Here is a 69,008-nt window from a genome sequence, read left to right as displayed (position 1 = left end):
CAGAAGTGGGCCCAAGATGCCAGCAGACCAATCAGAATCCTTCCCTGGGATTCCAAGGCAGCTGCTGGTTTGGGTGGTTGCTGGCTGTCCTTGGGACCTTAAGCTATAAGGATGCTCTGGGGTGGGCCACCAGGGCCTGTCTTCGTGCCTTGTGGTAGAAGCCTAAGAGAGAAAGGAAAGCGAAAGCCTAAGAGAATCAGAGTCGAGAGCCTGAAGGAGACAGAAGGAGTGGGAGGAGTCCTGGCAGCTCCCAGCTGCCCCCAAGGGAGCCCACCTGGAAGTGGGTCTCACCAACTCCTGGCGTGGCCCTGGAAGAAAATGCCATTGTCACCAACTCATTCTACAAACGAGGAAACTGACACGATGCAAAGTTCATCACTTGCTCAGAGTTCACATGGCACTGGGAGCTTTAAACTGACCAGTGCATTGACCCACTTCAGTGGATTCACTGGGTGGTCATGTGGGCAGGCAGGGTGTGGCTGGAGGAGGTGGTCACTGGGTGTGCCTTGGGGGTGTGTATTTTGTCCCTGGTGAGCAGAGCCCCTGTGCTTCCTGCTGCCATCCCTGTGTTGCTGTTTTCTTCCTGGACGTTCTGCCTCTCCTCTGGCCTGGAGCTATGGAGTCGGCCAGCTGTGGACTGAGACCTCTGAGACCACCAGCCCCAGATAAATGTTTCCTCCTCTGGGTTCTTCTTGTCAGGTCTTTTGGTCACAGCAGTGGAAAAGCTGCACCACACACGGCAAGGGGTGGCACGGCCCCACTCTGAAGCCTGGGTCTTGGTTCTCTGGGTGCTTCATATGGTCCACGTGCCAGGTGTGGGGGTCAGAAGTCACACTGCCCTGCCCTCGCCCCGAGCTGCGGGAGCAAGTGGGAAGCCTCTGAGGTCATGGCCCAACTCCAAGAGTGTTGCTGGGAGGGTGGCAGCCAGCAGGCTCCTCCAAGATGTGTGGATTGAGACGGAAGTGGGGACTGGAAAGAGGGGTGGGGCAGGGGATTCAGGAGAGCCCAGGCTGGGGGCTGGGGGGCTAATAGTAAATGAATAAACCAGATACAAAAGGACAAATATGCGGAGTGCAGTGGTCCACGTCTGTAATCCCAGTGGCTCGGGAGGCTGAGGCAGGAGGATTGCAAGTTCAAAGCCAGCCTCAGCAACAGCACAGCGCTAAGCAACTCAGTGAGACCTTGTCTCTAAATAAAGTACAAAATAGGGCTGGGGTGTGGCTCAATGGTTAACTGTCCCTGAGTTCAATCCTGTACCAAAAAAAAAAAAAATGGACAAATACTTTATGATTCCACTATGAAATATCTAGACTAGGCACATGCAGCATAGAGACAGAGTGGGTTAGCAGTGAACCGGGGCCAGGCATGTGGGAATGGGGAGTTATTGCTTAATTAGTAGAGTTTCCATTAAGGATGGTGAAATAGTTCTGTAAATAGACCGTGGCCACGTTTGCACAACACTGCAAATTTAATTAAAGCCACTGAATTAAATGGAAAATTTTATATTATGTATATTTTACCAAAGAACTTTTTTTCATGATCTCTCAGAGTCAAACTGAAGAGTCCAGTTCTAGCACAGGTTTAAAAACCCCAAGGAAGGTCCCAGAGGAAGGGGTCAGATTACATGCTTTCCCGGGATCTCTGGCGAGTGCCCTGTGACGTCCAACCCGTCCCATCCCTGGGTGAATTACAGAAGAAAATCCAAACTCCACACAGATGCAGCTTTTGCTTTACGAAACTCTCCGGGCAGTTCGAGCTGAAGTTGACCTAGAAGGAATGAAAAGGAAAAGATTTTTTGGCCAAATTCTGACGAGGGGATGACAATTGATCTCAGGAAAAACAAAACAAAAACCAAAACAAGACAAGCTGGTCCGGGGGCTCCGTCCTCCCGGAGAACCCAGGCCACCCCAGTCCCTCCGCACAGAGCTGCCCGGGCGCCACGGCCCATGCCCTTCATAAACCAAACAAAAGCTCCCAAACCTGATAACAAAAGGTTGAAGAAACAGATCTCAGCCCAGCCACGTGGCTAGATGCTGCGGCCACAGAACTGCTGCCCTCAGACGGCCCCGCAGGGAGGCCGCTCACCGCCACCCGCCCAGAGCCACACCGCAGGCTGCCCGAGTCCTCCAAGGGCACGTGGCTGGTCTGGAAGACCCCGGATACAAACTCTCCTGTCTGTCTGGTTACAGAGATGGCGCTCCTCATGCCTGCTTGGTGTCATGTAGGAAGGTGTCACTGAGAGGAGGATGCAATGTGGCAGGTGGGACAACACAGCCTCATGCATTCTGAGAAGCCTGGTGGTGGCCTGTGTCCCTCAAAGTCACATGCTGAGGGCTTGGCTGCCAGCCTGTGGGCCTCATCAAGGAAGGGGGTCCCTGGAGACATGTCCTGGCAGGTGTGTCTTGCTCCTGGCCTCTTCCTCCCTCTGCCTGCCCCTGCCCCTCTCTCTCTGCCATGAGGTAGGTAGCTCGACTCCACCAGACCCTCCTGGCCATGATGTTCTGTACCCTCCCCCGCACAGGCCCAGACTGAAAGCCCTGGAACTCTGAGCCAAAATAAACCTTTCCTCCTCTAAGCTGATTTTCTCAAGAATTTGTTCAGCAGCAGAAGGGTGGGTAATGTAACTTACGCATAGGATAAAACATAAGGATTTAAACCAAGAGTTTCACATTAATGATGTCTTCAGGGGGGACCCAGGAGGACTTATTTTCTCCTGTATGTTTATATATATATATATACACACACACACACACATAATTTTAAAAAAATTGTTTTGGTACGAGAGCGCTTAAGCACTGAGCCACATTCCCAGCCATTTTTATTTTTTTATTTAGAGACAAGGTCTTTCCAAGTTGCTCAGGGCCTTGCTAAGTTGCTGAGGCTGGCTTTGAACTTGCGATCCTCCTGCCTCAGCCTCCTGAGCTGCTGGGGTTACAGGTGTCTGGCGATATATATATATATAATTTAATTGTTCCAGGCCTGGGGCTGTAGCTCAGGGGTAGAGTGCCCAAGGCCCTGAGTTTCCCTAGCACTGTGGGGGGAAAAAATCTGATTTTTCTGTTTCTGTGCCGTCCAATACAGTAATGAGTATTCAGATGTGTTTATTGAATTCTAATTAACTGAAATTCAATGCAATGAAGAACTCAGCTCCTCGGCTACACTATATGCATTTCAAGTAGCTGTGTGAGGGGGCAGCTGAGGGTGTTGCAGGCAGAGGAGATAGGTGTAGCTAGAGAGCACTTCCATCATGGCACAGCGTCTGTTTAACAGCACCGATCATAACTTCTTAGGTAATTAAACATGTTTGTAAAAACAATTCAAGGCAGCAGAGGAGAAGAAAGCACTCTGCAGAGCCAGGTTTGCTCCTCGAAGGCCCAAACGCTGCTGCCTCTTCCCATGTGCAGGGTAGGAGTCAGTGGAGAAGCTATGGAACTGAGGGGCAGGTGTGAGGTCAGCCTCCCCAGGGCCACTGCGTGGTCCGCAATGGCTGCAGCGTTACCCATTTGCCTCTCACCCCGACTAGCTGGTGCATCCTGTGTGTCGGGGTAGGCAGCTGAAGTGAAAGGGCATTCTTAGCTGGGGAGCGGGGAGGGTGCTGATGCCCGCTGAGTTTACAGTTATGTCCGCTACTGACTGCAGGTGGCAGAAAACTCCATGGGTCTGACTCGGCTTGGAAAGGATAGCTCACCCACTGGCACCAGATGCCACTCAGACTTGAAGAGCGTCAGCGGGGTGAGAGTCTTGGTTTGCAGATGGCGGTGGAAGCCTCGAAGCTCATGTCCAACATACAGTGGAAGGGAGGGAGCTGCGGTCCTCAGCCGACACGTCGGTGTGCGTTGTTGACTTTAATTGGGTGCCTCAATCACGGGGGAGCTGATGGCTGGAGGCTTGAGGTACTCTCCTAAGAACGGGAAAGGGTGTCCCCGAGACACTGCACTTTATCTGGAAGCAGAGAGAAAGGATGGCGTCACGGAGTGGTGACTCCGAGATGGTAACCGGCGGCCAGGTCAGGGAAGGAAAGGCTGGGGTAGCCCGGTTCCCCTTGCTCAGAACACACTCCAGCCCTGGAGGTGGACAGATGGCACCAGAGACAGTGCAGAGGCTGAGGAGAGAAAACTCTGAGGACAGAGCTTCCAAATTCAACCCTGAGGTCACTGGAGCCAGGAGAGAGAGAACCCTCCTCAGGTCACCCTCTGTGAAAGGGCCCATTCCTAGGAGTGTTTGTCTAACCTTTCCTTTAACCAGGAAACCACAACGGGATTAGCCATCTTCTGCAAAGAAACTCTTCGGGTGATGTTGTCTGGGAACAAATTTGCATGGCACCCAACGCAAGCCGCACTGTTTTTTTACCTTAATGGATGATACCTCCAAAGGGCCCTCTACAAACTTCTGCACCAGCATCTATCCTGATGCCCAACTGCTGTTTCTCTGTGTTTATCAATTTTTCTCCATTCACCTCCACCTCAGATCCATCTGTTTGTCCATCCGTCCATCCATCCATCCAAATTTTCTGTGTTTTTACAGCATTTTTAAGGATTTTTGTCTGATTTGAGGATCACTGGGGGATAGTTGATTCTTCCCCTTGCTCAGCCTTACCCCTGAGCAGAGCCTGTTCTATAAAGAGCTGAAAGCCGACTACCCATCACCCACCCCGTAAGCCACTGCGCAGGGAGCAGGGGACGCAGATTGACAGGGGAGGGTCCTGATCAAGTGCCTGTGAGAGTGAGTGTCAATTTACAGCCTTGGAGGAGGCAAGGGGTGGAAGCCCACCCATGCCTGTCTCCTCAGAGACCTGCCGTGTGCATCCACAGAGAGGCTGAGCTCAGCTCCCCACCCTCCTGCTCAGTCCCTCAGCAGAACGGGGCCCCCCTCCCCCTCCCCCTCCCCCCAGCACCTTCAGTTTCCACTTGTCCTTTGAGCAGATTCCCGTGTTCCCTGTTTGGGTGAACAGACCTCAGGCTGGGTGCAAAGTTGGGTTGCTGCGCCCTCTCCCAGGATGTGGCTTGTGGTCTCTCTTGTGCAGGAGTCACCCCAGGGCTTCAGGACACCCCTCCGCAGGACAGGGCGATGCTGATCCGTAGGCAGCTGTGGCCAGCAGGCAGCAGGGCGAGGAGACAGCATCACAGGAGGGACGGCTGTGCCACGGCCTGCGGGCTGTGGCCCCGGGGAGCAGAGCAAGGGCAGGTTCAAGTTCATCTGGCAGAACTGAAACAAGACCAAGTGAGGAGCCAGACCAGCAGCCCTGGGCCACGGGGGGGCGGCGGGGGATTTTAGCCTATGTCCAAAGAGCAGTGGAGGGTTGTGAGGTTTTAAACAGGGAAGAACTTGATCAGTAGTTATTTAGCCAGCTTCCAATATCACAGAGAGAGGTTGTAACGTGAGAAATTAGAATCCACGCCAGATTGGCCGCCCTAGAGGGACAGGGAGAGTCCCCCCACAGAGCCCTCATTCTGGCACCGCCTTGCTTAGGGCCCACAGACTCGTTCCCTCTGCCCGCCCACAAGTCAGGTCCAGGTTCCCGGCTCCTCAGTCCTCCAGAACTTCACTGCCGTATGGGTCCTGCAGCTGTGGGTGTCTTGACCAGTGGGGCCCAACTCTGCTGGAATGCGTAGCCCGTGGCCAGCTGGGCCTCCTCACCCAAAGATGCCTGGGAGGTCCCCACCCTTGTCCCCCAGGGTCCTCCACGGGCCTGTGGCCAGTGACCGGCTAATACAGAATACAAAGCTCCAGGCTCTTTGCCTGAGGCAGGTGACCTGTGGGTCAGGACACTCTTCAGTTCCCGTGGGCTTGGGCTACAGGTAGCCATGAACTAAAACCATGTTGCCCAGCCTCCTCCCCACCTTTGCGCAGACTCCCTCCTTCCCTGTGGGTGTCTCCCGGGAGACATCATGAGTCACTTGCATGAGATTCTGTCTGAGCCGCTGCTCCAGGGAACCTGACCGAGACAGGTAGACGCTGGCTTTATATTTGAGTGAGAAGAGTGATGTCTCCAAAGGGGTCCCCATCAAAGCCCGTTCCTGCTCAGCCCTGTTCCCCCTCTGCCTAGGAATAGTCCTTAGTTTGCTCAGGGCCTCCCCCTCAGGAGGGGAGCCCTAGCCCAAGCCCAGTGACTGACTCCCAGCCAACCACATAACCACATGCTCTGTTCCAGGCACAGCTGCTCTGGGTGACTCACCTGATTGTCTGCCTGGGGCTTCTGGGAAACTTCCCTGCTGGGAGCCAGGGCCTCTCTTCTTGCTCTGGAAGTCGGTGCATCTAGAGGGGGTTTGGAGCCACACCAGCGTGACCGGAAAGGAGCTGGTCTCAGGATAGCTCGAGCAGAACCCTGACAGGGGCTTCCATCCTTGGGACACTGCATGGCCCCCCTGTGAAGCCACCCTCCCCACTTAGTGGAAGAATCCTTCCTGCTGTTTAAGGATGGTGTTGCTGTTGGAGCAGGCAGAGGGTCCTAACCGATGGCAAACGCTGTCTCTTCTAGAAAGCATAATCTACAATTGTGGAAACTGCTGATTGTCTACCTTCAAAATCACTTCAGCTCCAGTCTCCGCTCCCTTCTCCTTTACATGGAGAAGCCAGAGACAAAAATCCAAAACGTATCTGTTTTCAGTTCCTGCTTTTCCTGTCGTCTAAGCTGTGTAGATCCCAGGCATGAACTTGTGTAAGGAGAGAAATGCAAATGGCAGACGCGACCCATCGGGGGCTTTCTCAGAGAGAGGATGTGGGGAACTCCCGTCAGAAGAGATGTCAGAGTGGGGCTGTGACTTGGGACAGGCCAGTGCCCGTGAGGGCACCGTAAGTCACCATGCTGTTTCTCCCATCCAAGGGCACTGCAGGGAAGGATCTGGAGACTTGGCAAATGGCCTATGGCAGAGGTCAGAGAGGCGTGGAGGACGGGCAGGCCAACCGTAGATGGGTCACGGTGGAGACAATCTGTGAGTGTCCTGGGGCCGCCACGGAAGAAACCGCTTGCTGAAGTGTCTTGAAGGACGGAAGCATGTTCTCTCACAGCTCCGGAAGGCGGAAGGCGAGATCCAGGAGCCCACACCGGGGCGGCGCTGTCTCCCAAGGCACCAGGGGAGGGCTGAGCCAGCTCCCCATCACCCTCTCCACGTCCACACCTGTTTGTGGAAGGCCACCAGGCACACTGGGCCCCGGGCCTCGCCTTGACCTCCTTGCTTCCGAATAACCCTGCTTCCCAGTAAGGTCACACTCAGAGAGACTGGGGGTGAGGTCTTCAACAGATGAACCTGGGCGCCCAGGACACGATTCCTCCCTTAGCAAGTGTCGAGGCCAAAGGGCTGCCCTCAGTGTGGGCCGACGGTGTTCTGCACACCTCCCGTTTATTCCTAGGACAGCCGTGTGAACTCAGGCTTGGGGAATAAGTTTTTAGGGCAATATAACTACCTAAGGGCAAGGAAAATTCATACCTCCCCACTCCATGCTGTTAGAGGGAGACGCTCCCAGGCCCACCCGCGGGCTGTGGTGATCACTGAGTAAATGGAATTTGTGGTGCCCTCTACGCCTGGTCCACAGTAAGTGTTCACTAACCACAAACAGAGATGTCGCTGAGCAAGGGGCAAATCTGGGGAAGCCAAAGCAAGGCTGTGGCCGGGTGGGAGCCCAGCAGCCCACAGACCTCTGGGGTCAGCTTGTGCCTGGGGTTTGGCCCCTGGTGGTGTCTTGACATTTAAAATCTGGAAGACGTCACCCAAGAATGTAAATTTTTGGCTTTGTCTGAAGGATCGCGGAGACCTGGCACGGTTCCCTGTGCTGGAGCGTGCGGGTCCTGCTGGGCCCTGACCTGAGCCAGGTTTGTGGCCCTCTTCCCCTGGCTCTTTGAAAATATTTGCAGCCTCTGGAGCCCCATCCCCCGCCCAGGACTCTGCCCCAGGATCCAGCACTGAGTTCAGAAGGGCCTCCCCGCCCATCCCCCACCCTGGTGGTCCCCACCATCCCCTCCCTCCCAGCAGGGGGACATCCCAGCCTCAGCCCCTGCTCCTGCAGCCCTCACCCCAGGTGGATCCCAGGCCCTGGGGGGCTCCTTGGGCAGGCTGCTCACCAAGGCTCCAAAATGGCTTGTTTTTCTGAGTCTTCCCAGGCTCCTCTGGGCTCTCGGTTTACATCTGCTTGATTTTATCTCATTGGGCAGCAAAATGTGCACAGGAATTTGGAGAATTGAGACCACATGTGCAATGAGAGAGCTGCGTGGAGGCTGAGCCTCTACGGAGACCCAGGAGACCCAGGAGCCCACTCCTCCTGGCCCAGCAGGGTGGGCGCTCACGGCTGGGAGCAGGAGCCCAGCCTCCAAGAGCCTCACACGTTCAGAGACGGTGCTGCAACCTTGGCACTTTGGAAAGGGAGAAATCAAGTCCTAGAGAGATGACAGGCTTATCATGTGTCACCAAAGTGGCCTAGGCAAGAGCCCGGCGTGACCTGATCCATTTCCAGTAGACCTCCTTACTGGGATCCGTGAGAGACTGAGGATTCTTTCAGGGCCATTTCTTTTAATCCATTTTTGCTTTGGGGTCAGAAAGACTCATTCCCCCCATTCTAGACATGAATCTCTTCACCTCTGATATGGGAGTAGCCATGATGCCCTTGAAAGGACGGGGTTGGCCACAGCACAGAAACCCCCAGGCCTGCTGGGCTGAGCGCTGGGACTCAGAGCAAAAGACCTGGCAAGAGCTGCCAGGATGCTCTCAGCAAATATTTACTGAGCATCTACTACATGCCAGGCACTGTCCAGGCCCTGCAGTCCTGTCCTGCTGGGCTGCAGTTGAGGGGCTTGGGTTGAGTGCCTAGGGGCAAAGGGGTAGAATCCCCGGGGGAAGCTGGGAGGCCTGATGGAAGGGGAGGTGGAGCAGAAAAAGTGAGAACCATTAGCTTCCACAGGCTAGTGATTCCCAGGCTCCTCAGCCCCGGGGACCTTTAGCAATGTCTGGAGACAGTTTGGCTTGTCAAAACCCAGGAGGCTCATCGCTAATGGTCTCTAGAGGGTAGAGGCCAAGAATGCTGTTACACATCCTCCAGGGCGCGGAGACCTCCACTACAGAGCCTGCCCGGGTCAGCAGTGTGGAGCAAAGAAGCCTGGACTGGGAAGGAGCAGGGGTGGAGGGAGGGGACAGTGGGAGAGGTGACCTTTGCCACAAGCCCAGGTGCCCCGTGCCGCTTCTCTCTGGGCTTGCCTGCTGCCTCGCCGGAAAATGCCCAGGTAGGCAGGAGGCCCAGCAATGAGGCCAGGGCCTTCCTGCCTCCCCTTGGTTGCAACAGGCAGCCTCTACTCCACGCAGGCGCATTGGGGTGACGGGAACAGATGCTACCCAACACTGTGAAGAGTCCCATTCGGGTCTTGCTTTGGGGGTTGAGGGGGCGATCGCTGTGGCTTCCTGAGAGGCCCCCTAATTGCTTGGTTTCCGTGAGAAGCTCTCTTGAGTGGAGTGTGTGCCTTCGCTAGGGGAAGGGGGAGGACGTCGCTAGGGGAAGGGGGAGGGCGTCGCTAGGGGAAGGGGGAGGGCGTCCTGAAAGCCTAGTCTGGATGGAGATTTTCTCATTAATTCCCAAACAGACATGAACCCGAGCAACCACTAGAAACCCAACCCAGCGTTCAGGAGACTCAGCAAGTGGGTCTCAGGAAAACAAAAATAAATGGGAAAACCCCAAACAGGAAGCAGACCTATTTAGCGGAGCGTTCTGGAAGATCTGATCTTGGCCTGGAACCAGACGCCGAAGCCCTAGGCCCTGCTGGCCGTTTCCTGAGGTCCCCACCCAGGCAGCCGCGTTCATTCCAGGGCCGGGGAGGACCGTGATGCACAGGGAAGCAGCCGCCCCCGCTCAGCGCACGTTCATCAGCCGCTCACAGACAGCTCCTGTCCCCTGCTGCTCCTTAGCTGCTGGTGGGTTCTGTGGGTCCCCAGCCGGACGGCGCCGTCTCCTGGCCCACAGACACTGACATCGCTCGCACACGTGGTTTCAAGGTGCCAAGCATGGGGTCAGCCCCGGGGGGGGGGCGTGTGCCCAGGGCCTGCGACGGTGCCCGTCCACCAGCAGTGCGGGTAGCCTGAGGAGAAGCCAAGAAGGAGCAGGGCCGCCGCCTGGGCCAGGCAGACTGGGGGCTGGGCTAACATCCCTGACCTCCCAGAGGGGGGTTGTTTCTGTGTCCCTCCCAACAGGTTCAAGGACACAGTAGTAGCCCAGGGAGAAGTACTGGGACTTCGGACCCCCGTGGCAGGGTTGGGTTTTCCTCGCGTGGACAGGCGAGGGTTTGGTTTAAGGAGAACCAAGTAGCAAACAGGCCCTTGGTCACAGGAGGGGCAGGGGCAGGTCGAGATGGCTCCCACCTCCCTGAGAACTCCTTGTCATCCCACAGAGGCCCATGTCAGAAAATGCCACCTCAGTGAAGAGAGCCAGTGGGGCACGGTGACAGAGGCAGAGAATACCTGGGCTCAAATCCCGGCTCGGCCACTTGGAGCTGTGCAACCCGCAGCAGGTTCCTCCACCTCCCTGTGTCCCCTGGGCCTCCCTCCAGGGCCCAGGCCTTGGTCCCCAGCGGCTCACCAGGTGCACCCACTGGGCGACCCAAGGCACCACCAGCCCAGCGTCATTGAACACCAAAGCCGGGTGCCCACCTCCAAAGCCATCCTGGTTCTCCCCGGGAGAGCACCTGGGACTGCGTGCTGGGAGAGGACCCTCATCCGCCCGCTAGGACAGCCAGGACCAGGGAGGGATCCCAGCAGGCCTCTGCCTCCCGCCCCTCTGCAGCCCCAGCACCGTCGGCTCAGCCTTCCCTTAGGAAGTGACCTTGGCTCCTGGCCTCCCGTGGCCAATTAGCTCCAGGCACAGGCTTCCCCTGAACTTCTCCAGCCACTGCCCAGGGGCCTCCTGGCCTGCTCTCTGTCCCCTCTCCGTCCCCTCCCACCTGAGGATCTTTCAAAATAAACATCAGAGGACTCAGCTCCCTTGTGCAGGACTCATCAGCCGGTGACAGTTCCTTTCAGGCTGAACACTGAACTGAACTTCAAGATCAAACCCCTGAAACCGGTCCTTGCCTTCCTCTCTAATCCACCCCGCGCATCCCTTCAGCCTCCTGGGAAACCACCGAGGTGCCCCGCCTGCGCCCCAGGCCTCCCTCCCAGCACGGCCAGGGCAGGCCGTCCCTCTGCCTACAGGCACCTCGCGTTCCTGACCACAGCTCAAGCTCCACTTCCTGCACGGGCCACACCCCCCTCACGCCAGGGCTGTATCCATATTGTCACTGGCACACGCAGTGGATCAGTATCAAGGGACCAAGGTGGGGCCTCTGTTCCCTCCTGATCAGCACAAGGCCAGGTGGGCACCAGCACCCAGAGAAAGAACCAACGAGTGAAGGATATGCTGAAACAAATGACCAGATGGAGAGAAGTCCTGGTCACTGTGTCTGGTGGCAGGAGAGCGGGCAGGAGCTGGCACGGGGAGCCTCCCAGCCTGGAGCGAAGCCCCAGCTCGGGATCAGCTGCAGCTCCAGTCACAGCCGGTGAGCTCTGCGGGCCTCGCTCCAGGCCCGCTCGGCTCCCAGCACGGTCGAGGACGGTGTCCCTTAAGTGTGTGCTTAAGGCTCCCTGCAGTCAGGACTCTGCCCCCCTCAGAACTTCACAGCCACAGTCTCGAGTCCCATGGAGGGGCAGGGGGCTACCTTCTGGGCAGCCCTCCACCGGACGAGGGAGACCCCGACAGCGGGACGCCCTGCAGCAGGCTCGTCAGGGCTGAGGCTGGGACGCTGTGGCGGGGGCCTTCCTGGGCTTCATGGGGTGCTCAGCAGCACCCCTGGTCTGTGCCTTCTAGATGCCAGAAGCACCCCTGTTCTTCATCGTGACAACCCAAAATGTCCCCAGACATCTCCAAATGTTCCTGCAAGACAAAACCATTCCTGCCTGGAAACCACCGCTCCGGAGGGTCACAGGCCCTGGTTGGTGTCCTCGTTCACTCATTCCTGAGATGCCACTGTGTGCCAGTCCTGAGGATGCCTCAGAGACCAGGACAGGCAGAGCATGCCCTCTGGGAGTCAGGAAAGAGTGTGTGAGGCAGAGAGCGCTGAGCTCTGAGGCTAGAGGCTTGGTGCCTGGTCCACGAGCAGGTGCCCCAGAGGTGCCCACTACTCTCCCCAGCACCTGGCACAGAGCAGGCGTCCAGTAAAAATGTGCTACATGAATGGTGGCCTGAAATAGCTCATCGTCAGCTGCCAAGGGTGGCTGCATGGGACAGGGTGGTCAGAAGTTCCCCTGGGGAGGTGGCCCCCAGCCCTGATTGAACATCGCGCTGGGGTGATGGTGAGTAGAGTGGGGGGAGGAGAGACCGGGCTCCAGGCTGCACACCGGCAGCAGGCGTTGGTTCCGGGGCTGGAGGGCGGGGCTCGTTCCTGGGGCCTACCTGCTATGCCTGTGCCCCTCGCTCACCTGCTAAGTGCCAACCGCCTGAAGTTTTCCGACACTCAAACCTTTTCCTGGAACCCACCAGCATCGAGGCAGCTCTGCTGGGCACCTCCACAGCCTCTGCCCTCCTAATTGACCCTGAGCACAGTCTGAGAATTTGTCTTAGGTTTCAGTGGATGGGGAGGTTGCTGGGGCCAGAGGATGGGAGGCCACAGCTATTTCTGTTACCATCAAATCTCCAGGCTCAGAACTGTGCCCAGCATGCTCGGGAGGGTGTAGTGGAGGGATGGGTGGGTGGACAGGTGGATAGATGGACAGATGGGCGATTGGATGGATGGATGGATGGACTGGAAAACACCACAGTAAAACCCAAGCTTCTCAGATCCAAGGAAGCCCAAGGAAGATGACCTGAGACATCGAAGAATTCCCTTGGTCTTCTGCACTTGAAGACCCGGGCCTCACACACCTACCTCTGCCCAAATCCCTGCCTCACCTTCCCCAGCAGATGCCAACAGCTGGGATAACTTTAAGGAAGTTGATGTCATCCTAACATCAGGGAAGGATTCAGGCAACAGCCTTATGGTTGCCATGGCAACTGAAGTGTCAGTGCTCTCTGTAGATTTCTGGGGTGTGTGTGTGTGTGTGTGTGTCCAAAAGTGGGGGAATAGCACTCAGACAAACACTGAGACATTGGATGGAATGTGAGTAAAGTCGACTGGATCTTGAAGGGTGTCAAGAGGGGGAACTTGAACTTGTTCACCAAATTCCAAAGTTCTAACCCTCAAGGGGCTGGTGTGAGCACAAATAAACATCCACCAAGCAGCAATCATACGCGCAACATTCGGAGGAGCTCAAATCCGTTGTGTGGCGAGGCAGCACAGGCGGCCGGGAGAGGCAGGCTCTGGACACAGGCGGATAGGATCTTGCATCCCTCACTCCCACTCTTATTATCAGTTTGGATTTGGGCAAAGATTCTCCAAAGCTCACTTTCCACATTTGAACCATGGAGAGAATGACGTATGGGGGACAAAGTGTTAGGCAGGAACAGCAGGTGCAAAGGCCCCGTGGGCAGTTAGGAAGAGTTCTCTAGTGAGTACGGGGGAGGAATGGGAGGTTGTCTGAGGGGCTGCAGGACTGGACAGCGCAGGGTCAGGTGGAACATGGTGGTGGAGGACGGTGGAGGCTTTGGTCGGCCTCCTAAGAGCTCAGTTCTCTGAATACGGACCTACGATTGGCATTACCAACCTCCTCTGGGAACTTGCAGAAATGCAAATTCTCATGCCCCAGCCCAGACCTACTGAATCCGGCACCCTAGGGTGGGGCCTGAGTCTTAGCAAGCCCTCTGGCACGTGGATTTGATGCCCAGACCGTGCAAACCATTGCTAAGAGCAACAAGAAATGGTTTAGGTGTTTTAAGCAAGACAGGAAGAGGATCAGCTTCATATTTGGAAAAGTCTGTTCTGTGAAGTGTTGTCAGGGTGTGTTACCTTCATTCAGAGAGTAAAAATAGCTTATAGACATGGTACAGGAGGTGCATTTAAATTTGAATGGCAGATACACAGCAAGCTCTCCTTGTACGTCTCCTAGTGCGTGTGGTATCTCATCTGGCACCCCCATCTAGCCAATGAGTTGGCATCTCTGCCCAGCCCAGTAAAGGCAGGACTGGTTGGCTACAGACTAGTCTCCTTGGAATCTTCTGGAACCTGGGCGTTGCCTTTGAGATGTGCCCACTGATATTCGGTGCACACCACCAGGGCAGGGTCTGGGCTTCAGCACAGTGACTCATGCTGTACCGATTAGTTTGAGAAAGAAAAGATAATAATAAAAACAGTGGTTTATGACCGGGCTGCACTGCAGAGCACTCCTGTGTTGCAACCTCTTTAGAGTTGGTGCTGGGCCAGCCCCGAGCTGGGAGGGGAGACTCCTTCCATCCCTCGCCCCTGGGCCCCTCTGGAGATGTGGACGCTGTCCTTGTTTACAGGGGGCTGGGGTGGCTTCCGGCTGCAAGGGGTCCTCACCCCAGGCAGTGGGACTGACAGTCCATTCCCCCAGGGAGGACTCCTTGGCCAAGCGTAATATGCCTCGGAGAGTAAAGCCCGTGTGTTCCCCGCAAAGGAAAGGCTGACCTCGGCTCTTCGTCCAGCCCGAGGCTCCACTCTGGCTTTCTGGGATTTCACAAAACATTTTCAAGAAGACGGATTTGCCTCTGAACGGTGATTCTACCACTTCCTGGTTGGGGGAGCTTGCACTGATTCCTTGATCCTTCCAGCCTCAGTTTCCCACTCTGTAAAATGGGGTAACATCACCACAGCCCCCCAACACAACACCCCCAGCCACGAGCCTCTCCAGAGTGGGAGCACATTGAGGGGCCCCAGTGGGGGCAGGCCTCGGTCGGCTGCCCCGACAGTGCCCCAGACGAAGGCCCAGACAAAGTCCTCGGGGCATGTGGTCCAGATGGAGAAGTCAGCTCTGGGAAAACAGGGCGGCTTCAAAGTGGCCACAGCTTGTTCCAGTTTCAGACAATAAGGGGAGGAGGCGAGAGGGGGTGTCTTCAGCGGGACTCAAAGCCTTAGTTCTGTGCTTTTGAAAATCTAAGTAGATGGATGAATATTTCCTTCTAGTTGGCATTTGGCTCTGAGTTTCAGCATCTCTCAGGAGCCCGGGATGATGAATGTGCCGAGGTCTCCTGAAGTCAGGGGGAGTGTGGTCACCACAGGAAGCTGAAGATGTCCCATGGCTTGGAGGTCACTCCCTTTCATGACACCAAATCCTGCCGGCGCTGACCCACATATCATGGACCATACATTCTAGTCTTTTCCCAGAACATAAAATGAACATTGCACGTGTCCCTTGCAAGAATAGGACACTCATGTTGGAAGTTATGGCAGTGAAAGAGAGGAAGGTGCACCCAGATCCCCGCCACTGAAAACGGTGCTCACTCTTAAAATAATATTTTTGCTCCTGACTATTATCTGAAGTTGAAGGTTAATAAAAAGTTGGAGAATTTGGAAAAACAAAGAAAATAAATCCCCCACCCAGAGACTCCACTGCTAACCTATGTTCCCGTTCTTTCACACACACACTCTACAAATTTGAGATCTAATTATATAAACTCCTTTCATTACCAATTTAGGATGCAGTTTTTAATCATCTAATTTTAAGCCCTGAGAATTTTCCCATGTCTTTCTGTTCTCTTGGAAAACAGCTCTTCTGTGGTTGCACAATAGCCCATTCTGTCCTGCGGTTTCGCCAGGATCTAACCATCCCCCACAGCTGGGCACCTAGGTTGTTTCCAGGCCCTCACCTTTGCAGACCACTCACTGGGGGGATTTGCCCACCCGTGGACACCGAATGGCAGATTTTCAGGACATCTAAGTCTTCGGGGAATGCAACTATTTTAAGGTTAAACTTAATTAAATGTGAATCTGCTAATTTTATGTTGAAGCTCTTAGACCACTTTAGAAGTCCAGGGTTGGAGGCGGGGAGGGTTAGGGTTAGATCTCCCTCTCTTAAACCTGATTATGTATTTATGGTTGGAAACGCAGAAATCTACCTGAGGAAAGCAGAAAGGATCACAGCTTTTTGAAATCTGTCCATCTCGCAGCTTCCGACACAAACTTGGGTGCAGCAAAACCCCGAGCCAGTGCCCAATGCAGGACACTCAGAGCTGCCCCCGAGATCTTCTGGGGAGTCAGACTGCATTCCCCAAAAGACACCGCCTGCTCATGCTGCGGTCTGCCTGGAGCCTCCTCGCAGGGCGCAGGGCCCTGAGCTCCACCTCTGCTGCCTGCCGCTGCAGCTGGGTCCCAACCCGGGAGCCCCTGGCAACTGTCCCAGGATGCAACCGCTTGCAACTTGGAATGGGTTGGATGGCTGATTTTTATCTCAAATGAATAACACCAGGTTTCCCGGGATGAAAGGGAGTCGTAGGCAGCCAACTGCGGAGCCTCACACACCGGTGTGGGCATGCCCCAGCGCGAGGTCCTCCTCCAGGTTCTCAGGACAGTCCTGTCCTCCTGCCTGAGACCCCGGCTCAGGGCTCTGGGCCTTTCTGAAGAATTTTTACACCAGGCACTTCCCAAGCACACCAGCACTTTCCTGACCGTTCCCTGGAAGGATTGTGTGGCCCCAGTCCTGCTGGGCCACACTGGGGGAGTCACAATCTCATCCTGTTATTGTTATCAGCAAGATAAAACCCAAAGGATTGTGGGATATATCTGACGCCGCATTTTTAAAGATTTGAATTAAAGCTTGTCACCTTAAAAAACAACAACAACAACAACAACAAAAAACCCTTGAGTTAGCCAGGCACAGTGGCATATGCTTGTAATTCCAGCAGCTCAGGAGGCTGAGGCAGGAGGATCTGAGTTCAAAGCCAGCCGCAGCAACTTAGCAAGCCTTAAGCAACTCAGTGAGACCCTGTCTCTACATAAAAAATAAAAAGGGCTGGGGATGTGGTTTAGCCCCCCCTGGGTTCAATCCCCAGGACAAAAAAATAAGGACAAGTTTCTGGCTTGTGTCGGAGTTTCTGTTTGACAGGACGCCACACAGCTCCCGAGCAGAGGGGTCTTCAAATTCTTCCTCATAGCTATTTCTAAGACAGTTTGAATAAATCTGGAGAAAAATTTTTCAAATAATTTAAAGAACAACATCCAAAACAGAGAGAAAGAACAAGTGACATCCTAGCTAAAGGATCCAAATGTTCTCTGAGAACTTACGTGTGACACTGCAGCTTCTTAGGACTCTGGGAAAAACCTAAGATGGAATCAGCCTTTCCCACACCATCTATTCCAGAATTGGGTCACAGCTCCTGTTTCCAGAACGTGCTGCCCTGTCAGGGTGTGTGTGGCCAGTGTGGTCAGCACTGAAAGGACTGGTTGGCGTCGGCAGGGACTCCAGGCCACTAGAGCTAGTCCCTGGCCCTCCGCCTGGCCAGCTGCCCCCAGGGCACCAGCACACCCCACTGAACCACAGGTCACTGCTGCTGGGTGCTGATGGGACACTGGGGTGGTGGGACGTCTCCTGGCTGGGTGATGGGCAGTAGCGTCTGTACTGGGCCGTGGGTGGCATTCACCCCGCCCAGGCTGGACCATTCCCTAAGGAACCCTAGAGGGGGCCGCAGAGGGAAAGGCCAGGAAGAGCCCAGGATGTGCTCAGGACCCACATCTGAGCACCTGTGGTCAAGGGTAGCTCACTGGGAGGGCTAGCACAGTGTTCTCAAAGCAGGGTCCCTGGACCACCAGCAGGAACTTGATGGGCTCCCCCCACCCAGCATCTTAACAAGGCTGCAGGTGACTCCCATGCTCAGGCTCAAGGGGCCATGGCTTGGACTCTGTCCTCCGTGCTGAGAATAGGTGGCTGGGCCAGGGGGGAGAGGGGTCACGGAGAGGCTAGAGGGGAGCCCCAGGTAAGGGGAGGTGGCCATGGATCAGAGCCCCTACCTGAGACCTCATCTTCTAACCCAGTCATTCTGCCACTGGGGAATCAGGCTAAAGAAAGGGGGTGGGGTGACCCCAGAGGGACCCACAGAGGGACCACAGTGTCGTGATCGGAGAGTGACCCGGAGCAGCATCCACCCAACCCTGGGGCCCAGGGAGGGGAGGGGGCCACACCACCCCGCAGGAGCTTGGGTGAGCACGACGGGCCTGGCCCAGGGAGAGGCCTCTGGCACCAGGCAGCACCTGAGCATTGCAGGGTGGACTGGCACCCTCACCCCCGGCACCCGGCCAACTGGGGAGGAGGCTGCGGTGAAGCCGGGCAGAGGCCTGAGTGGGAGGGCCGTGGCCAGATGTCTTTTCCGCTTTGTGGCTCATTCAAGGGGCCAGAGCCTTCAGGGCCCAGCAGCCCAGCCACCCTGCCCAGGAGGCATGGGAGGCAGAGGGGAGGCCACATCGGGGAGGCCACTCAGGGAGGCCATGTCAGGGAGGCCGGGCACACTGCCTGCATCTAGCTGGGGAGGGGCCAGAAGGGGCTCCGCACAGCCTGCTCCCTCTAGAGGCCTGGCCCTGGGGGTCTCTCCTCCCTCCTCTTCCCACCCACCACCAGCCCCTGCCCCTCCCTCTCCCAGCCCCAGTGGTGGAATCGGAGTCAGCAGTTTCGGGATGGGGCTCTCGCAGAGCAAGTGAGTACAGGGCTCGGGCTTGGCCGGCCTCCGAACGGGCGGGAGGTGTTTCCAATAAACTTCAGCGTTTTTAATGAGTCCTTTACGACTGCTAAATGATTAAGCCAAAGATTGACAAGAGTAACTGGTAGCCCCAGATCTTGGCAGCAAATAAGAGGAGCCGGGCCCCGCCCTGCCGTCCCCTCGGGCACCTGCGGAGCGCGGCAGCAGAGCCCAGGCCCAGGCGAGGGCTGCCTGGTGCGGCCGCCTGCGCAGTTTAATTAATAAACTAATAATCACCTGTGTGCTCTAGCGCCTGGGAGACCTGGCTCAGTTCTCCTGGGCTTCATGGACACTGAGGACAGCCTCTACCCCACAGGTACTGCAGGACACAGGGAGGCAGCGTGGGCTCACCTGCCAGGTTCCCACTGTCAGAGACAAAAATGCAGCCGCCCATGTCAACTTGAGCTTCAGAGCAGCAACAAATCACTTTTTTAAAGCATAAGTATGTCCCAGTATTGCGTGGGACACACCTACACCGAAACGTTCTTTGCTATTTTCCCGGACACCAAATTTAACTGCGTGACTGTTTTTCCTTGGTCGACTCTAATCCCTGTCTGAGGCCTATTTGAAAAATAATTTTGTCTGGGGAAAAATCCAAACCTCAGTCACTGTTTTCTCATCCAGATGAAGCGTTGGCAGGAGTGACGTGGAGCCTGGGGCCATCGGAGCCTGAGGCCATCCTGCCCCTTCCTTCACTGTGTGACCTGAGGCAAGTTTTTAACCCCTCTGAGCCTTGGTTTCTCCCTGTCTAAATGGGCCTGACCTGCCTCCTGGGGTTCTGGAAACATCAGGGTGCTTTGTGTGCACACGGTGCCTGGCACTGGGGAGGCCCGAGCACGCGCGGCTGGTGTGGCATGACTTCTTTGTGGAATCCACAGCCCAGTCCTCCTGTGGTCTCTGAGAGGGGCAGGACAGGGAACCTGTGCAGGAAGAAAGCTCAGCCCAAGGCCAAGGCCTGGACCCCCAAAGACCAGACCACTGACTTTCCAGGTCAGAGCGGGTGACCCAGTTTCTGGGTACAAGCCCCGCAGCTCCTCGAGCAGATGGCCAGCGCAGCGCAGGAGGACCTGGGTGAGCCGGCCGGACAGCGGCACCTTCCTGCATCTGGGAAGCAGTTAAGGCAATTCAGAGTGAGGTCCCCAAAGCCACTTGTGCTGCTGGGCACACGGCTACAGGAGATCAGACCAGGGAACAGGGCTCTGCGCTGAACTGTCTGAGGCACTCGACTTTCAAAGTCCCATAGCTCTGAGCCGAAGGCCAGGTTCAAGGCTGAACCAGAACTCTGCCCTCGGGAGCCGATGGTGTGGAAGGAGAGAGGCCACCAGGGGCACCTTCTCCCCTAGGACACTTGCACACATGTGCCACCTGATGCAATCTACAGGACAGCCCCGGAGGTCCTGGGTGCAGAGGACGAGACACAGGGGAAGGAAACCGCCCCAGGTGATGGGCATGAGGCAGGCTGAGGTGCAGCTGGACCTGAGGCACTGGGGGCATCAGGGCAAAACTGAGGTCTGATAGAAACAAGGTGTCCAGACCAAGCGCGGCCACTTCTCCCCGCCAGCACCCAAGGATCCATCTACAGAGAAGACGGAGCCAATCCATCCAATATGGTGGCCACAAGACACATGTGGCTGTTTAGATTTAGACCAGTAAAAACCAAATAAAATGTAAAATCCAGCTACTCACTCTCCACAGGCAGGAGCTCAACCACCTCAGGTGGCTCACGGCCACCACAGTGGACAGAGCAGGTCCAGAGGCTGTCCCCAGCTCACTGAAGTCCTGGTGTGCAGTGCTGGCAGAGGGACTGGGGGGACCTCAAGTCTGGATCCAACATTCCAGGAAAGATTCATCTAGAGTCCCCAGAGGAAAGGCCTGCTGGAGCCCGAGGACAAGACCTGAGATCAAAGGGGAAGAGTGGAGGGTCCCCCAGGAGGTTGGGCTCCAGGACCCAAAGCTTCCATTGAGAAAGTGACTTAAAGAAGGTGGGCCTTTGAAGGTGGGAGTTCATAACCCACTTGAATCAAAGTGTGGAATATGATATGTCAAGAAATTTGTAATGTTTTGAACAACCCACAATAAAAAATTAAAAAAAAATAAATAAATAAAGTCAAATCACACACACACACAAAAAAAAAGAAGGTGGGCCTGCCTGTTTCCTTCTCATCTGACCAATGTCCAGAGGAGAGCCAGCCAGGACGGGAGAGTGGCGCCTGGTCACTGGGAACCCACCCTCCTGCTCCTCTGCTTTTCACTCTGGGTGTGAGACTTGTAGCCTCAGGCCTTCTCATGGCTCAAGATAGCTGCTGAAGTGCCAGCCATCATGACTTAGCCTGGGAAGAAGAAAGGAGCAAAGGGATTTTTATTGATTGGGGGGAAAAAAAGGCCTCCTTCTCAGATGAGCCAACTTGTCCTTCAGAAGCCCACCAAGCAGCCCCGCACACTGACTTCCTTGTACATCGCATGGACCGTATTTACCTTCGGGGATTCTAGAATGAAGTCCATTACTGCTCAGAGTAAAACAGGGCTCTCTTGGGAGGGATGGAGGGAGGGAGGGAGGAGAGACCTGGGCTGGCACCTAGCAGTCTCAGTCCATGTGACACAAAGCATAGCTGCTTTGCCCCAGACTCAGAGGAGCCACATAGGAAACGCAGTCTGCCCACTGCGGGTGGAGGGCAGGGCTCTCCATCCCCAGTGCCCAGGGAGGCCAGGGGACAGTGGGGAGCCGATGTACCTACGGGCCTGGCTCCAGCCTTCCACCCTAGCAGTTGGCGAGGCCTCTGGGAGGTTTTCGTTTTGTTTAGAGAATCAAGCCACCCGTTGTAGAGTCTCAGGGCCCCATTTTGAATGAGGCGTTCACAGCTACTTTCTAAAACAGTTGGGGGGGGCAGTACCGTCTGCACGACTTGGCTGGGTGGGGCGGGTGGGGGGCTGATGGAGAATGGAAGCCCCATTGCCACCCCACAGAGTCACCTGGTGGAGCGCCTTCCACCTGGGAAGCGGGTGGCGGGGTGGGGACACACACACACTGAGCACAACCAGGCCCAGCGCGGCTGGCAGAGGCTGCGACCCTGCTGGCCGGCACAAGTGACAAGAGGGGGACCCTGGACTTCCACGGGCACCAGGAAGCCGGAGCCAAGTGGCACCAAAGGAGCCCTGGGCCTGCTCAGCCTTCCCAGCTGTTATAAGTGCGCTGTCTCCAGCCGCCAAGATGGTGCTGGTGGGGACACACCACATGGCCTGCGTGTGCCTCGGGGGAGCCCAGGGCCCAACGAGTCCCCTCCTGCTTTCCTGTGGCCTGTGTCCTTCCCAGCTCCTGCTGTAGTCCTTTGGGGATGAGCCAGTTTTCAAACCCAGGGTCCAAGATCCCGAGGCTGCAGTTACGTGTCCAGTGTCATCTGGGCTGACCTTGAAGACAAGTTCCCAGAGGGGCTTCTGGGCCTCACGCTGGCTCTATGGGGTTCCTGGCTGAGGCCACAATGTCAGGAGAGTGTCTTGGCTGCAAAGTGTCACCAGCTAAATGCCGGTCACAGGCGCTGCCCTGAGCACCATCAAGGATGAACGAACAGACCACTGTTTGGCTCCTGCTTTTGGCCACGGTCAGTCGGATAGCCCTGACTACAGAGGCTGTGTCACGAGCCTCCACGGAGGACCCCTCTCCACCAATGTCCACTTTCTGGGGAGCACATTCCAGCGGTCACTCAACCTTCTGATTGTGGCATGGACCCACCAAACCCCTAAGGAGGCTCCCCAGCCCCACCACGGTGGCCGGTCGTCCTGACTTGCCCACTGCAGAGGGATCCTGGGGTGTGAAGTTTTCCGTTTTCACCCAGGATGTGTTGGCCCCCAAGCTCTGTGGTCACTTTCCACGAGAGCCTTGTTTCCAGGGATGGAGCCAAGACCCCTCTAACCATCTGCACTAAAGTCTCCTGGGGAAGGGCTCACACCATCTCTCCTACAGGAGACCCCCGCGGCCAGGGCAGGGGCCTTGCTCCCAATGACTGGCAGCCCAGCTGGGCATCATGGGAGAATCTCACCTCAGAGGCTGAAAGGAGGGATCTTGGTTCAAGACCCAGAGAGGTAGGAGCAGCCACGTGGGCTGGCTTCCCCCTGGTTTCTGGCACGAGGTGAAAGGAAGCATACACAGGGTGGTCCCAAGTTTGTTTCAAAACAGAACAGATCTAGGTACAGGCCACCCAGGGCTCATGGGCACCGAGGAAGGACCAAGCTGATGGTGAGCCAGCCCCTGGCACCTGCGGCGGCCCCCTCCCACAGTCCTGGGTCACTTGAGGTTGTTCCATGTTGCAGGCCTGAAGCCTTCAAGGCTGTCAAACAAGACAAAAGTGTCTTAAAACGTGCCACGTGTCCTACTGAAGGCCCAAAGCCCCTGGCAGGAGCAGGACCAAGGGGCAAGCCAGGTGCCACCTGGCTTTGCTGCAGGGACTCGGAGATCTACAGGGCACAGGCATTCGAACCCGGGTCAGAAAAGGCCCTGGAGCATCCACAGCAGGATTTGAACCCAGGCCAAAGCCTGGGAGAGGGAATCAAGGGATGGACTTGACCTTCTCCGTCCACTCTCTTCTGTTTGGCTAACTGCCCCCCCACCAAAAAAAAATGTGTACTTCCGTTTTCTTTCTCTCTTGTTAAGTGACACAGGTGGAACTTCCAACTAGCACAGCAGGTGGGCCTCTTGGTGGAAACCCAACCTGTGAGCACCGGTTCACGGATCTGCGAAGACGGTAGGGTCTAATAGGCCACCTCTCAGCGCAAAATAGGACACCTTTTCCAGAGCAGCTCCTGGTGTAATTAATTAAGCCTGTAATTATAGACCAATCTTTAAAATGTAATGTGTAGTTAGTTTCCTGACAATATTCATTGCAAATCTGACTTCTGATGTGGGTTAAATTATATTGGAACCGATTTTTACTACTTGGAGAGTCAGGCTGAAGCAGGCTTCCTTGGCGATTGATGGACACGTATGTCACTTCCACGTTTATGATTAAGAGTGACAGTGTTCATGGAGCCAAGGCATCCGGGCTCTGCCGAGCCACCTTCTGGGGGCACTTAGTACTCACTGCTGGGGTGCTCCTCCTTCCTCCTGCAGGCAGGGCACCGAGGACCCCTGGAGGGAAGGGCTGGATCCTGCTCTGGGCTGAGTTCTATGTGACAGTCACAGTGTGGGGACGCTTGCTCTGTTCTGTGTTTCTCTGAGTTCCTCCGCCTTCCTTGAGCGGCCGTGTTGGAGGACAGGCATGTTCTGATTATGGCATTTTCAAAAGAATCTCTGGCTTTGAGTCGGAGCCCCTGAGCCTGACCAAAGGAGGGACTTTTTAAAAGGGAGCTTTGGTCTTGGCCTCTGGAAGCAAGCTCCAAGGCGCCCTCCAGGTCTGCCGCCCGTTTTGCCTGCTGGAGCCCTTTGCCCTCGGCTGTCCTGTCGGTTTGGGGTTCCCCTGGCTGTGGAGGTGCTGCTGGGACAGTCTCTTCAGGAGTGGAAAAGGGCAAAGGGCCTCAGGAGAGAGGTGGAGGGGTGTGGGGACTCTGGCTTTGCCCAGCTCTGCTGGTGGAGAGGAGGGACTCACTATGTCACAGCACCATGATCCAGAACAGAGAGGGTCCTCTTTCTAGCTCCGGGCGGGACTGCCATTCCCAAGTCACAGAGGATGGCTTAGAGCGCCTCTGGCCCCTCTGACACAACCTGCTCTGTGCAGAGGTCCTGGGGATCCTGGCTTTTGTCTTGAAAGCACGCGGCTTGGCGGGTCCCTGGCTGTGGTTCTGTCAAGGGGTGGCGCGGGAGAGCTCTCTCCACACCTGGAGAAGGAGTCCCTGCCTGCAAACACCTGCCAAAGGAGCGTCTAAGCCAGCCTTCCTGCCGACCGTTTCCTTATTTTGGGCTTTCACCCTGGAGACTGTCTCGTTAAGTGGCGGGTAATCTCTCGGGATTACTCATCCTGACCAGCGGGAGCAGCCGCTCCCGAATACCTTTTGAGTCATTCGGGTTTTCTATCACCTTGCATCAACTTTGAATTATCCTTTTTGTTGAAAAGCTTGTTATTAGGAAACACGTCCGCAAGCAGTCTGTGCATGCCACCCCACCTCACTGGGGAGACAGCCACGCGGGGCCTGCAGGAGGATCCCGGGAGCTCTGCTGCAAGGAGCAGCTGCAGCCCCACGCCCCTTGTCCCCAACACCTGGCTGCGAGGAGCCAGGGCCAGGTCTGCCCAAGACACAAGCGAGACAGGAGCAGGCGGAGGTCGGCGACGGCTCAAGCACCTGCCAACCATGTAGCACCGGCTGTCCCTCCTTGGCTGGCCCACGCCTGAGCATGACCTGTCTGTTCCATGAACACCCTCCTCTAAGGAAGAAGTGAAGACAGGTGCCCCGGGCAAGAAGAAGGGGACAGTACTCATTCCCTTCTCCCCACAAGAAAGACCCCCTTTCTCTGTGACCACCGCTGCTTGGCAGGATTCCCACCTGGAGTCAGGAGTGGGGTGTCTAAGAGCCCGAAGCCCAGGTGCCCTGTGCGGCTGCAGACTGAGGGGACCAGAGCTTCCCGGAGCAGGGCTGGGCTGAGATCCACGGTCGGGGCCTCGACCCAGGAAGGCCATGGAATCCCAAATGCAGAAAGGGACAGAGTGGCCCGAACAGGCCATGGAATTCTGGATCTTCCTGAGAATGAGACATCCCAGCAGCCAGGGAAGGAAGGCCAAGAGGGAGGAGCAGGCCCGTTCGGCATTCCTGTGGCCCCCTCTGCTGGCCACGAGGCTCTCTCCCACAAGGGGAGCGTGGAGGAACCGCCTCACCAGGCCTCTGAGCAGAGGTGCAGGAAACAGTTAGCGGGTGTCCAGCGCGCGGCCTAGTGGTGGTGTCCACCAGCACCTTCTGCCAAAAAGAGAAGATGTTTTCCCAGCAAAAGATGAAAGGCAGCAATTGTAGGGTAGATGAGATGGAGGGCCACCTAGCCGCAGGGAAGGCGGCTTTGCCCCTTGTTGTTTTTCTCCCTTTGCTTTACGCCCTGTTGTGCACGCTCTGCTGGGATTTGAGGGGGACAAAGTAGCACTGCAAGTATGCCCCACGGGGGAGCCCAGGACCCCCGCTCAGAAGGACCCTGCCCTTGGCTTACGACCTGCCGATTTCTGGACAAGGAAGGCTGCCTTCTCCTTTGCACCAGGCTCGTGGATGCCACAGCTGCTCCTGATTTTAATGGGCGACCCACTGGATCACAGTCGGGTCTCTCAGCTGGTCAATAAATGTGACAGGCACTGGGGCATGGCAGTGAGACGAACAGCAGCTGTGTCTGCCCTCGGGAAGCTTCCCTCGGAGCAGGCCCCCTGCCGGTATCTGCCAAAGGACGGTGGGCACTGACGGGAATGGACAAGATTCAGAGTGTGAGAGGGGTGTGTGTGCTTGGAGCACGGAAAGCGGGTAAAATGTGGCAGGTGTCAGGGGCGCAGAAGCCCAGGAAGGCTGCCCAGAGGGGGTGACAACGGAGCAGGGACAGAAAGGAGGAAGGAAGCCCTCACCTAAAGTGCAGAGCAAGCTGGGTGTGGTGGTGCATGCAGGTGATTCCAGCGACTCAGGAAGCCAAGGTGGGGGGAGGGTCACAGGTTCGAGGCCAGCCACAGCAAGACCCTGTGTTGAAGTAAAAACTAAGAAGGGCCGGGGTGCCGCTCGGTGGTGGAGCTTGTGCCTAGCATGTGCAAGGCCCTGGGTTCCTTGTCCAGCACTGCCACCGATTGATCAATTAATAAGAATGAAAAGAAATAGAGCGCAGGGGCAGGGGCTGGAGACGGGCAGTCTGAGGCCACGAGAGAAATCACTGCTCAGAGAAGAAGGGGTCACTGAGGCAGTTTCACCAGGAGGTTGCCAAGGTTGGTGGCCTCCTAGGATGACTGGGAAGGGCATGCAGAGGCCAGGAGACCGGGGACAGCACTGTGAGGCCTGTCCATCCAGCAGGGCACTACGTGGTCCCAGGTTCCTCAACCCGGCACCGCCGATATGAGGGCCAGGCTGCTGTCTGCATGCTGTTGGTCCCGGGCACTATAGGGTGGTCAGCAGCAGCCCTGGCCCCTACCACCACGTGCCAGCAGCACCCTTCCCAGTAGCACCCTTCCCAGTTGTCACAACCAAAAATCTCTGCAGACATTGTCGAATGTCCTCTGGGGCCCAGGTGGACACTGGTTGAACCCAGCTGGCTCAGGATGGGGGTGCAGGTGGGACACTGAATGGATTCAGTGTGTTCCCTCGCAGCAGGGCTGAGAGCACAGAAGCTGGTGGGTTGGACGGGAGAAGGGTTGAGGGGACAGTGACTCCCACCCCCAGTTTTCAGCTGACAGCGTGAGGAGCAGCTGAGACTAGGGGCGATGCCACTGTGGGAACAGAGCCTCACAAGGGCCCTGCTCCACCCGGTGGCCTGGCCTTCTTCCTGTAGACTTCCCAGGTGACCCAACCCTGAGAGACCCATCGGTCAGCTATTAGCACCACCCGAGAAAACAAGCGCACCCTTGAATTCAAACTCCAGCTAATGAGCAGGCAGTTTCAGTAAGTCTCAAGCATTGTGTGACATACTTAGCCATAAATTGTCATTTATCTGAATTCAAATTTAATTGGGCACTTACAACAGTTTTCTTTATTTACTTATTCTTGCTACATCTGCCGTCCTGTTACCTACTTAACTGCATTCGTCCCGGGTTTGTTCAGTTATCCATCCCCTGCCTCTGCCACCAACATCCCCAGACACTAGCGGCCAGTGTCTCCTCACTCGCTCGCTGTGGGCAGCCAGGGACCCTGGATCTCAAACCCAGGCTCCCAGGAAAGAGCAGCTGATTGGCTCAGGTGGGGCCTGGGGCTGTCGGTGGTCTGATTAGCTATAATGTGGGGACACAGATGTGGCTATCCTCTCCGGAAGCTGCCGGTGGCACAGAGTCTTTCTATGGAGGATGGAGAGGGAGGACTTCTTGCTATCTCTGGAATACCTGATGTGCAGAGTGTGTATCCAGGTTGCTGAAGGGGTACGTCGGGTTCCTATCACAGAGCCTACTGCATGGTCAGGACCCTAAAGAAGGTAGAAGTCTGTTTGTGGCAAACAATGAAGTCTTTCGATTAAGCCACAGAAGCACAACTCAATCTGACTTACGCAAAAATCATATTTATTGGTTGCAGAGGATGTCAGGTGCGGCTGGACACAGACTCTCTCACCCAGCTCAGTTCCCTCCCTCTGTACAGATAGACGCGCCTCCTGGAGGCTTCCCACCATGCCAGGACCGTGTGCCCCAGTTTCTCAGTCTCGCTGAGAGGAGCCCCTCTTCCCCATGCTCCTGCACAGTCCCGGGACAGGCACTCTGCAGCCCCGCTGGGGTTAAAGCCCTTTCCCTGACTTCAGAATGTCTGGTGTGCCTCAGCCACCTTGTGGATAAGGGGAGGGGACAGTGGCAGAACACAGTAACCAGAGAGGAGGTGACAAGCCAGGCTGCAGGCACACCCTGTGCCCACCACGTTGCACCTGCTGGAGGGAGGGAAGGAACTCTCCAAGTCGGAGGCCAGGCCAAAGCAGTCCCACCAAGATGGCCTCCCCTATGCTGGCCTTGTGTGGCTGAGGTCACAGATCAAGGACATCAGTCTAAGAAGAGTGCAGAAGAGGGCCCCAACCCGAATGCAGGGCACCATTTTGTTTATTGAAAAAGAAAAACGCGCGTCTCTTAGTCGATCCGCTGGGGGCTCGTGGGGGGTCGGGTTAGCGGGTTTATAAGCTCGGTTCGGGTTTGCTTGTGCTTGCTGCTCTCTGCCTCTGCAGGTTCCGGCAGCTGCATGGAGTAGTGGAAGGAAGAAAAGTCCTGCCTGTCTGCTCCACACCAAGGCCAGCCAGCCAGGGCAGCCCCAGCAGTGTGCTGCTGAGGGCAGAGGGGAGGGCAGGCACACCCAGGCAACTGGGGGCTCCCTCCACTCGCCATCCGGAGGGAGGAGGCCTGGATTTCAGTTTGCTGGTGGCAAGTGCACCTTCCGTGGCGGACTCCCCAGGCTGCACGTCCGCGTCAGGAGTGACATCATGGCTGCAAACCACACTGGCAGAGACTCCTGGAGGCCTGCTGGGGTCCCGGGGGCCCTGTCACGGAGCCAACCTCTTTGTTTCCTGTTTATGATTGTTCTGATTAAGGATGGGCCAAACTGATTGGGATAAATCACAACCAGACCTCCTTGGCCAGTGGCTCCGGCTCCCTTGATTATAATTGTGTCATTAGCAGGAAGGCAGCGTTGATAGGGACGACAGGAGGGCACCGGGCTTGGGATCTGGCCAGCACCCAAAGAGAGGCAGAGGTGAATTCAACTCCAGGATCCAACGCATCCTGACTGAGGCCCAAACCTGGACAAGTGGATTCACTTCTCGGAGCCTCGGTCTCCCTGCCAGGGAGATGGACCTGGGAGGTGCGAAAGTTGGGGTTCTCAAGAGAAACCCAACCAAGAGAGCAGGCATAGCCTGAGGGACTGGCTCTCTCTGTCAGGGAAGCTGAGAAGTCCTGCATCTGTGACCTGCAAGCTGGTGGCCCAGGAAAGCCCCTGGTGTCCCTCTGATCCAAGACCAAGGGCCAAGAACCAGGGAGCCAGTGGTGTGAGGGCCAGAGAAGGTGGCAGAGGTGCCCAGCTGCAGCAGGCAGGAGGACAGGGCCAGCCTGTCCTTTCTCTGTGTTAGTTCTGATCTCCCTCAGGGACTGGGTGACATCCACTGATTCTTGGGACAGCCATCTGCTCCGCGTCCACAGATCCAAATGCTGGGCTTCTCAGAACCGCCCTCACATACCCACCATGGTAAGTTTTCGTGTGGCCACCCGTGGCCAGTCAAGTGCGCCGTAAAAGTCCCTTGACAGCCCGGAGCCTGGCTCTGCCGTGGAGGTGAGGTGAGGGGGTGGGGAGCGGCAGATTAATTCAAATTAAAAAACCAAAAAGTTAAGAACAAAAGTCCTAAAGACCCAGAACCCTCCCTCTCCCCTCCCCCACCACTCTTACACCTGCCCAGCCAGGGGACACCTGTGTGACCTGATGGTCCCAGAGCAGGACAGGAGCTGGCTGGTGTCCTGGCGGTGGCCTGTGTGCCATCACGGCTGGACCATGCTGGAGGCCCCTCTTCCTGCGCGCCTGGCCCCTGGCCTGCTCCGGCCGGCCCCGCTGGCCTCTGCTCTGAGCACCACAGACCCTGCAGATTCAGCCTCCTCCTCCCTGAGCTGCCCACCATCCCCTGGCCTCCCTGCATGATGGGCTGTTCCCAGGGCAGCCACTGACCCCCATCCAAGGCCTCAAACCAGGGTCAGGAGATAGTGAGTCTGGGCCGGGTCAGGGCCCCCGCAGGCTGGCTGTGCCCCCCCACATGCAGCCAGTTCAGAGGCTCGGCCAGTTTTGTTTAGTCTTTCCCCACAGAGAAGCCAGACATTCTGCAAGCCCTGGAGCCAGCCCTGGGGGACTGGAGCATAAGGTCTCCAAACAGCCCCCAGCTTCCCCTCTGCAGCCAAGTCTGAGTTTTCCTCCCATCCAGTGTGGAGAAGCATGACCTTGGCCTGACCTCTGAGGGTCCTTCTCCACCCCAGGAATGTGGTGGCTTCTCTACTTTGAAGAGCTGCCCATCTGTCCCAGGAGCTTGCTCAGCTGCCATCGCATTCAGCCAAGACACACGGGGTCTGGTGGCCCAGGGGAGCGCTTCAGTGCTGGAGAGGCAGGGACCCGGAGATGGGCTTGGGAGGGCTGAGGACCATCTCTGAGCGCCCAAGTCACAGTAGGTGCCCCAGGAGCTTGGTTCATTCATAAACCATGTGCCTGCCAGGCTCTGGGGGACAGAAGTGGCCAGCATGCTGGGGCCCCTGGCGGGGGCTGGTGTGCTCCCAAGGCAGGGTCCTGTGGTAGAGCAGGAGTTGGTGGCAAAGGCAGAGGACAGCTGTGGCTATTAAGACAGTGCGTGATGACCAATAAGCTCAAACACGAAGGGAAGGGGATGGGGACGTTCGCACAGCTCAGAGAGTGAGAGGGAACGCCCCCGTCCAGCCCCCCTCCTCAGGGTCCCCCTTACAGGGCTCCTTTGACTCTCACTGCTGCCTGGTGGGCTGCTATTTCTCAGCTGCCCTGAGCTGGGGCAGCTCCTGCCCTCTGGCTCCCCATAGCCTTGTGCCCCCGCACCCTTTGCGCTTCCAGGGAGACTTTAAGAAATGCCGAGTCTCAGACCTCTCCCCCGCCCTCCTATGTGAGCATCTGCGTCTTCACAAAAGCCCCAGGGGAGCGGGAGCCCCGGGCAGGCTGGGAAGGGGGTCCTCAGCCCTCCTCTGCTCAGTGGATCAGGGTCATTGGAGTTGCCACTTTCCCTGGCTGGAGGGAACCACAAGGTCAAGGTCACTGTTCTGCCTCCTCAGTGAGGCCTCAGGGAGGCTGAGGAGCTCTGACGGGGAGAAGGGCGGCTGAGGACTGGCCCCAGCTCCAGGGTGGGTGTCCCAGGTCTCAACCTGACCCCTGACAGACAGCAAGAAGGTGCTGGAGCCGGTCACCTCTCAGGCCCCTCGACCCAGCTCTGTGCCTGAGACGTTTCCTGATGTGACCGACACCATCTCACAGCTCAGTGAGGCTGTCGTAAGAAGGACAGGCACCCCCTGCACCCACGGGGCTTTGCGCATGTGGGGCCAACAGCACCCTGCGCTCCCCAGCGTGGTGGCCGGGATCTCAGGGAGCCTGGCCAGCAGGGGCAAGCTGAGGGGCAGAAGGTGACCCCAGACAGCTCCATTCCCACTGGAGCGCAGGTGGCCCTGCTGAGGTGCCAGGGTGAGGACAACAGGAGGACACTGCCCCTGAGGCTGAAGGACCTGCAGGCTGTGTGGGCTGAGAAGAGGACATTCTGGGGGGACACAGCTGAAGCAAAGGCCCAGAGGGGACCTGGCAGCGTGCTCTGGTGGGGGTGGGACGAGGGCATGGGGTCAGGTTGACAGCCCTGGGCTGAATGGCCAGCTGGCGGCCGTCTTCCAGCACCCACCCTCTACCCTACGCCAGAGGACTTTCCTCCAGAGCTGTCACTAGGGTCCGTGAGTGGCCGCAGGTCAGCCACTGGTGCTGGTGCCTGGAGGCCAGCCGGATCTGGCACCAACAGCTGGATCCTGGGTGTCATCACCTGCCCTGGCCCAGCAGCCGGCAGAGAGGCATGGGGCGGGCTCCCACAGCGCCCCCAACGCAGCCAGCTCGGCAGCACCCACCCCTGCAGCCCTCGCCTCCTAGATGGTGGAGAAGGCGTCTCTGTTTTCTTAAACCGCCTGCTTTGTGGTAGTTTGTCATGGCGGCCCCCAGACACCAACTCAGTGTCAAAAAAGAACACAGAGCTGCCCCGGGGGGACGGAGGGCCCCGGAGAGAAGAGAGGGAGGCCAAGCAGAGGGGCAGGATGGGAGAGGCAGGGGGGAGGGGCGGGGGAGGAGGAGGAGGGCAAGTCCTGGAGGCTAAGTTCAGGCCAACGGTAGAGGGTCAGGGTTAGCCCCCAGCTCTCAAAATAGTCTCATTTATTTTTTTTAAATAACAGCTTTTGGCGGTGGGAGCCGGTATCAGGAATTGAACTCAGGGACACTTGACCCCTGAGCCATGTCCCCAGCCCTGTTTTGTATTTTATTTAGAGACAGGGTCTCACTGAGTTGTTTAGCACCTCCCTGTTGCTGAGGCTGGCTTTGAACTCGAGATCCTCCTACCTCAGCCTCCGGAGCTGCTGGGATTACAGGTGTGCGCCACCCTGCCCAGCAATAGCTTTTTAATAACATAATACTCTGTTAAAGGACACGATTCAGTGAGTTTTTTGTACATGAACTATCTCCACCATCTATTTTTAGAAAATTTTCATCACCCGCAAAAGAAATCCTATACCTGTGCTCTAAACTTGCCAGGAGGCCACCGAGGTCAGAGGAAGGGGCAGTGTGGCCTTTGACTGCAGCAGGCCCCTGCCTGTGGGGCTGGGCTGGTCAAAGGCGGGCCTGGGAAGAGGGGAGCCACCAGCTAGGCGGCTGCTCTGACTGCAGGAGGGAGGCCAAGTCGCTCAACGCAGGGGGCAGGGAGGCGCAAAGCCCGCATGGAGCTGGGTTAAGGCAAAGCCGGGGCCTCCCTGGCAGACAGGTGCAAGAGAAGGCAGGGAGATCTGAGGTGCTATGGAGACTCTAAGACGCACCCAGGAGGGCTGAGCTGCCCCAGGAGCAGGGAGGACCGGGAAGCCGCCGGCAAGCTGGGAGAGCAGAAGCCCTCGGTGAGCCGGGTGTCAGAGACGGTCACTCACCACTAGCCAGTGTTGATAGGAGAGGCCAAGGCCAGACCTGGACCCTCAGGAAGCTTTGTGACAGGAAGAGGCCGGACAACTCCCCCAAGAGTGAGTGAGTGTAGAAAAGAGGCCCAGTCTGCACCCTGGGCCACTTAGGAACAGCACAGGAGACCCCAGAACAGCCAGGGAGCTGCCCAGGGTCAAGGTCAGGACTTCAGAAGAGTTGCATCCTGGGTGATTTTGTTCCCCCTCAATGAGCAGCATTTAGTACAATAAGAACGTATCGCTTCTGTGAATGTCTGTGACCAAAGGATCTGACGGAACAAGTTCAAAGGTGGAGAAGTTTATTTGGGGCTCATGGTTTCAGAAGTCTCGGTCCACAGATGGCCCGTTCTAGTGCACTGGGCCTGAGGTCAGGCAGAACATCATGGTGGGAGCACGTGACAGAGGAGAGCAGCTCAGACAGGGCACCAGAAGCACAGAGACTGAACTCCGCTCACCAGGGACAAAACACAAACCCCCAGGCACGCCCCAGTGACCCACCTCCTCCAGCCACACCTGCCGGCCCACAGTTACCACCCAGTTATCCAACTGGGTCAATGCCCTGATGAGGTTAGGGCTCTCCTAATCCAATCATTTCACCCCTAAACTTTCTTGCGTTGTCTCACCCAGGAGCTTTTGGAGGACACCTTGCATCTAAACCATAGCAATATCTAAAAAATGAATTATTTCTTACAAATGTACTTCTTCTATGGATACCTGTGGGATCACTGGCTCAGTATCTCATTCTAGGAATAGAAAAAGAACCCATGCATGACACCCCCTGCACCCACACAACTCACTCGGTGGCAACAGAAGCCACCATATGTCACATCACCCTCACTTCCTGGTTTCCTCTGACTGGTCCAGAGAGGAGCATGGGATTCAGGCCCAGCCAATCAGGGTCCTTCCCTGGGAAATGCTCTTTGGGGATTTGGGTGGTAGCATATAGTCCTTGCAAGGGGTGGATGGCCTTGAGAGCCCAAGGCAGCCAGTCTTTCTAGAAAGAAAAGAACGTGGCAAAGGTACGGAGAGGGGAGGTGTTGAGTCCAGTCTCCTGGGTTCCCTTGGCTGGTCGTGGGCTGCCCTTGTAGCCTTCTCCCGGGACCCCGTGTCTGAGGCTAGTCCAGGTGGCATTTCAATCCCGCGAGACCACGCACAGCACTGGCCCCCACTCACCATGCGTCAGCACCCTCAGGTGTTGGCACTAGGGACAAGATCAGCTCAGAGGCCCCAGAAGTGCGCATTCCAGCCGATCACACCTCCTGTCCCCAATGCCTGCGCACTCTGTCTTGATGGCCACCACCCCGTGAGGAGGGACGGGGAAGGGACTGAGTTTCAACAGACCAGCCTCACCCCACCCCACGGCTGAGACTGTGGACTAGTTTCCACCCAAAGGCCTGGGTTCCTCCCCCCTGTCTCCCACCTTCTGGACGCTTCAGAGAGACGGGTGATCTTTCCCACATCTCGTCTTTGGCTCCGCAACTCTTTGGGTGGCGCTGCCTCTCCTGTTGACGCCGCCTCTCCTGTTGACGCCTACACTGTGCCAAATCCTGTGCCAGATTCCAGGATCAGAAAGAGTCGGTAGGTGCTGACTCACCGACCTCCGGCAGGGCCCAAGGGCATCAGGGAGAGGAGCCCACTTCTCACTAGCTGCACGGTCCCCTCCCAGACCTGGCTCAGTAATTGGAAGTGCAGAGGTCACACTCCCCGGGGTCACAGGAGGAGCTCCCTCTCTTGACCCTGCTCCGGTGCCTGGCCTCCCCCGACCCAGGCCCTGACCGTGAACTGGAATTGAAACATCCATCCTCTGCCCCAGTTGCAAGCTAAACCTCGGCCAGGACGGGTAGGAGCGTCCAGCCAGCTGGATTCTTCGTCCAGCAGATCATGGATCATCTTGGTCCATGACAGTGATGGGGACTTCCAGGACCATGTGGCCTGCCTTGTGAGATCTACGAGGACAGCTTGCCATCTTGTCTACCCTTGCTTGTGGCTTCACCCACAGAGTGTCACTGTCAAGCCCTGGGCCCTCGTGGATCCTGCACTGAAGCTGGGAAACAGGACACAAACAAATGTGCAGACAAGACCCTGGCATTACCCCTGGGGCTGATTGTCCACACAACCAGGAACCTCCAAAGAGCTGCCGCAGGGCATAGGGAGAACGAGTGGTCAGGGTGGGCTTCCTGGAGGCAGTGACAGATCCTGAGATCCAACCAGCAGTCCTTGTGGCCATCTGTGAAAAGAGCCTCACAGACCGGAGGAGTGGCCAGTGCACAGGCCTGCGGCGAGGGGCAGCTGAGTCTGAGCAGGCACCTGGCTGGGGTGAGGGTGCCAAAGGCGGCTTGGGAGACAATGCTGGAGAGAGGCAGGGGAGGGGCCGGGTGACAGTGGTCCCAGAGCCAAGGTAGGGGTTTGGCTTCATCCGATGGGGAGGAGCTGTGGGGAGCAGGTGGGCCCAGCCCCCTAGGGACTCCATGATGAATAGAACAGCGGTTTCCAGGCTGTGCCTGACCCCAGCTACTCCACGTGACAAAGCAGCCCTTTGCCATGGGTGCTCCTCGCTGGTACAGTGCTGAGGCTGAAGGACTCCACGCCTTGTCTGCAGAAGTCGACCACCACCCTCTGCCGAGCCACCACCAGGCACAAGCTGATCCATTAACTGTGCCCGTCAAAGTGAAGTCAGAAGCACACGGATGATGGGCACTTCGACCCCAGGGCAGAAAACCAGGCCCATGAGCTTATCCAGCTGCCCAGACCTCCAAATGAACAGCCCCTCACTGAGGCCCAACCTGGAGCCCCCAAGATGGGTTGGTGCAGCCCACCAGGCCATCAGACATCTGAGGGACAAGGGAAGAGCCTCAGGCTCTGTTCTGGGGCTCAGTCTCCCTCTGGACGGGCTCACTGGGAACTGCCTGGCTCCCGCACCCTGCCTGGGGTGCTCTGTGCTCTGACAGCTCAGGGTCCTGGGCGAGTTCTCTGGCTGGTCCTGGTTCTTAATCTTACCTGACCACCCAAGGACCCTCAGGCTTTGCTCTCAGTGCAGCCTCCTGAAGCCCTGTGGCCACCTTGACCCTTTCTGTAAAAATACGATCTATGTAACCTTATGCATGCAATCATATGTCACCTGGTAAAGGGTGACGTGTGACTCAAGTGTCATGGATATTAGTAATCAAGATTGGAATAAAAGAGCCTGCAGTGGACCGGATGTGACCATGAGAACTGGTGAATTTCTCTGGGGACAGCGCTGTCACTTGTGAATTTACTGTTATTCAATAAACTTCGACACGGTGGAAAGACACGGGTGTGTTTGGTCGTGTTGCTGGTGTGGCTCGCTCACAACAGAGTGGGGGAGGTTCAAGCAGAGACAGTGGCCATGGGAAGACAGGAGGGAAGGTCCCCAGGGGAGACAGTGAGGCCTTGGCACAACTGTCCAGGGGACAGATGGTGGCTCCAATGGTGGTGGCACGGGGATGAGTGGCCCACGGAGGACGCTTTGAGAGGGTGAATCAGCAGCCTCCCAGATGGGTGAGGAAGGCAGGGAGCAGGGGCCACCGGCTCTTCTCCCCCATTGTCCTCTGCAAGAGAAAGCAAAGCCGGACAGAGGCAGGCAGAGCCCCAGCCCACCGTGGGTCAGGTCCCTGCCTGGCCTGCACAATCCCAGAGGGTCCTTGGCCTCACAAAGGCTCAGCGTCCTCTCCTGAGGATGCCAGCATCTGCTGACAGGTCACACAAGGTCACCTGTGCAGACACGTCCCAGATGCCTGTGCACTAGTCATTTTAAATGATGACCAAGCCAGGCACGGTGGCACACGCCTATAATCCCAGCAGCGGGAGCGGCTCAGACAGCAGGATCACATCAGCTAAACCAGCCTCTGCAACTCGGCGAGGCCCTAAGCAACTCAGCGAGGGCCTGTCTCCAACCAAAACATTTTAAAGAGAAGGGAACCGGCTGAAAATGTGGCTCAGTGGTTACCACCTGTGGGTTCAATCTTCAGTACCAAAAAAAAAAGAAGACAAGACGGAACATGGCTTTGTATGCACCTACAGACTCCGGGCAGCAGGGGGGTTCCAGAAGCTGCCAGCAGGGGGGTGGGGGGTGGGGGACTGTGGCCTGGGTCTGTAAGTGCAGGACTCTCCCCCAAGCCTGGGCCCTGTGGTCATGGGCCAGGAGCGGGCCTAGGCCCGGCTGGGGGAGGTGTGGTGGGCTCAGAGCTGTCACCAGCACTGTCCCACCCAGCCCCTCGCTCCCACGTTCCCCCAGCGCCCTATGAAGGGTGCGGGGCTGGAGCAGAGAACGGGACCCACAAGCCCTGCCTCTCCAGGGGCAGGTCAGAGGCACTGAGAGGCTCTGCCAGCCGGAGGACACTGCTGCCCAGAGCGCACGGGCCTGGCAGGGGAGGGGAGAGGACAGAAGAAGCTGCGGAGGTCACTCTGGGTTTCACTCTGAAAGGGAGCCTCCCCTCCTAGGCCAGGTGGCTGAGAGCGTCTGTGCCTAGTGTCCAAAGTGTCCCCGAAGTCCCCACCGGCCTGAGCATTCATAAGACTCACCGCAGTGGGCCTGTGAACAGAGTGCGCGTGGGAATGTGGGGCAGAGAGGGTGTGCAGACAGGTGTGTTCACGTGTGCGTGGGTGTGTTCAGGACTGGGAGAGAGGAGCTGGCCAGCCCTGGCCGGAGACTCAGGCCAGGGGCTTCCAGAAGAGACGGCCTTGCGGTCACCGGCGCCCGGCCCCCAGGAGCCTCTGCTGTCACATGATGTCAATGCCGTCACTGTGAGCCACCGGAAATGGTTCTGAACACAGGAAGAAGCGTCAGGAACAAGGCAGAGAAGCCTCCTGTCCCCCAGACCCCGAGACCACGCCTGGCTCTCCCTTCCCTGCGCGCCCCCTCCCTCCTGCCCAAGAGCCACTTGAAATAACCTGAGCCATGGTCAGCATCGGCCCAAGCTTTCTAAGATCAAGGACACCCCGATCCACCTGTGCAAAGGACCGGTGGCCTCCCAAAAGGTCTGTCCACACTCTCATCACAGAGCCTGAGCCTGTCACTTTGATCGGGAAGAGTCTTTGCAGATGTGACCAAGAGCCTCAAGGTAAAATTGTCCTGGACTAATGGGTGGGGGGCTCCGATGGCGAGTGTCCTGAGGAGAGACAGACACCAGGAGACCAGCGGAGACTGGAACCGTCCTGCCGCGGCCTGAGGGCCTGGACACCCACGGTGGCTGGAGAACAGGAAGGGCCTTCTCCCTGCAGAGGCGTCCACCCACTGCGGTTTCAGGCCCCTGTCCATGGCAGTGTGTTCTCCCGTCCCCCGGAGCTCACGCCTGCAGGTTTCTCAAAAGATCTGTGTGGTCATTCTTCCCCAGAGACCCACCCAGGCCGCTCGGCCCTGCAGCCCAGGGACTTGTGTAGGGTGGCCACAGCCGGGTGATATCAAGACTCTCAGGGTGGCCAAGGGGTCCTGGCTCTGTCCAGAGGCAGCAGAAACCACTGACACTTGGGTGGCCTGATGTACAAAAGCACAGGTCCCCACCCTTGGGAACGTGTTCTGGGTGTTAGACCAGCCTGGGCCCCTAAGGAGCGCAGGACAGGGGGCAGGTCAGGCTGCACAACCCAAGCACCGTGGCCCCTGACCATCACAGGAGGCCCCTGGCCTGTGGCAATGCCACGCTGGCCTGGGTCCTCCTGTCCGACCCCCTTGCATTGGGAGGAAACCAGGTTTGAGGGTGAGGGGACTTCGGGCAGGGCTGCCCAAGGCCCCCTGTGCAAACGCCCCCCAGGCTGTGCAAAGTCTGGGTCCTGTTTGCACCTCACCGTGGTCTGAGAAGCCCCGCCTCAGGCCTTGGCAATGTTCAGTGTGTCTCTGGGCCAACCCCAGCGGCACTGGGACACTGGGACACTGGGACAATCCTGTGGCTCCAGGGAGGGGCTCTTTCTTCCTTCTTTTATTTGTTTTGTTTTTAATTTGAATAACAAAGGGACATAAAGGCTTCAGGGAACTGTGGGAAGTTCTTCTTCTGTAGCCTGAAGAACAGTGGCCAGGCCCGGGGCTGGGGGGCTCTGGTGTTAGAGAGGGAACCTGCTTTGTTGCTGGCACCTCCCCCAAAGCAGGAGTGGCAAGGCCAGGGTACATCTCCCCAGGATGCCCCCAGCCAGCACCCGAGGGCAAGCAACGGCGCCATAGGTATGCTGAGTGCAGACAGATCCTGCTCACCTCTGAGGTGAAACCCCATTACTCAGGGGCCCGTCCTGGGGGACAGCATGTGGTGGTCCCAACAGAAAGAACTGAAAGAAAGGCATGTGTTTATTGAGCACCTACTGTAGGCACCCTACACTGGTACCTTCCTGGAAAGTCTACCTGGTGCTCTCAGTCGTAAATAACAGTGACTTCCACCCTGATCCGAGTAAAGCAGCAGGGAACGATTCGTAAACAGCACACAGATCCAAAACTCCTGCCGGGAAGCCACCCGTTGGTACACTCAGCCCCTGTGGTTTGTATGCACTGGGCTGACTCACAGGTTGCTGCTGATTTTCTTCTGGAATTAAGTCAGATTTTTATTTCTCCTACTTGGCACCAGGTAAGATAAATCCAGGTAGGCTAGGAATTCAATGAGGAGACTTTTAAGCCATAAGGAAACAAATTTCTACTAGAGATGCTTTAAATAATACAAATCTTTACAGTTTTGCATTGTGAGTCCTAAGAAAGGCATCAGTGCCAGGTGGATCATGGAGGGACTCGGGAGGCCCAGGATCTTTCTACTCTCCATGTGTCAACTTTGACCCTAGGTTTTTTTTCTCCTCGTGGCACAATAGAGCTGCACTGGTTCCACCTATCACCTTCTCACCAGCTGCATGCAGGAAAAGTTTCCATCTAGAATGTCTTCTTTAAACTAAAGAAACTCTCCCCAAATTCCTGTAGTGGAGGTGACCTTCAGGGCTCATGGGCCAGAACCTAGCCCATGCAACTTCCCAACAACCCTTAGAAAGACCAATGTAGTACACCCAATCGCTAAGGCCAGGGGTTAGCCAACCATGGCTGGGGGCCGAGTCCACCCTCCACCTGTATTTTGTGAACAGCCACACACTTCGCCCCAACGGTGTCCGTGGCCCAAAACGCTGACTAGATGCTCCTTTGCAGAAAGTTGGCTGAGACTGGGTTCGACTCACACACGATGGTGCCCAGTTTGGGGACGCCCTCCCCGAGCACCTGGTCTTGTCCATCAAGAAAACAGGGAGGGGTAGGGCTGCGGCTCAAATGGTAGTGCGCTGGCCTGGCATGTTCGAGGCACTGGGTTCGATCCTCAGCACCCCACATAAAAATAAATAGATATTGTGTCCACCTAAAACAAAAACCAAAATTATAAAAAAAAAAAAGAAACAAGAATTAACTGATGATCTGAACATATAAACTTGCAAAGGGATGACTCCGTATAGTTCTTGAACAGACTATTTAGTTTTCCGTACTAAAAGCCAATAAGCCATTTAAAAACAAGAAAACAGGGAGGAGGGACGGAACAGGCAGAGCCATGGTGCCGGTGAAACCCTCACACTGGCTCCCTCAGCGCCCGGCGCACTCCGTCCCTGATGCAGCTGCATTTTGCTGCAATAGTGAGGACGCAGCCGGCCACAGACCTGAAGCATGGGGCACTAAGTGGCCGGTCCTCCCCGAGCCGTCTGAGGGACCTCGTGCTGTTAGACTCACCCTGCAAGGGAGGCTGCGGACGGGATTTGTGGTTTGCTAATTAGAATCAAAGCCCTGCTCCCGTTCTCACAAAAGGCGAATTCCGCAGATGAGAACGGGTTTTAGGAGCTTTGTTAAAATTCGAAAGAGCTTTCAGTAACCACGCAAGGGACCTTGTGCAACCCGGGTGTGGGTGGCGGGCTCCGCGGGACGGCGGGAAGTCTTCCTTGAGATGTCTAGGAGCGGGCCACCTACTCTGGGACCTTTGCTGTGGGTTGTACGTCAAGGCAGGGGACTGGATGGGAAGGACTGCCAAAGACTCCCATGGTGTCCAGCATAGAGGCTGGGTGCCCACCACGTGCCTCCAAGGACCTCTCTCAAGGTCGTGGCCACCAGTACTGCAGAAGGAAATATCTGCAGAACAAAACACTTTTGTTAAAGCCTTTCTTTCTTACTTTTAAAAAAAAAAAAACAATCAAGAACATGTGTTGGCCAATCTGGGTTTCTGCTGGGACCAGCGACCCAGGGGCACGTGGGCCTTGGGAAGGGGCGGTGGGTGGCACAGACCTGGACTTGCTCCCTGGTTCTCTGCTTTGTCTGGGGCAGGAGGCTCCGACTCTCCAAGACAGTGTCCTCCTCTGTAAAATGGAATCACCGCGGTGCCTCCCTCCCGGACTGCTGGGCCTTAATGAGAACAATTAAGATCAAAGGTGGTTCTGACCAAAGGTCCAGCGTGGCCTGGCACACGGTGCCTGCCCAGCAGACCTTGATCCCTCTTCCAGAAGAGGCCAAAACTCAGGGAAAATTAACTGTACGAGGCCACACAGCCAGGAAGTGGCAGAGCCGGGTCTGGAACAACACTGGACAGTGGGCTGCCCAATCCAGAGCTGGGGACACTGAGCTGGTCCTCACTGGGAGGCTACCTATTCCCATGACAGCACCCACCATAGCTGAGAGGTGCACGGGCCTGAGGTCACCCCAAGGACGGAGCCTGGGAGGATTCCCCTCGCCAGCCAGGTGAGCAGCAGGTAGCCCTGTAGAAGCAGGCGCCTATCCCCCAAGCAGCCAGCAGAGGGCAGCAGCCACTTGCAAGGGACAAGCCTTGGGCTGGCCACTCTCAAAGGAGCCTCCTGTACCTGGGGTCCCTGGAGTGTGTCCTGACCCTCCTGACCCTGCAGGGATGCTTGAACCAGGCAATGCGGCATGGCCACGTCCCCGAGCAAGAGTGGGCATCACAGCTCACTCCCAGCTCGAGGGGCCAGAGGAGATGATTCACCCAGAAGCTGTAGACAGTGCCCCAACTGTCCACGTCCTGGTCCCCAGAACCCGTGGGCATCTGAGTTACACAGCCACAGGGACCTCACAGAAGTGGCTACCCAAGATGACCTGGGTGGTCCCAGTGAGCCCCTGGTGTGTCCCCGCTCCCCGATGCCCCTTGGCAGGGGGGAACTGAGGCTGGACGGGGCGTGCTGACCAGCAGGCAGCAGAGCTGGGGTCACATCCCAGCAGTCCAGCTCCAGAGCCCAGGTCTCCTGTCACAAATTGCCACACCCTGGTGGCTTCCAACAGTCCACGCCTGTGCTCCTGGCCTGGAGGTGAAGTTCAACCCTCGCGGGTCCCTGCTGGCCCCGACTTCCCACTGTCTGGAGGTCTCTGTGGCCCCTTCTCCTCCGTCCCTCGCATCTCCGTCTCTCCAGGGTCCCCCTCCCTCCCTCAGCTGGGCCACCCCTTCCCCTTCCCTGCGTCACGGTCTCTGCAGCTCTGCCCCGGGTGTGCGGCTCTTGCTCTCCCGCCCTGTCTCCTCGTGTCCCACTGTGCCTTTCTGCCTCTGTCTCTGTCTCTCTATGTCTGTCGTCTCCTTCTGTTCTCTGCCTCCCTCAATCTCACTCTCTCTCTCTCTCTCTCTCCATCTCTATCTCTGTGTCTCCTTCTGTGTCTCCCTGTGCCTCTGTCTCTGTGTCTCTGACTCCTTCTATTTTTTTCCTCTCTCCCTCTCTCCCCCTTCTCCTCCTCCCTCTCCCCCCTCCCTCTCCCCCTCCCCTTCCCCCTTCTCCCTCTCCCCCCTCCCCCCTTATTATCTCTCTGTGTCTCCCTGTGGCCCCGAGTCCCCCATCATGGCACCTCCCCAGGGATTTCCATCCACCCCCCCACTGGCCTCCTCGCAGGGTCTCCCTGGGTCTCTCCGTGCACGTGGCCGGCCCCCCAGCCCCATCCTGTGTCGTCCTGGGGAGGGACAGACCCCAGGGCCCCACCCAGGGCCTACGTGGTGGGTGTTGAGGTGTCCTGGGCCTCCTCGGATGTGGGCCAGTTCTTGGTGGAGGACGAGGGGCCCATGGTGTCCCCAGAGCCCTGGCTGGAGTCGCCCAACTTGGGGCACAGCTCTGGAGCCCCTCCACCCAGCCGCCCTGCCGGCCCCTCAGTTCCCGCTGGGCCCCCCATCTTGACTCCGTGCCCCCCCTGGAAGCCTCTGTCCCCTCCAGGGGGGATGTGGTGGGAAGGGAAGTCCTGCAACCGAGGGCTGTAAAGTTGTGCCCTGGAATTTGCCGGAAGCCCCCATAAAATCCTTCCCATCCACAGATTGGGTTTCACGAGCCACTCGCTGGGCGACTGCAGAGAGCAACGCTGGGATCAAAGCGGCAGCCCCCGCGCCCTCCATCCTGGCGGGTGGTCAGGAGCGGGCGACCAGGCTGAGCGCGGGGCTGTCCCCGGGGGAGGAGGAGCCTCTGTGCAGCAGCCTCGAGCCTCGGCCCTGAGACACCAGCCTGGGCCAGCACCTGCCCCGCGGGGACCCCCCGCCTCGCCAGACCCCATGGCCACCCCGGCTCCGGCGACAAGCCCTGAGCAGCCACGTGCTGCCGGCTTCTCCCGCTGCCCCGACTGGTGCAGGACGCTGGGCGTCCGACCTCAGCTTCCTCAGATGTGCCATGGGAGGCAACGTCTTGTAAGACAATCAGTGTCGTCCAGATACAGAGCCTCTGGTCACCCTCCAGCCTTCAGAGCTCCTCCGCCCTGGCCTCGGCTCACTGTCCCCACCTGTCTGCATGACAGCTTCCATCTTCCAGTCCTTGCTGGCATGCTGCCTCCTCCCAGAAGCCCTCCCTGCCTGCTCTGCAAAGCAGCACTGCCCTGTTCTATCCCCCTGTTCAAGCCCGTCGCGGCCCCGGGCACTGTCCCTGCATGGATGGAGGGGGTCTTAGACCTGCTAGGCAGATCCACGGACCTGGGTGTGGCTGGCTTCTCAGCCTTTCTTATTACACCCACAGAGGCTTTGCAGACCCTCCTCCTGCTCAGCCCCGGAGGTCTGGAAGCAGCTGGGGGCTGCATGTGCTGACCAGGGCCTGAGACCTGCGTCCCCCTCAGCATCAGACTGCTTCACACACAGCACCAGGAGACTCCGTCGGCCTCCCAGCCCTGCCCCTGTTGTCCCCTGTGTGCCCGGCCCGTGACACTTAGGTGCCCAGGTCAGAGCTTGTCCAACAAAGAGTCTGGGCTGACCCTGAGTTGGCCTGGGGCAGGGCTCTGAACAGGACCCATGACCGGCACCAACTGTCCCCTCTGGGAAGCCTGCTGTAGGTGCGCTCAGCCTCCCCTCACCCCCGGGCTGCGGTGCCTCCCGGTGCTCTCCGGTCCCCTCCCGCCGTCCCCTCCTCCCACACCAGCTGCTTCCCGGAGGCCACTGCGGCTGCCTTGAGCCCAGGCACAGACGCGGGTCTGAATGGTGCAGCCTGCACCTCCCGCCTACAGGTGAGTGAGCCCTGGGCCGGGCGCTGCACACATGAAGTCCCTGGCTGGTGTGTCCCCCCTCAAGACCAACTTTACAAAGAGACAAAGCTCAGCCCCTCTCCCTCCTGAACTCAGAGCTGGTGGCTTCCAGGCCAAGTCCCGAGACAAGGCCAGACACCTCCTTCCCGTCACATGGAGCTAGTGGGCATCAGGACTCCCGGTGAAATTTAAATTTCAGATAAGTGACACAGTTTTAGCGTCGCTAGGTCCCAAATATTGTATGGGATATACTTATATTAACAAGTAAAAGCACGTCTAACTGGGACTCGTATACTTCATTTGCTAAACGGGCAGGACTGGCTGCAGAGGTATTGAGAAAATCAGCAGCCACTGTGACGCAGTCACAGCAGGGCTTAGAGCAGCTCAATTCACAATAGCCAGGCTGTGGGACCGACCTAGTGTCCTTCAGCAGATGAGCGGATGAAGAAAATGTGGTTCACGTTCACAAGGAATATCACTCAGCCATGAAGAGGAATGAAATCATGGCATTTGCTGGTAAATGGGCGGAACTGGAGACTATCATGCTGAGTGAAATAAGCCAATCCCAAACCCAAAGGCCCAGTGTTCTCCCGGCTGCGTGGCTGCTGACTCACACTAGGGGTGGTGGAGGGAAGGATGGAACTTCGTTGGATTAGACAAAGGGGAGTAGAGGGCAGGGAGGGGGATGGGAAGGGGGGAGACGGCAGAATGAATCGGGCACCACTTTCCTCTGTCACATGTGAACACGCCACAGGGAATCTCCACGTCACGTACGACCACGAGGGTGGAATCCTAGTTAGAATAAGTTGTACCCCGTGGATGCAGGACATGTCAAAGTGCACTCTACTGTCACATGTATCTGAAAGGGACACATTTTTAAAAGTCACCGAGAACCTCAAGCTGGTAAAAGAGATTTTGGACCAGGCACGGGCCCTTCTGACCCTATGTGACTGCCCGTGCCCTCTCCACACCTGTGACACTGGCACCCCTCCTGCCAAAGGAGTCCATGACCTTGCACAGCCATGCTGTCGGGCGGGCAGGGGACGTGGCATCTGTACAGGTGACATGGCACCAATGATCTCTTGGGAGCCCCAGAGGAGGAGGGAGCTTGAGGAAGGCCCTGCCTGCTCAGGGCCCACGAGCCTGGGCAGACGGCCACGTGGTTGTCACCTCTGTGTGCTTCCTGTCACAGCCGCCTCAGACCCTCTCAATAATGACAAATCCTAAAGCAGCCTGTAGGGGGTGGACCCAGGGCTTCCCCAGTTCCCGCACTGAGTGGGTCCTCTCTGAGCCAAGGCTGAGCCACAGCCTGCTGGACCCTGGCCATGCTGGACACGGGCATCAGGACGTCAGGAAAGCACCGAGCTGGACACACACTGTGTGACAGTGTCCTCCCCTGCCCGTCCCAAGTGGCTGGCGAGCCGGCACCGGCCAAGCTGTCTCCATGCCCCCTGGTTGGCCCCAGCCCAGGGTCAAGGGACTGTGGTCAGGTCCAAATGCTGGCGTTGGGTTAGCACTTGAGGTGACCCTCTGCGCAAGGCTCGGGCGTGCGGAGAACACGACAAAAGAGCACACTTAACCCTGCTCAGGGCTTGGGGGAAGCGTCTCCAGAAGTACACAGACGGCCAGCAGCCCTGAAGAGCTGGACCCCCCTAGTCAGAGCCACCCACCTCGAGGGCTCGTCAGAGCACAGAGTCACCAGGGGCCGGGAGGGGCGGAGAGGGCCGGTTTTGTTTGTGAGCTCCTCCTCCAGCTTTAAACAGTGACACTGCGGAAATGCTTCTGAGTCTTCGTTTCAGGCCCCAAACCCCAGACTGTGGCCTCCTGCGTTCAGCTGAGCTCCTGGGGCCTCCTGGGAAGTCACCAGTTGGGGACAGGGAGGGGGTGTTGGGCTTTCCAGCTTTAACATGTGCAGGTGCCTCACCCAGAGCCAGAGACCAGGGGCTGCCCCATCCCCCGAGGTGCCCAGGTTTCTTCCTGGGCGTGGAAACCCCCATTCAGAGAATACAGACAGAGTGCGCCCTCCTGGCCAAAGAATCCCCATGACGGTTCCCTTGGACTAACGGCCTGTCCAGTGGTTCATGTTTTGAACAGTTTTTTAAAAAATAGTCTACAGCGTGCTGCTCTCTGGTTGACACTGCTCGTTGGGGACAATCCTTTAGACCCTGAAGCTTCGTCTCGGAGTCATAAAACTGTAGACGAAGAAACCTGAATGAATCGGGGTGAAAACAGTGAGATTCTTTCTCCTGCTCCGTGGAGCACGGGAGCCCACGAAGCGCAGCCAAACACCAGGCGCCGCGGAGGACGTCAGGGTGGACAGTAACATCGGGGTTGATGGCACGGGCCCAGGACGGAGCACTGGGCTCAGAGCGTCAGCAGCAAGATCCCCGTTATGCCACTGGGACCCGAGGACCGAGATCCTGACAGCTTGGCATGGACACTGGCCAGATGGGTTCAGGTCCCCACTCCCGCAGCCCCGGCCAGGCACCTCGCCTCTGGCTGCTGGTGAGACCTGGGGAAAGTCGCTTGGCCTCTCTGTGGCTCTCTCATCTATAAAATGGACATTTCACCCTCAGAAACTCCCTGGATTGTGGCTTTTCTTTGTCCCTGGGTCTGCTGCCTTGAAGACACCCTTATCGCCCCGTGATCACAACTCATCTTACTTTCTGTCATCAAAAACCGCTTGGCGAGTCAGGTGGCTCTGGATGGGACACCAGGATGGGTACACAGAGCTGAGCACCTTCTCCCCTGTTCTCCTCCCGCCAATCCAACCCCCAGTCCTCTCCACGTCCACTCTCAGGGCTGGGAAGACCAAGTCGTCCCCTTTCCAGACCCGTCTGCAGCCACACCCCACGATTCTAGTCAACAAAACGCCAGGGGAAGTCTGCTGGAGCCGGGGACAGGTTCCCACTCCAGGCTAACAGGGACAGATGTCATTGACATCTACATTCTTCCTTTTCCCAGCTTTCTCCACTGATTTGATGACTCGTGCTGTTGCAGCCATTTTGTGACCTGGGCACCCCAGGGCAGAGGAGCGGGACCGGCCAGCCCGGCCAGAGACAGGTGGACAGCAGCTTCTCCCAGGAAATGGGTCCTTGGTCACAGGAGGCAGGAGGCAGACCCCGGAACCTGAGAGAGCGGGACCTCTGCCCCGGCCACGGCCAGCAGGCAGGAGAGAGCCACAGCCAGGTGTCATTTCAAACTGAGACCTCACTCGCCCCCCAAGGCGTTCGCCCCGCGTGCGATTCCAGGAGCTTTGGCGTGGCCTGGACACTAGTGACCATCACCAGGGTCTGTTTCCAGGCTGTCTGCAGCCACCTCCAAGGAACACAACCCAAAGGCACTGGCTGTCACCCCGATCCCCTCCCGGGGACTGGTGCAGTGTGGCCTCAGGAACAGGGGTCTCGTGTTCCTGCACACAACAGGTTCCCACAGCGCCATCCAAGGACGAGAGTAACTTAGAGGACCCCACCCCGACGGACAGGTTCCCTGTGCCGATGGCATTGGCCTCTGGCCTCCACGGCCTCTGGGCCCCTGCCCAGCTGACCTGGCCAAGGGCTCAGGGAGGCTCTCCGAGGTTGTTCAGGGCTGGAAGCCGAGAGGGCTGAGCTTCTGTTCTGTAAGGCAGGGTGGCGGCCCAATCCCCTCAAGATGAGGGCTGAAAGAAGCCAGGCCTGGTGACATGGTGCTGAGCCACCTGGAGGCCAGGAGGCGGGCGGCGAGCAGCCAGGGAGGCCCTCCTCGATGAAGCAGGGAGGCTCTTTGCCATGAGCTGTGGCCATGTTCTCTGCCTGTCTGGCCTGGATACTGGTAACATTTGAAAGGGCAGCTGCTCCCTCTGCCTGGGCCTCTGAATGACCGGGGTAGCACTAGCCCTCGGGCGCCATGCACACCCCAGACCATCAGGAGGGAGACGGGCCTGGGTGGGCCTGGTCTAATCAGGGTGCCTGGAATGGAGTGAGGTTCGAGCCCACACACACGGCGGTTGGAAGCGAGCGCTCTTTCTGCTGCCTGTTGGAGTAGGTGCCGCATGGCAAGGGAGGAGGATGGTCACGGGGGTGGAGGCCCAGCCGGGAGGCCCAGGGCAGAAACCCAGGTGAAACCCTGCCACCTGCCACCTCCGGACTGAGAGAGGACAAAAGGCCAGTCTAGCATGAGGTGGGCAGCGTCTGTCCTGCGGCACTGGACACTACGACCAAAGGGGATTCGTCATGCAGTGGAGCCTGGGAGGCCGGTGGCCACGCTTCCCACGGCCCCAGTCCCGCTCCCCTGGTGGGGGGGCTCTGGCCCCTTGTCTCTTCTGCCCCCGCCGCTCAGGCTCCCGTGGATACAATGACCATGACCGGCTCTCCTGGGGACGCGGCCCTCGAGTGCAGGCGGCCAGCGGGGCTGGACACACCAGGCGGGTTGGCACGAGGGTGCCCGCTCCCTGCCAGGGCGGCTCAATGAGGCCTTTCAGTCGGGCACAATGCTCTCCCTCTGCGCATCGGCTGCCAACAGGGAGCCCTTTGTTGGGAGGAGAGTGAGGCCATCGCTGGGCCAGGAGAGGAGGCCGCGACGCCAGGATCGCGCCTGTCCATCTGGGATTACCCGAAACACAACTTCCTCTCACCTGTTGGCAAATAGGGACACACATCACACCAACGCTCCCAACCCCGTCCGCTTTGTGATGGCGTCCTCGGAGTCACGTTTCCCGGGCAGGTGACCCTCCGAGATACGCAGGGACATGTGTAGAAATGGCACCGGGACGGCCTGTTCTCAGGGGTCAGCTTTCAGTGCTGTTGGAAGAAAGGAAAACGAATCCTCCAGATACGGTCGGGGCCACCCCTTCCCCGGGGGCAAGGCCGCCAGGAGGGAGAGGAGGGTGGGCAGCTCCCCGGGGCTCTCAGGGCCTTCCTTTGGCACCCTGCCGCAGGGCCTTTGCCTGGCCCTCCCTCTGCCCGGATTCGGTTCCCCAGACACCCACCTGACTGACTCTATTTTTTCTCCTAGCTGGTGCTCAAAATGTCAGCCGCTCAGAGAGGCCCCCGACACCTCGTTTCTGCTCTCCATCTGAGCTTCATCTCAGTCGGTCTTCAAGTCTCCCTCCCATCTTGGGAGCTGCAGCTCCATCTTGGGTCTGCACCGCCTCGGGCCCCGATGGAGGATCCTGGCCAGCCCAGACGCCTGCAGCACACCCAGCCACAGTCCTGCCTTCCCTGCCCTCCCGCCTGGGGTGGTGTCCTGGACACGAGGTGGACCGGGGTCCGTCAGGGGGCTGGGTTTTCCACGAGGCCTGAGGTGGCACTCACGGTGCTGAGTGACCGTGGCTGACCTCCCTCCCGCCCTTAGTGGTCTCCAGGGTACTGGTTTGTCAGTCTGCACCTGGCAGCTCGCAGGCCGGCCTGGGCACTGTGCCCACTCCCCTGGTCTCAGCTGGGTGAAGGGCCGGGGCAGTGGAACCCCCCACCCCCGGGTGCATGCACCAATCACGGCAGCCACAGCTGGCAGCGGACTCGCCCTGCCCAGGGGACGCTCTGGACACCTGCGCCCTCTTTTTAAAGTCATTTTTCTTTTTCAAGGACTTTTCTGTCATTGTAGGTTGGGTTTTTCTCTGACTTGTGGAAACCAGCCCGACTGCTGTAGCAGGAAGAACAGTCGTTTTTTTATGAAATCCATGTCACTTGTTTACGGAGGGAGGAGTTTCACACAGCAAGTGCACAGCTGTGAGTCTTGACAGCGTCTGAGTCCTGTGACCACCATGATGAGCAGGCAGAGTGTCCGCCCCCACGACCCCTTCACTGCCCTGCCTGGGCGGAGCCTCACACAAGCCCTAGAAGGCTCTGCGGACCCCTCAAGGAGGGGACACCCAGGGCTCCTGCCGTCCCTGCAGAGCTGCATTCAGAGCACACTGTCGGACCAGCATGCGAATGATGTTGGTGTCACCGTCACCGCTATGACCAGCTCAGGCAACTGGGGCCACAGAGCAGAAGGACCAGGCTGCAAATGCAGGTCCAGGACGCTGGGAGGTCTGCTGCCGCTGGTCCCAGACTGTGGCTCTCAGATCCAAACGTCAGGCCTCTGGGCTCCAGGACCTGGCCAGGGCCACTGCCGGCCTCCCATGCACCTGCCCACCCGGAGCTCTGCCCCCTGCTCCTTCTCCAGGTCCCGGTTATCTGTGAGGGAGGCTGGGGAGGCTGGGGGATGAGGCCGATGGCCTCCTGACCGCACAGCAGAAGAACGAGCCGCACGGGAACTCTGTGCCCCAAGTCCAGGCGTGACTCTGTGTCACCTCTTGCAAGCATAACAGTGTCTCTGGGCTTTAGTTCCACCAACCATGAAATGAAGCAGACACTTTGGCCTAAAGCGGTCCAAGAGCTGTAGCCGCGCCGCATGGTTCTGTTTGGTCAGAACTCTCTCGGATGCAAGTGACAAAGCCTCCTCGCTGGCTGTGGGGAAGGCTGGCTTTGGGAAGGAGGGGCTCCTGGCTCAGAGGAGTGGGGTCGGGCTGACTCAGGCAGGTCTTGATCCAGCAGTGTCAGCTACAGCCAGTCCCCCCTGGGGTCTTTCCACCTCGGGCTCTCCGTGGATTCCCTCCTCAGTGCTGCCTTCCTGTGCACCCCTGCACGGTCACACAGCTTGCCTGGGGATGGCAGTGTCACCCAGCAGCTTTGAAATAAGTGACTTAAAACAACACAAAGTTCTTGAGGTCCAGAATCCAAAACAGGTGGGCAGGTGGGCCAGTCAGCTGACATCACGGCCATAGGCCACCTTTCGGCAGCCTGGGGGACCGCCTCCTGCCCTTCCCAGCTCCCAGAGGCCCTCGTGCCTGGCTGCTGGCGCAGCCTCCGCCCTCCTGCAGGGGCCTCTTGCAGCCTTTCTGACTCTAACACTCCTTCCCCCCTCACAATGGGGGGGACACTCCTGGCTACCTCGGGCCACTGGATGGTCCAGGACACTATCATCATGTCAAGACCCCTGGGCTTAACCTCATCTGCAAAGCCCCTTGGCCTCGTGAGGTTGGGGACAGGGATGGAGACACCTTTGGAGGCCATTATTCTGCCACCACCAGGTCCTCCACTTGCTCCCCTGCTGCCCCTTCCTGACCAGAGCAGCTTGCAGACGGGCCTCGCCATGCGTGAGAACAAAGGGGATCCCCACCCTGGCACGCACGGGCTCCTCGCCAGCCTGCGCCCACGACGTCATCATCCAGTGAATGTTCCTGAAGCACCTCCCTGTGTACTGGGCCTGGCACCCGCGTGCAGGACAGAGAGGGGGCGGATGGCGCCTCCCCCGGGTCATCCCAGCCTCCAGGAGGGTGGAAGGACCTGCCTGTCCATGGGAGGAGCTGCTCATCACACCACAGGAACAGGCTGGGGCAGCAGTGGGGACTTGACTCTGATGAGGGCAGAACCCACCAGGCACCCCCTCCCTGCACCTCAGGTCCGCAGGGGGCCTCGGGCGTCTCTCAGACCCAGGTCCGACACCTCCCAGCCTCCTGCCTCCTGTTCTCTCACTCGGCCTGGGCAGCTACCCAAACCTGCTCCCGGGGAACCCAGGACAGGCCCCAAGGCCCCTGCCAGGCTGCACATGCCCAACAAGCTGCCACCCTCCACGGAGGCCCAGGGTCCCTCTGCTGGGCACTTTGTCTTCCAGTCCCCAGTCATGCAGCCTCCGTGGACATGGCCAGCATAGGCCAGGGCCCTCCTGGGGAGCTGGTTTGGGTTGCCTGGCAGCGGGGATCTTCCTAGAGCTGCAGGAAAACCCGACCTTGTGTTCAACTCGGCTTCAGCAGGCAGAGGCTGGTGCCGACCCGGCCGCTCAGGCGAGGCCTCCAGATGCGGGCCAGCTCTGCCCCGTGATCTCAGTGCCCCTCCCAGTCCCCGTAGAGCAGCGGTGGCAGCTCTGAGGCCACAGATGGGGAAGCAGACCGCTCCTTCTGCGAGGGGTGGTGGAGGGCCCGGAATGGGGCGGCTGGAAGGCCCCAGGGGTCCGAGAGACTTGGCAGGGTCACAGGCCACCCCTGCACATTCTAATGTGAATGCCAACAGGGCTCCTATCTGGCCCCCGCACTGTGGCTCAGGCAGGTGGCTGAGCCTCTCTGAGGACATGTGGTCATCTGCAAGGTGGGGCTGAGACCACCCACGGCCAGCGTCAGCTGTGTCACCGCTGACCCGGCACACTGCGTGCTCTGTCCCTGTTCCCGTGCTGGAGACTCAGGGCACACGCCCTGGAAAACAGGACTCATCCCCTCTGTCAATGAGCAGAGTGGCCCAGAGAGGCCGAGGGCTGTGTCAGGGCCACCCAGCCAGAGGGCAGCGCCCTGCCTCACGACGCCAACCACCCACAGATTGGGACCCAGGGCCCGGCCCTGGGCCGGGCGCTTCACCTGCTCACAACACATTGGGAAACGCCCGCAGAGAGCCACCTCCCCACCCTGAGGCCCAGGTCTCAAAGCCTGCAGCCTGGGCGCCTCCAGGGAGTGGACTCAGGGCTGGGGCAGCAACTTCTCCTGCACAGGCCCCGCGTCCAGTCTAGAAGGAACCTCCAGTAAAGCCGCAGCCTGTTGATGGGGCAAAAAGCCCCCGGAGGAGCAGGCCACCAAACCAAGGAGATGCCACCCCAGGCTGCTGCTCGTGGGCAGTGACACAGGCCCAGGTGACAGCGGCCTCCACGAGCCAAGACTCAGCAGCCACAGCAGCTGGGTCCCTGTTCCCACTGCGTGGCCTCCTCCCTGCCACCGACGGCGAGAACAGGCTGTGCCGTGGGCCAGTTAGCAGAGTCCCCCCTGAGGGTCAGCGGCCACCACGTTCAAGTACAGAGACGAGTCCCTGAACTGCCCCGCAGCCGTCCCCTCAACACTGCCAGGGCAGTGTCCACCTTGCAGAGCTAAACCCCTGTCCCCATGGGCACTACCTCTGCATTCCCCCTCTGCCAGCCCCCACCCCTCCTCGTCCCCACGGTGGCCGTGACGGCAGCTACCCCTGAGAAGTGGGTTCATACAGTAGTTGTCCCTTTTTCTGACAGTGTCCTCACGGTTCACCCATGTGTGGCTGGCGTCACAATTTCCTTCCTTTCCGGGATCCTGGACTGGCTCCAAGGCCAGGCCATGACGGGAGCCCAGGTCTGCCGTCGAGTGCCTGGGGACCACACAGCCGCACCCCAGACAGGAAGCCGGTCCTCAGTTTCCTCAAACACACAACTTACCTCGTGCCCTTGCAGAGGTAAGGAGATGACCAGTGTCCAGACGCGCCAGCCGAGCGTGGCCCAGGGCAAATGCCAGTGCAGGGCGAGGCCTGGTCCGGGCTGTGCTGCTCGAGGAGGGACCGTGGGCAGTGATTCTGGGCCAGCAGGGCCTCTTCAGTGGGAGCAGCTGTGAGGGTCCCTGAGCCGCAGCAGGGAGGGTGCATGGACTCCGGACTGTCTGCACGGCTGGGGAGAGGCCCACAGAGCGAGCCGTCCTGCCATGACAGAGGTGAGGAGCCAGGCTGCTCTGCGCTCCTGGACCCTGGATGAGGAGGTCATTGGCCACTTCTGGGCCCCTTCACGCACTGGTGCGGAGCCGGGTGGCCCAGCGCTCCAGGTGCCCTGAGTCCAGGCACTACAGCACCCTGCCCCTTGCCCTTCAAGCTGAAGGCCGCCCCTGAGGCCAGGCACAGTGCAGCAGGGACGAGCCACTTCTCTGCCACCCGTCTCCTCCTCCGGGGAGGACTCAGCTGGGCCTCAGAAGGAGAGGTGGGCTTAGCAGAGAGCCCTTAGTCTCCGCTGCCCACTCTTGGCTATGCTGTCCTCTGTCTCTGTGATTGTCAGGCGGTGTCCATACGGGTCATGTTCAGCTGGGTGATGGCGTTAGGTTGTTCTTTTGGGTGGTAGGGAAGGTGTAGACGGTGTTGGTGGTATCAATGGTAGTGGAGGTGAGGTCGAGGTATTGGTGGTGTCAGTGGTGGTGGAGATGACGTCGAGGGTGTTGGTGGATGTCATTGCTGGAGGAGGTGAGGTCAAGGGTGTTGATGGTGTCAGTGGTGGGGGAGGTGAAGTCAAGGGTGTTGTTGGTGTCAGTGGTGGTGGAGGTGAGGTTGAGGGTGTTGGTGGGTGTCAGTGTTGGTGGAAGTGAGGTCGATGGTGTTGGTGAGTGTCAGTGGTGGTGGAGGTGAGGTCGAGGTGTTGGTGGGTGTCAGTGGTGGTGGAGGTGAGGTCGAGGTATTGGTGGGTGTCAGTGGTGGTGGAGGTGAGTTGAGGATGTTGGTGGATGTCATTGTGGTGGAGGTGAGGTTGAGGGTATTGATGAGTGTCAGTGGTGGTGGAGGTGAGTTCGAGGTATTGGTGGGTGTCAGTGGTTGTGGAGGTGAGGTCAAGTGTGTTGATGGTGTCAGTGGTGGGGGAGTGAGGTCAAAGGTGTTGGTGGTGTCACTGGTGGTGGAGGTGAGTCAAGGGTGTTGGTGGGTGTCAGTGGAGGAGGAGGTGAGGTCAAGGGTGTTGGTGGTGTCAGTGGTGGTGGAGGTGAGGTTCGAGGGTGTTGATGGGTGTGAGTGGTGGTGGAGGTGAGGTCGAGGGTGTTGATAGTGTCAGTGGTGGTGGAGGTGAGGTCGAGGGTGTTGGAGGTGTCAGTGGTGGTAGAGGTGAGGTCGTGAGTATTGGTTAGTGTATCAATGGTAGTGGAGGTGAGGTCAAGGTGTTGGTGGGTTTCAGTGGTGGTGGAGGTGAGGTCGAGGGTGTTGATGGGGTCTATGCTGGTGGAGGTGAGGTCGATGGTGTTGGTGTCAGTGGTGGTGGAGGTGAGGTCGAGGTGTTGGTGGGTGTCAGTGGTGGTGGAGGTGAGTTGAGGATGTTGGTGGATGTCATTGTGGTGGAGGTGAGGTTGAGGGTATTGATGGGTGTCAGTGGTGGTGGAGGTGAGGTCGAGGTATTGGTGGGTGTCAGTGGTTGTGGAGGTGAGGTCAAGTGTGTTGATGGTGTCAGTGGTGGGGGAGTGAGGTCAAAGGTGTTGGTGGTGTCACTGGTGGTGGAGGTGAGTCAAGGGTATTGGTGGGTGTCAGTGGATGTGGAGCTGAGGTCGAGGGTGTTGGTGGGTGTCAGTGGTGGTGGAGGTGAGGTCGAGGGTGTTGGTGGTGTCAGTAGTGGTGGAGGTGACGTCAAGTGTGTTGTTGGATGTCATTGGTGGTGGAGGTGAGGTCGAGGGTGTTGGTGGGTGTCAGTGGTATTAGATGTGAGGTCGTGAGTATTGGTTGGTGGTATCAATGGTATTGGAGGTGAGGTCGAAGTGTTGGTGGGTGTCATTGTGGTGGAGGTGAGTCGAGGTGTTGTTGGATGTCATTGTGGTGGAGGTGAGGTCAAGGGTGTTGGTGGTGTCAGTGGTGGTGGAGGTGAGGTTCGAGGGTGTTGGTGGTGTCAGTGGTGGTGGAGATGATGTCGAGGTATTGGTGGTTGTCAGTGATGTCGGAGGTGAGGTCGAGGGTGTGCGTGGGTGTCAGTGGTGGTAGAGGTGGGGTCGAGGGTGTTGGTGGGTGTCAGTGGTGGTGGAGCTGAGGTTGAGGTGTTGGTGGGTGTCAGTGGTGGTAGAGGTGGGGTCGAGGGTGTTGGTGGGTGTCAGTGGTGGTAGAGGTGGGGTCGAGGGTGTTGGTGGGTGTCAGTGGTGGTGGAGCTGAGGTTGAGGTGTTGGTGGGTGTCAGTGGTGGTAGAGGTGGGGTCGAGGGTGTTGGTGGGTGTCAGTGGTGGTAGAGGTGAGGTCGTGAGTACTGGTTGGTGGTATCAATGCTAGTGGAGGTGAGGTCGAGGTGTTGATATGTGTCATTGTGGTGGAGGTGAGGTCGAGGGTGTTGGTGGATGTCATTGTGGTGGAGGTGAGGTTGAGGGTGTTGGTGGTGGTGTTAGTGGTGGTGGAGGTGAGGTCGAGGTATTGGTGGGCGTCTGTGGTGGTGGAGGTGAGGTCAAGGGTGTTGATGGTGTCAGTGGTGTGGGAGGTGAGGTCAAGGGTGTTGGTGGTGTCAGTGGTGGTGGAGGTGAGGTAAAGGGTGTTGGTGGGTGTCAGTGGTGGTGGAGGTGAGGTCAAGGGTGTTGATAGTGTCATTGGTGGTGGAGGTGAGGTCGAGGGTGTTGGTGGTATCAGTGGTGGTAGAGGTGAGGTCGTGAGTATTGGTTAGTGTATCAATGGTAGTGGAGGTGAGGTCGAGGGTGTTGGTGGTGTCAGTGGTGGTGGAGGTGAGGTAAAGGGTGTTGATAGTGTCATTGGTGGTGGAGGTGAGGTCGAGGGTGTTGGTGGTATCAGTGGTGGTAGAGGTGAGGTTGGTTAGTGTATCAATGGTAGTGGAGGTGAGGTCGAGGGTGTTGGTGGGTGTCAGTGGTGGTGGAGGTGAGGTCGAGGTGTTGGTGGGTGTCATTGTGGTGGAGGTGAGGTCGAGGGTGTTGGTGGTATCAATGGTAGTGGAGGTGAGGTCGAGGGTGTTGGTGGGTGTCAGTGGTGGTGGAGGTGAGGTCGAGGTGTTGGTGGGTGTCATTGTGGTGGAGGTGAGGTCGAGGGTGTTGGTGGTATCAATGGTAGTGGAGGTGAGGTCAAGGTGTTGGTGGGTGTCAGTGGTGGTGGAGGTGAGGTCGAGGGTGGTTGCTTGGTGGGATGTCATTGGTGGAGGAGGAGAGGTCAGGGGTGGTTGGTGGGATGCTCTTATTGCTGGTGGAGGGTGGCGCTGTCTCTGGCCGGGGTTGCAAAGTGCTTCTTGGTTCATCGGGGGTGGTGCTGGTTGGTTCCTGTGGTTGAGGTTGGCCTTGGTGCAGGTCCACTGAGTGACCCCACATTGACTGAGCTAATTATTCTGAGGAATTGTCTGGTCCTGCTTTGGACACCAGGATGTGCTGCCGGATCCCCCTTGGTCTGAGGTCAGTCCCCAACTGCTGGGGACATCAGTGACAGGCAGTTCCTAGCTTCACCTGTCTAGGAGAGCCTTGCCTCTGGCAGTGCTCCCATCGAGGTCTGCCCTGCCCGGTGTGGCTCACATCAGTGAGTGGTCATTAATGAAGCAGGAAGCCCAGACCTGTCACCCTGATCCTGTTCACTCTGAGGGGCCATCCGGCCTCCAGAGTTCCCATGGGTGGCTGCAGACTTGGTGGGGACTAGTCTCAGCTCAAGGTCTCCTCCCTACACATCCCCAGGACACTACCCAGGGACCTTCCCACCAGCTTCTCCAAGTCCACTTTCCAGGACGGTCAGGAACCCAGCTGGTCACTCCCCGGGCCAGAGAGAGAGGCCCGGGCCAAGGACCGTCAGGCTTAGCAAATAAAACCACAGGGTGTGCCGTAAAATGTGAATTGCAGATCAATGGCAAATAAATTCCTGGTGTAAATATTCCCCATGCGATGTTTGGGTTTCTGTATATACACATGATCTACTGTGGAAGGCAAGTTCAGGCCTAACTGGGTGTCGTGGGTTTTATTGACAACCTTAACAGGGTCATGGCACAGAGAATGTAGGACCCAGGTCCCAGGGGGCCTGTGGCCACAGCAGGCCTTGGAGCATCACAGCTCCCACCCTACACACAGGTCACCTCGAGTCTCTTGTGGGAAATGCAACAACTCAAATGTGACACTTTTGCTTAAAAGAATAATGAAGGTCATAACTACTCCACGGAGAGAGCTAGTTTCAGAACACATGCTAGGCATGTTAAGCTGCGAACCGTCCATTAACCCATTTGATCTTCTCAGGTAAGCAGAGCAGTGAGGCAATACATGCTGCAGAAAACCCAGTGTCAGTGTTTAAAGAAAAGTTTAAACTTCAGAGGGAATAACACAAGACTCTACCCTAATGGTCACCCTCCAGGGTCCAAGATGTCTGCTGGAGATCCAGCCATTACAAAGCAATTCCAGTCAGCAAAAAAAGAGGCAGCAACAAAAAAGTATACCTCCCCTTTCTGCTTTGAGGGCACTTTCTAGAAATCGCAAAAGCACATCAATTCAGGCACCTTTAATTAGAACTCAGGTGACCGAGGTGCAGGAAAAGCTGCCAGGCACAGATTTTATTCCAGTTGGTTGCATGCTCAAAAAAGATTCAGAAATTTTCTTGCTCATGAAGGAAGAAAAAGACACAGTGAGAGGCACTGAGGAGATTTTGCCACAAAAGGTAGCATGGACCTCATTTTTAGATGAATTTGAGGCTCGGGAAGATTAGATACCTCACCAAGGTCACTGGGTGGTCAGCCTGCCCCGGGGCCTGTGCCTATAATGGCCACATCAGATAATTCCTCCTAATTAGATTTCATAAATGCCAGTTATGTAAGTGACTGGCGTTGGCAAATCCTATTTTTTAAAAAGTCTAACATTCAAGCAAATTGGATATTCTACCATGAGCAGTTTGTAAAACACGATTGAGTGCAGCCCATGAGGAGATCCACGTGCAAAAGTGTTTGAACCACCGGCCCCCCAAAACCAAAGGGGAGAGAGGCCTGCTTCACACAGATCAGGGGTCTCACTGGAGAAGAGGAAGCCCACGGCATGTTCCAGAAGCCAGCGTAACCGGGATGATCCCACGGGAGCAGCGAGGGGAGAGGGGCAGGGAGGTGGCGGCTGAGGTCACCAGAGTGCAAAGGGAGCCCCAGAGCTCTCCACCCTCGACAGCACCCTGCTGTATCTTTGAACTCTCAGATCTCGGCTAAATGGCCTTGGGAACGAGAAAAGTCTCCAAGAGAAAGGTTACTTGTGTTCCGTGGTTGTAAAAGTTAATAGCCCTCTCCCATTCCAAACCGTGGCATCCCAAACCAGGGGGACAGGAATTTGAAACGTGTAATTTAGAAGCTGGGCTTGGAGTAGGAGGGTCTGGCTCCCAGGAGAAGCGGCCCAGGGCAGTCTTTGGGCAGGGCTGGGGGCTGCGTGCCCCCAACTGTCAGAGAAATGCCGAAACTCCACGGCCCGCTCAGCCTCCCCCCTGCAGGGACGGGCTAGTCGCCAAAGTGCGGTTTCATCAAATGCAAAAAGTTCCACAGAGCTGAGAGGTCAGCCAGGCCTCCGGCACAGCTGGGAGGGCGGCCGGATCTGGGGAGAACCGCACCAGAGCTGGGGGACTCCTGGTCACTGCCCGGTGCCAGTGAGCGAGGCCGGCACTGGACTGCGAGGATGGAATGTCACGTGATGGATCGGTCATGTCTGCTGCCGGCCCAGCGCAGAACGGGGCGAGTCTCAGGCAGAACGCGGGCCCTATGTTCTGACCTTGAACTTGGCGAAGCCCTTCGTTTTGAGAGGAAGTAGGGGAGGCTCTCTGAGGGAAGCCGACTGCCCTCGGCCGCCCAGCAGCTGCGTAGGACTCGGCCATCGGTTCTCCCGGGTCTAGTTCTGACTTCCCTTGCCCACCAGCAGCGGAGGTTGGCAGCTGGGGTTTTCTCCAGAGAAATTCCTCGGGTCACTCACACGCCCCCAAAGGAGAAGCCCTCCCTGTCTCTCTAGGAAACCCATTTCCCTTTTCCTTGAATCCGTCCGGCCTGACCGAGGCACAACCACCGGCTGGAGATGTTTGGACTTGGTGGTCAACATGTGCCGCAGACAACAGTGGGGGTGGGGGGGAACCGTGTGCCCCTGAGACAAGTGACCCACCCAGCGCAGTGGCTAGTACGGTGGCAGGAAGGAGAAGAGCCCTCAGAGGTGACCACAGCCTCACTTCCACAGCCTGGGAGTGTTGAGAGCCACAGCCGAAGGGGCCCCAGCAAACTTCCAGCTGCCAGCAAACTTCCAGCTGCCGGCTGACGATTGGCTCACAGCGGCCCCAGCAACATCTAGCTGATTGGCTCCTCTGCGGTGATGCTCATTGGGCTGTTTCCCTGCCCTTTCAGACCACGGAGCTGCTCATTGGGGGACTTTTTTGGCTCCGCCCACGTGACCCAGCCAATCGGCCTCAAGAGCAGGAGGATTGTGGGAGGTGGAGAGAAGCTTGTGTGGGAGAGAGAGGCTTGTGGAAAGCCGGTGGTGGCAGTTGAGGCTCTGAGGGTTTTTCCTGAGAGGCTGTTTTGTTTGGCGTGTGTGGTTCTAAAAATAAAGTTAGTTTCTTTTGACAAGTGGCTCCTGATTGTGCCCAGCCAGACTGCGGCATGGGAGTGCCACACTGTACATGGCAGAGGGACTTTCACATGGAGAGATCACCTAGGGTCACCTGCATCTCCCATGAGGGCCCTGATAACAGGGGCACAGGGCGGAGGACAGGGGTTGAAGGTGACCTGCTGCTGCTCTGCAGACTGCGGGGAGAAGCCGTGGCCTGTGGAGGCTCCAGAGGCTGGAGGAGGCGAGGCCATGGCTCCCCTGCCCCTCTAGAGGGAGAAGGGCCCTGCCCACCCTTGACTCCAGACTCTGACCTCCAGATCCCGAGGGGACGAGGCTGCAGGGTGCTGGGGCCCAGCAACGTTGACTTCCGGCTCAGCTCACCATCTTAGGAAGGGAGCCCATTGTCCATGTTGTGACCCTGGGGCTCTGTGCCCAGGGCAGCCAATGTGCAGAGGGGAAGGGGAGGACACAGAGCTACAGGAGAACCCCGGGTCCAGGCTCACTAAATGCTGCTGTTGCCCCATGTCTATGGGGATTGTCTGCAGAGCTCCACATCCTGCAAGCCAGGCACACCACATCACCTAACTGCAAGCGTCTCCTGGGAGTCCCAGAGGAGGGTCTACCTTGTCCTGCGGTCACTCCTCCTTGCCCTGTGCTGTTATTGCCCCTCCCCTGATTCTTTAGATCTTCGAGGATCAAGAAGATCTGGCTCTAGTTCCAGATTCCACTCATTAACGGTGAGCAATTCACTGGCCTTCTCTGACCCACTGTATCTTCATCTATAAATTGGGAAGGGGGTAAACAATTACTGTGAATACATTACACAATTATTGCAGGCTCACTCTCATATAGGTCTAAATGCTAAATGGGTGATGGGGTACAGGCATTGTCCCAGGGGCTCCGGGCGTGGGCTCACCCTCAGGGCTACAGGTGGATTCCTGTGAACCTCAAGCTCAGGGGCTTGGGGAGGCACCCCAGGTGATGATTCTGAAGCTGGATTTTTACTGCTCCTTTCAAAGGCCACATGCTGTGAGTCCAATACCCAAGGAAAAGACTTCACATCCTTCCCTAAAGACGCTTAGGTTGTGGCTACCAGGGGCTGGGGCGAGGGAAGGGGATTGGAGGCTGCCCCGTGGGCACAGGCTTCCTTTTGGGGTGACAAGATCTTGGATCTTGAGGTGGTGGTGGTGCAGCCCTGAGAATGCGCCAAACACCCTGCAGTGCCCGTTTCTGGGTGGTGGGTCTTCCCACGGAGTCTCGTGGCTGAAGAGCAAATACACCACGTCCCTCGGCAGGAACTCCAGGTGCCCCAGCACTTCGATCCAATGGGCTCTTCCTAAAGGCTCTGCCTGTGTCCCCGTGTAACCCAAGGCCCCTGGTTGTCACTGAGGCACAGGACAGGCCTCCCCCATCTGCCCAGTGCCAGATTCCCAGCCATGTCCAGCCCAGGACAGTGGCTGTGTGTCCAAAGCCAGGCTTATGGGGAAGAGAGTCCTGGATTTTGCCCAAGGTGGGACATCTCTGCAGGAGCCCCCAGGGACTTGGAGACCCTGGCTCTCAGGCATTACATGGGGTCCAGCACACAGTACCTGCTCACTAAATGCTGCTGTTCCCCCATGTCTAGGGGGATTGGCTGCAGAGCCCACGAGGGCCCCCAAACCAACAGATGCTCACTCCGGCGTCGCGTTTGCACAGCCTCCCGGGTGCTCATTAAATCTCGGCTGCATGACTGACCCCTGGTAAAAGGTAAATGCTATCCACATTGTCATCATGCTATATTGTTTAGGGAAAATGGCCCCAAAATCCGCATGTTCAGTTTAGATGCATTTGTCCCCAGGTATTTGCAACGCGTGGTGGTTCCGATCCAGGGATCGGACGCTCTGGGATTTGGAAGTGTGCGCACAGAGGCCGCTGCGCTGCAGAGAGGACATGGGCAGCTGCACTTCAAGGCCAGTGCCGCACAGCCCTCTCCATCCAGGCGCCGGCTGCCGTTTCCAAGGTCAGGCCTGCTCCCCTGCCCCGGCCGCCGCACACCTGGCTTCGCTTCCTGCTCTCGCTCACAGTCCCGCGGTTGCGCTGGTCTTCTGGGGTCCCAGATGGACCAGGCTCAGGAGGCCCCTCTAGGGCATCACATATGTGGCCCTGCCCTACACTGCTGCTGGGCAGGCTCCTTGCCTGGTCACCTTCTGAAACAAGAGCTGCCCCTCCTGGCTACTGGTGACCACCTCGCTTCCTTTCCTGCAGACCCTTCCCCCTGGCACAGGGGCCTGTGCCTCCTGTCTCACCTCCCAGGAGGTGAGTTCTCTGCTCCATGTGTGCCACAGGGCCGGCCAGGTAATGAGTTCCCCGTGGGCAGGATGACTAAATGTCCGACAACATCTCCCCTGGACTTGGACGCCCAGTGCCCAGTGAACTTGGCATCCTTGAAGTCCAGGACCAAGGGTAGGAAGGGGTGGTGGGCTGCTGTGAGGTGACCCCGAAGCCCGTGGGTCTCCCAGAAATGAGGATGTGTGCAGACTCCCGGGACTCAGCGCCCCTTCCTCAGAGCTGCGAGGGAGCAGATGCCCCCAGGCGGGCAGGGAAGGGGAGGCCGGTGTGCACCGGGCAGGCGGCAGCGGGAGGAGCAGGACCAGGTTGTTTCCCAGGATGCTGTCCACCCACTCCCGAGTCCCAGGACTTCCCACCACATGGACAAGAGCAGGCCCTGGGCTGACCTGTGAGTCCACAGGGGTTCACATTCCCCTCGCTCTCCTTTGATCACCCCTCAAGTCAAGCGTATCCACGTCCTGAAGATAAACTGTTAGTTTTACGGGGTCCCTTTCACTCCCACCGGAGCATAAAGCTGAAGCAAGGCCTTGCGTGGGGGGAATCTGCTCCAGTGTCGGGTTCCGAGCGTCTCCCTCTGACCTCCCAGCCCCTTCCCCAGGCAGAGGACCCCTCTGGCCACCTGCACCAAGCCGCCCCACCCCTTGCCGCCCTGTGTCACTCAAGCAGGAGCAAAGCACAGAGGGACCCTGTGCACACTCTCCTGCACCCACGGATGCCCACCAGCCATGCCCCTTGGTCCACCAACCTGGAGCGACACTCCAGGCAAAGAGGCCTCTGCCCCCGACACAGGCACTTGGAGTAGAAAGCAATTTGTCCGCCGCGGACCGTGGGCCGACGCCGGTGCTCACTGTGGATGCAGGGAACTGACTTAGTCCCTGGGCAAAGCAGTCAGCTTTGTGTGTGTCTCGGTTCCCACTGGACTAAATTAGGGTCAGCAAACTGGAATCCAAGGGTCAAATCCAGTCCACTGCCTGCTTATCAAATAAAGTTTTATTGGCACAGCTGTGCCCCTGGTCTGCATAGTGTCCACGGCTGTCAGGACGAGGGAGAGGCAACAGGCAGGCTGGCCACTACAGCTCAGGCTTCTGGGCAGCTCGTCCGTGGCTGCACCCTGTGCTGAGTTCCCATCAGCCCCACGCCACGCTGGCCATATGGCTCTCCGCCACTCCCCCCAGCGCAGGTAGGGACGCAGACCCTGGTGCACCAGGAAGCCTTCACACCTCCATTAGGCAACCAGTGTGGGGGGTGGCCTGGACCACGCGACCCTCACGCTCCTCCCTGTCCAAGTTCAAGGCCTCGTCTCTCACTGCCTGCACGACCTCCTCCCCCGCCCAGGTACTTCTTGCCACCCTCCCCACCCCCTGCTCTTCGCGAGAGGCCACAGGAAAAGAGAAGTCTCTGGCTTCGTGTTCCCCTTGGAAATCTGCTCCGGCCGGACTCTGCCTGGCTGCAATGCCAGCAGAAATCCCACGTTGGTCTCTATTAATCACAGGCCGAATCTGCAACTTGAGCTCCATGCACTGGAAATGAATGGAAAAAGTGCAACCTGACCACAGAAGTATTATTTTATAAATAAGGCCCTTCAGCAGTGGTTAATTGGACGCACATTTTGCAAGATTGGGGGAATATTAAAACTATCATACTCGAGTTGACTGGCGGGGTCCTGGAACAGCACTGGCCACCTTCTGGGCAGCACCAGGTCCCGGGGTGGAAACACCAGCTCAGAGATTTTATTTGTCCCAAGACATCCCGCTTCTCCACTCCCACCTAAAAAAAAAAAAAAAAAAAAAAAGGAAAATTGTTTTAGTGTTTGATTCACGGCTCCATAAATCACCTGTCAGACCCCCAGTCTCCTCGAAGCTCTGCCAGAAATGGATCTGCTGAAGCAGCTGCAGGAAGCCAGTTCACATGCTTCCATTTCCGTCACCTGCAATGCGCTCCTACTGTGTGTCGGCACATACCCAGCATCATCTATGGTCCTGCATCCCAGAGGAAGCAAACCCTGCAAGACCCGGAAGTAGGGAAAGATGCTCAAGAACACAGTCTCCCCTTGGTCTCCTTGGGGGGCCCCAGGCTCTGAGGTCACCCAGGTCTCTTGTTACCGTGGCCTAGCATGTGTATGGAACCGACGCACATCCTCTCCCGCATACTTCAGATCTCCTCGAGGTGACTTGTGACCCCTGATGCAATGTTAATGCTGTGTGTGTGGCTGGGAGACACTGATGACAAGAGAAGTCTGTGCAAACTCAACTTTTTCAAATGTTTCCAGTCTGCGGTTGTTGGAATCTGTGGCCACGGCCCCGCAGGCTCAGGGCGGCTGCAGAGCAAGTCCGCCAAGGAAACCGTGGCTGCAGATCTCGCTGTCTCTTCGAGGTGGTTTTAAACGCACCAACTTCTCACGGAGGCAGGATGTGAAGTCCAAAGTCAGCTTGCAATGCCTCCTCCTCCAGCCTCTGCTCTGTGTAGTAAGGGGACAGCCAGGGGACCCAACTACGTCTGTTCCAGGTGGTGACTGGATGAGGGTGGAGGCTGGGGAGGCCCGACGGCAGGTGGGAGGAGAGCTGGCTCTGTGGAAGGAGGGAGCCAGAGGGTCCCCAGACAGCCCCAGGCCAGGGGCCCTGCACAGGGACTGGCATAAGTCACCCTCCCACCTAGGACAGTGAGTGAGCTTTGGAGCTGGGGGTGGAGGGTGACAAGATGAGAAGATCCTTGAGCCTTTGGCATTAGGATGCCCCGCTGAGCCTCCCTTCCTGGATTCTGAGCAATGACAACAACCATTACTGAAATGCACTGAGAATTCCTGGCTGGGACTCCACAGGCGTCAGGACCCGCCCAGGATGCAAGGAGGAGGACAGCCAGTCTCCCTGCCTTCCCGACTGTCCCACCAACAGGCTTCAGGGAAAGCAAGAACAGGAGAGAGCGGGCCAGGCCTGGGGCTTCCCGAGCCCACCTCGACCGACCTTCCGAGAGCTTCCGTGTTCTCCGTGGGTTTGTTCTTCTCTCTGCAGTCTGTGCTACATCTCAATTCATTTTACTACCAAAGAGACGCGTTTAATTGTCCATCATTGAAATTCCGCAAACTCCCCCCAGAAAACCTAATAAAACGACTCTCTCCAGAGGATGAACCTCATTTCTTCCAGGGCTTTCCAGCTGTCACCCACTGACGTGAGCCCTGCAGCCAAACACACTGCAGTTTTAGAAGTGCGGCCAGAGAGCAGGCCTCGTGACCTGGTGGCCTTGGGCTCTGCTTTTGTTTGGCCTGTAGAGGGTTTTTAAGTTTTTCCCAAAAAAAAGGAAAAAAAAAACCTAAATTTTCAGGTTCTCTTGATTCATTCCCACAGTCTGAGTGGTGGCAGTCCCTTCTGACTGGACCTGGGTCTGCCACTGTCCCCACCCCTCCCCAGGGTCTTATCCGTAGCCAACGTGACTGGTTGCTACATTCACCTGGACCCTGTGCTTTTGAAACTGTTGGTATTTGGGTACAAAGTGCTGAAAAGCCACGGGGTCTTCCCTGGGAAGACGGAGAAGGCCCACTAGAAAGAAAGTCCACAAACAGAATGCCCACCTGGCAGTGCCTGCGCAGAGGGTGAAGGACGCGGCGCTGCCTGCAGCAGCCTTTTCTCTCCCGTCCACCTCTGATGCTGCTCAAAGTAACGAATTTGAGACGCTCACTTCCACTGGTTTAAATTAAAAAATAAAATAAAAGCCAGAGAGCCAAAGAAAAAGGCCGTGTTCAATAAAATATGGAGGAATGACGCAGTGGCGCTGGGAGGCCTCAGAGCGGAGCTGTTAATTGCTTCCTTCCCCGGGATGCTGGTGGCCCCTCTCTCACGGACTCGGATGCATTTGTCAAAGAGAGTATGGGCCCCCGTAACTCTGCGGAATGATACAATACATCACTGGAGGGGAAGCCAGGATCAACACGTTGTTAACTGTTTGATCTCGCAAGTCAGAATTAATGATAGGTATTTTGCACAAAGGGGAAAAAATAAATGTTAAGAGCCTATTCACGCTAACTCAAGACATCCCCACACCATCGGGCGGAGGCGGAGGCGAGTCCCTGCACACAGCTGGTCCACGTTTGCTGGTCTGGGTGGGTGGCAGAAGCCGGTAATCGGAGCCAGACTGAGTGCGTGGGGAGCTGGAGAGATGTGGGGTCAGAAATCCCCCAGCAGAATGCCCCAGGGATTGACAAGAAAAGGGGTCCCGGGCTGGAGCGCTGAGCGAAGGCCTTTGGAGCTTTGGGCAGAGTTGGGGACCCTGTCCTCATCTGAAAACGACTTCATTTACTTGTTGGTTCATTCTAAAATCACTCACAGCCCTGGCTGGGCTCAGGGATCCACAGGGGACCATACGGACTGGGTTCCTACATTTGGGGACCATACGTTCTGAACAAAAACCTTGAACCAATAAGAAACAGAATAAAAAATAAGAAACGCCAGGTCATGATGCCACCATGTGGGGTGACAGGGTGGGAAGTACCCAAGGGCCCAGAGGTGCAGGGATCCAGCATGGAGGGGGCAGGGCAGACACGGGAGCTGAGCCTGGGGGGCGTGGGAGGCCGAGCCAGGTGGACACTAGGGGCGGAATGTTCCAGCAGGGACTGCAGCTGTGCTGAGGCCTGGGGCAGCGGTGGCTGGGGAGTCCCCCACCGCAAGGCCCTCCGTGTGCTGGAACTGGGGGAGGGGAGGGTGGAGGACCAGGAGCAGCTGTGAGGCTTGGGGGCAGAGCCCAGCTGGTCCTTGTGCGCCGGCCTCCACTGGAAGGTCCTGGGCAAGAGAGGAGCAGGCTCTGGTGTGCGTCCACAGTCCTGCGGGCTCCTCTAGGGAGAGCAGGCTGGGCACCGGGCCCTGGAGCCAGGAGAAGAGGACAGACTGCGGGAGCAGGAGGCCGGCCGAGTGCAGGAGGGGCCAGCGAGGGCCGGCGCACTGAGCCAGGGCTGGGCAGCGAGGCCACCAAGGTGTTCGCCTGGAGCCTCAGATTTAAGAAGGGAGGACTGCAGAGATGCGGGAGTCAGATTAGACCTGATGTGTGCACTGAAGTCTGGGGTTCAGGCTCCCAAGGGACATGGAGCTGCCCTACGGCCTGTGCCCTGAGCTCTGCCCTGAGCTGTGACTTAGGCTGTGACCTCAGCTGTGACATCAGTTGTGCCCTGGACTGTGACCTCACCTGTGCCCTTAGCTGTGCCCTGAGCTATGACCTCATCTGTGACCTCAACTGTGCCCTGGGCTGTGCCCTGAGCTGTGACCTCAGCTGTGACCTCAGCTGTGACTCAGCTGTGCCCTAAGCTCTGCCCTGAGCTGTGACCTCAGCTGTGACCTCAGCTGTGACCTCAGCTGTGACCTCAGCTGTGACCTCAGCTGTGCCCTGAACTATGACCTCAGCTATGACCTAACTTTCCTCTGAGCTGTGACCTCAGCTGTGACCACAACTGTGCCCTGAGCTGTGCCCTGAGGTGTGACCTCAACTGTGACCTCAGCTGTGACCCCAGCTATGCTCTGAGCTGTGCCCTGAGCTATGACCTCAGCTGTGACCAAAGCTGTGCCCTGAATTTTGCCCTGAGCTGTGACCAAAGCTGTGCCCTGGCTTGTGCCCTGAGCTGGCTGTGCCCTGTGCTGGCTGTGACCTGAGCTGGCTGTGCCCTGAGTGACCTGTGACCTCAGCTGGCTGTGCCCTGTGCTGGCTGTGCCCTGTGCTGGCCATCCCCTGAGCTGGCTGTCCCCTGAGCTGGCAGTGAGCAGCATGGTGATCTGGGCTGCAAATGGCTCTATTTCTTAAAATCTTGGTGTTTTGCTCATGGTTCAATTTCTTTGCATTGGTTTTGATTTTTTAAAACATCCTGTGATGGCACCTCTACCTGAGGCTCTGGTTCCTCCAGGTTGGAATCCCAGCAGAGCCCCTGACGGGCCCAGGACAGGTCACCTGTCCTGCCCATGCCAGTCAGCTGAGGGTCCACCCTCCTGGGGCCTGGCCTCCCAGAAGAGCTGTGGGCTGGGGGCTCTGCTGACGATGGCATTGCCTGCTCACGGGACTTGGAGGGGCCAGGACTGCTGGGCCGTGAACCCGCCCTGCCACCCAAACACAGGACAGGCTTCTGCAGGGGGTGCCGGGGGCCTCAGGGCCGGCCCAACTTCCCACACGATGGGCCTGGGGCTGTCCCACACAGCGTCCATCAAGGGCAGGAGCCCTTCCATCACGTCCACGTGGCACGGCAGGGGGTGAAGGAGGGCGGGGCAGGACAGACGCCTCAGCCCGAGGCTTGGTTCAGAAGCCCGTGGGGCCTGTGGCTGAGCCTGGCTCCGACACACCCCAGTCACAACTTGACCATGAAACCCCGTGTCACAGGGATTCCCACCTGTGAGTTCCCCTCAGTCCACGGAGGCCGTTCTGAACTCTCC

At 57.8% G+C, this 69,008-nt stretch overlaps 1 protein-coding gene and 2 long non-coding RNA genes across 4 annotated transcripts; 1 reads left to right on the top strand and 2 right to left on the bottom strand.

The window, feature by feature from the left end:
- Positions 1-2,812: 2,812 nt before the first annotated feature.
- On the bottom strand, positions 2,813-5,222 carry LOC131423794 (uncharacterized). Its single transcript, XR_009225848.1, has 2 exons — positions 4,954-5,222; positions 2,813-3,942 (listed from the first exon to the last, which is right to left on the bottom strand). It is a non-coding gene; the product is annotated as an uncharacterized LOC131423794 (long non-coding RNA).
- Positions 5,223-36,143: 30,921 nt separating this feature from the next.
- LOC124085626 (uncharacterized) lies at positions 36,144-41,204 on the bottom strand. 2 transcript variants are annotated; one of them, XR_009225839.1, is made up of 6 exons: positions 41,098-41,204; positions 40,786-40,944; positions 39,935-40,189; positions 39,064-39,134; positions 37,830-38,096; positions 36,144-37,645 (listed from the first exon to the last, which is right to left on the bottom strand). It is a non-coding gene; the product is annotated as an uncharacterized LOC124085626 (long non-coding RNA). The 2 variants fall into 2 exon arrangements; XR_009225838.1 differs by having other exon boundaries at positions 37,830-37,990.
- A 136-nt stretch (positions 41,205-41,340) lies between these two features.
- LOC131423786 (uncharacterized) lies at positions 41,341-44,499 on the top strand. Its single transcript, XM_058575561.1, has 2 exons — positions 41,341-41,547; positions 43,108-44,499. Exons 1-2 carry the CDS (start codon positions 41,462-41,464, stop codon positions 43,859-43,861), a joined length of 840 nt encoding a protein of 279 aa, XP_058431544.1. The 5' UTR covers positions 41,341-41,461; the 3' UTR covers positions 43,862-44,499.
- The last annotated feature ends 24,509 nt before the right edge of the window (positions 44,500-69,008 follow it).

The sequence above is a fragment of the Marmota monax genome, unplaced genomic scaffold, assembly GCF_021218885.2.
Source record: "Marmota monax isolate L192 unplaced genomic scaffold, Marmota_monax_Labrador192_F-V1.1 WCK01_AAM20220418_F8-fsc00014, whole genome shotgun sequence".
Lineage (NCBI taxonomy): Eukaryota > Metazoa > Chordata > Mammalia > Rodentia > Sciuridae > Marmota > Marmota monax.
This window is presented reverse-complemented; position numbering and strand designations above follow the sequence as displayed.

What these genes read in the sequence shown, in the direction of transcription:
- LOC131423786 (XM_058575561.1), top strand. Translation starts at nt 41,462, where the DNA reads ATGACAGCACCCACCATAGCTGAGAGGTGCACGGGCCTGAGGTCACCC. An exon ending in GGATTCCCCTCGCCAGCCAG is followed by an intron (nt 41,548 to 43,107) that starts GTGAGCAGCAGG and finishes TCCCATCCACAG; the next exon opens with ATTGGGTTTCACGAGCCACT.